The following is a 72,089-nucleotide window of genomic DNA, read 5'->3' as shown; positions in this document are numbered from 1 at the left end:
AATCACAGAAGAATTTAGAAGATGAAGTCCTAGCTATTATGGCTTGCAACATACACAAACACCATAGAAAAGAGAAACAGTCACACACATTTTTAAAAGGCCCTGAGTACCAGAGTTTCAAAACGTCTTGTTTTCTTAATCACAGAGCAGAGGGTGTTTTTACCACAACAGTGGCACATGCTCCAGCTTCAGCACCACCTCCCAGCATCTAGGACAAGTGGTTTATTTAGTTCTTAAAGCCATCACCATGTATTTGTGAAAAACAGAGTCAAGGGCTATGAACTTGACAGGGCTACAGACCAGAGATGAGGGTGGAAGGAGGGGTAACATTTTAAAATGGAGAGTGGTGATAAGGTTGCTCAGACTTACGGGAAGTCACAAGTTGTTTTTAAGCCCCAATGGCAGCTGTTTTGGTTTTAAAGGTTTATTGAAAGTGGACATTATTTACACCATGTTCATACAAAAATACAAGCAGTGTTTCCCCAGCACCTGTGGCAGATGTTTAAGGGGAAAAACTGAGCTCACATAGCCTCAAGAATCATAAACACGCCAACCTCTCCCAAAATAAGACCTCCCTTAAGGACAAGTCCAACTTCTCGTTTCATGCCGGATCTCTTATCATGATTTGAACTTCGATGAACTGCCTCCTAACCCACCTTTGGCTATGAAACTGCAGGTTTTAAAAGCTAAATGGGTTCCACCCTGGTCAGTGCCCCAATGGACATGCTCCAAGGAAAATCCGAGTGTTGTCTTAGAAAGCAGTGACTCAGGATGAGGTGTGTGTGGGCCTCTGAACTGGTCCAGGACCCCAGTTTCCGGCTACTGGGGGGGAAAAGATAAATAAACAACAAAAAACAGATTTGCAGATGACCCTGTCTGGACAGATAACTTACCTCAATGTGAGACTGCTCTCAAAGTGTCTTCCCAAGGCTCCTGAACATTACATGTGAGCTCTTGAAATCTTAGTGTTTATTCCTGGCCTAAAGTGATTGATTTGTCACATTTTTCTTTTCTTTCTCATTTAAAACATACTTTTCTTCCCATTTTCTTAAATGCATTTGGTCATGGTCTGATTGGTAGGTTTAGTTGATTTTGCTGAGTTGATTGGGAGTCCAGACTGGGAGAGTTCCATGAGTTTGTCACTTAGGGTTTGGAGGACAGAAGGGGGTGCAAGGGCGACTTGGCCAAGCAGAAGTGGTCTGCAGATCAATACATTTCTCCAGCGCAGTGGAATTTACGGTTTATGAAACCTCTATTATTACGTAATGTGACATAACACCATAACACCATGATAATATCATGATGCATCTATTGCCTTTTTAAAGAATCTTTGGTAGTGCCCAGGCAGTGTAGCTCAGTGGTTGAGCACTGACCTATGAACCAGGAAGTCATGGTTTGAATCTTGGTCAGGGCACATACCTGGATTGGGGGCTTTATCCCCAGGGTAGGGTGTGCAGGAGGCAGCCGATCAATGATTCTCTCCCATCACTAATGTTTCTATCGCTCTTCCCCTCTCCCTTCCTCTCTTTGAAGTTGATAAAAATATATCTTTTAAAAGATCTTTAGAAATAATAGAATTAGGGAAGGCACTCCAGGTGCATCAAAGCACTCTGAAGAGCCCCTGTGTTCCCTGAAGTCCTCAGTTTACCAGTGTGTCATGTTAGCGTCAAAAATGGCATATGAGTTGATGATGAAGGATCCACAGTTAATAACTATTCCCCTTTCTAGTTTCTGTTCTCGGGTAAAATCCCTTCCCTGGACTTCCCTTCTCAGAATCCTTCCTTCCTGAAAGGCTCATTTCTAGGTGAGGAGAAAATTTCCTTTTCCTTTGTTCACATTCAAAGAAGTTATGTTCCTTCTACTGGAAACTGGTAGGTAGTTCAACTCTGGCCCATTTCTGATATGTCTCAGACAGCAACTCAGAAAACACTCAACTTGAACAAGAGGAGATTAACAGGTGTACTAGTTAATAATTCGAATTTTGTAATCAAAGAAAACACCATAATTTCAAGAGAAACATCTAAAGTGCTTTATTCAAAGTAATGTCCATCTTTCAGGTAATTTGTGGATACCATCCCAATAGAACTTTTCTTGTGTTGAGGCAAACCATTCAGAGACCCAATTTTCCACTTCTTCATGTGTTTTGAAGTGCTGCACAGAAAGTGCTTGCCGTTGATCAGAAGAAGTGGTAATCTGAAGGAGCAAAGTCTGGTTAATACATTGGATGGGTTAATACTTCCCAGGCAAGATCTTTTAACATGTCTTTAACTGGTTTTGAAGTGTGTGATGGTATGTCATCATGAAGCAAAATTACTTTGCCATGTCTTCTGGTCCATTCTGGTGGTTTTATGATCAAAGTGTGGTTCAAATTGACTATTTGTTGTTGGTAGCTATGAGTATTAATGGTTTCACCTGGTTTTAGAAGCTCATGCTACACCACAACTTCCTGATTCCACCAAACACAGAGCATTGATTCTCTTCTTTGCAAAGTGATTTGGCCTTGCAGTCGATGTTGATGGTTGACCTGGATCAACCCCATGATTTTGTGCATTTGGGATTCTCAAAATAAAGCCACTTTTCATCGCCAGTCACAATTTGATGCAAAAAGAACTTTCATGCTGCTAAAGCAACATTTTACTGATGACTTTCGGTTTGCCATTTGTCTTTTGTTCAGTTGATTTGGCACCCATTTTCCTTCCTTTAAAATATTTCCTATTGCTTGTAAATTATCAGAATATGTTTTCTGACAAAGTTTAATCATTCTGCAAGTTGTTTTTGAGTTTGATATGCATCTTCATCCAAGAATGCTTGTAATTGTTGGTCTTCAAACTTTTTCAGTTGACCTGGGCATTCCTTGTCTTTCACATCAAAATGATCACTTTTAAAGTGTTTAAACCAGCGTTCACAAGTATCTTGAGATGGAGCATGTTCACCATAAGCTTCCTGAAGTATGCAATAAATTTTTTTTTCAAAATAGAGTAATGAATTAAAACGTCTTGCAAATGTTCTTTTTTTGGCACAAAATTCAGCATTTTTAAGCATAAAAATATCTATGATGTTAACACCTTCAGCAAATTTGACATATGACGTTTTGAAGTTTGCTGTCAATACAACAAAATAGCATACATATCAAATTGCATATATATCAACATTTGTGTAACTCCATCTATTGAAAAAAATCTGCATTATTAACCGGTACACCTACTAAAGCTGGAAAGGGTTTTAGAATCACTCCTAGCCAGCTTTTGCATAAGGAACTGAAGGGGAAAGGGGCCAAGTTCACTCACTCATTAGAACCAAGACTGGAATTCACAAATCTTGGCTCCCAGAGCTTTTGATAACTGCATCTTATCTAGAGGTTGCTCATTGAAAAAGCACACTTTTGAGTACCTTTCTTCACCTGGGACACATGAGGCAAATAAGGAAGGGTTTTAGTGCTCTGGGTATAGAAGTCTTTCTTCAAAACTGTTTCTCCTTCTCCGATTTAAGGAGATTTGTCACGCAGTTGAGGCTATTTCCTTCTTGCACTTAATGAATCGGTTATCTCTAGCCAATTTTAAAATAATATTTGCTTTGCTGCATTACAAAGAAACATCAATAACAAATTTAAAAAAGTACAAAGAACCAAGAACCTCCTTGTCGTTTGATAATCACTAAAAATGGAAATATGTATTAGATCCCTAATAACCTGTGTAAAAGTGGATAAGGAAATTAGCCAAGAATTGTTTGCAAAAGCAGTAGGTAAGTGAGAAAAAGGGGACTGTGGCAACTATCACGCTCTATAAAGCCCTCAGTATCACTGAAGAAATGTTGGATTTCCCCACATGTTTTTCTCCATGTTTTCTTCCAAGATCCCCCTAATATTCTTTGGAACATGTTTTTGCTCTAACATAATTTCTAGAAGAGGGGGCATCCTGGTGATGGCCCTGAGCATTATAACTCAAGTTAGTAATGTTCAACTAATCCTATTTCACAGGAAAATGGCCCAAAGTCACCATGTTTTTGCCTTGTGTGTGTGTGTGTGTGTGTGTGTGTGTGTGTGTGTGTGTCTTGCTTTAATGTCTCACCTAACTACATTTGGTTTGCTGGAGGGAGAAGAAGAGACTTTTGCCATTGGAGAAAAGGAACCAATGGGAGCCATTTCAGTTCAGCCCTACTACCTCTCTTCTCTTTCATCATCTTTGTCAAAAGAGGTGGCAGGTGGCACTGCTGAAGGCCTTAGAGACTATGTAGAGAAGAAGGCACAAGATTCTTTCATATCTATCACATATCTTTCCTTCAGGTGAGCTTCTGAGTTAATTTTCCAGTTCATCCCAGAATTGAATTGCAAACCATATGGAACTGTTACCTGAAGAAAAGGGCAAAACTATATGGGGGGCAGGGTAGGGGGAGTTGGTTGCTATACCCCATAGGCCAGGAAAAATATTGAGTCCAATTACACCCGGTGAATTATTTACAGTATTTCTCTTTGCTAAATCTAAGCAAACATTCCACTTGCATCAAATCCACTTCAGGAGTTTTAACTGTTTATTGTAAAATCAAGTGCACAATAGCTCTTTTATGAAACATTTAGCTATATCTTTAGCACTAACAAATCACACATTTGTTATGAATGCTTCCTTATTATAAAGCAAAATACTAAGTGCGTGAAACTTTAAGCTCTGTATTCCAAATCATTATGAACAAGATGTTTCCTCTCAGGCAATTTATCCTGGTGATGTGGAATCTTTGAATAAATAGTGACGCTAGTATTTTTAATGGCTGTTTCCCACCACATATTGCAAAGGAAACGTTAACAAGGGCTGGATTCATAACTCAGCATTGTACAAGTCCCAGATTTAACAGCATTTATGGTGAACTATAAATTATTTTACACGCAAATGTTCTGCCACGTGGGTAATTTCACTTGACTATATGTTCTCCACCTTATCATTTTGGACAGAAAAGATATTCTGTCCCTGAAAAACCCTCTATAAGTGTGAGATATTCTAATTGAACCACTTCAGAGGGTAGAATGGCACGTGTCTGTCATAATTTAAGCAAGCCTTTTCATCTTCTTTGATAAAATGTGTTTCTGAGATATCAATAAGGCACTAGTAAAATACTTATTTCCCCTCTTTTTCCCTTCTGTCTGGCTTCCAATCTAGCCACAATCCATTCTTGTTTCATGCTCTTCTCCAAATGTTTATTAATATTATGAAGGAGTATTTGTTCTTCTATTTAAAAGAGAGGAAATCCTCTCCCTTTTCTGATTTCAACAAGTCCACCAACAAGAGAGATTATTATATTTTACCATTTTTCTTTAAATGATGGTAATAAATTATATTTTATAAATCTCTACGAGGTCCAGAATTGGAAACATAACTGTTGTTTGTTTTTGTGTGTGAGTGTGTGAGTGTGTGTGTGTGTGTGTGTGTGTGTGTTTTAATTAATGCCTGTGGTTCATTATTATCCTAACAAAATGTTTTTACTTTGCTCTTTGTGAAGTATTACTTATACCCATTGCACGTCATATTAGAAAGACATGGTAGGGGCTATCAGGATGCACTGAGTCTTGGCGGCAAAGCCTTTCAAACACACGTGCTAAGCCCCTTGTTCATGAATTCAGGCTTACTATGTTTTTGTGTAGAAGATGTGTGTTTGTTTGGGGAAGGGTGGTTAGGAATCTATCTTTTCAGCTCCAGTAATTTTTGCATTTTAATCTAGGGCTGAAGAAGGCTTTTATCCACAAGTCACAAAAGTAAGAAATATAAAGAAAATGTAACATTTGGCTCCACAAAGGTTAACAAACAAAAACATCACAAAGCCAAAAATGATAAGCTGGGGAAGATATTTACAAAAGGTATTTTACATCACAAATAAAGATAAAACAAATCAATAAAAAAGCGAGTTTTCACCCAAACTTATTCATAAGAGCCATACATTAAAACAATTACATGGTCACATATCTAACTGTCTAAGGTTGAGAAATTTGGTAGTTTGGATTTACCCAGTCTCCATTGGTGAGGGGTATGTTGGTGCTGTCATTTTGGAGGATAATTCCCAATATTTGTAATGGAGAGTATTTCTGTGTAAAAGACAATGACAAATTTAAACATCTCTCTACTCATATCTATATGAGCTATGACAATTCTTAAAACAAAGTTTTAAAAAATGTATTAGCAGTGAACAGTCAGAAAGGAGTAACAACTTTATTCCACAATCTTCAAGATATTGTCACCAATGAAATAAATAAGATATATTGATGCCACTCTTCATTATCACTCATAACCATACTTTTTACTGTCCAGATATAAAAGTGAGGGTAAGAAATACAAAAAGATAAAATTCAAAGCAATCTTATGAATATTCCCAAGTTCAGAGAGCAGCATATTGAAGGGGTAGGTAAACAGCCTCGCAAAATGGTAGAAATAAAAACCTATAATATATTCATCCCCTGCAGTAATGGAAAATGATGGGCACTATATCTAGTAAGCAGAGTGGATGGGGAATTCAAATGTAGTAAAAGAAATTTAAAATTCCATGTGGAAAAAGAAAACACAATGAAAAAAGAAGAGAACCTAATAATAACATGAATTAATTTCAATGAAAGCTAGGGGTGGGGGATGATAATACATAAAAAATAAAAGATAAGGGAAACTTATGGAACTGAGGGAAAAGTTGAGAACCAAAAAATAGGATTACATACTTAATAGAAATATTAGAAACAACAAGAGAGAAATCTACATGCCTGGAAATCAAATTGCTGCATAGAAAAAAATCCAGGTAAACTGCAGATGAAACAGATTAAAACATTAGAGAGAAAAAAGTAAACATGAAGGAAAAAAAAAAAGATTCAATTAGAAAATTTTTTACAAATCCAAGAGAAAAGGATTATAAAATATAAGAAAAACATCCTTGGAATGAAGGAAGAAGTAAATATGCAGGTCATAAATGTAAAATGTATTCCAAGAGAATATGATGGGAAGAAAAATTTCATTGAGACAGATCCGAATTAAATTAAGTTCTAATATGAAAAAATAAATCTTCAGGCATCTATACAGCAAAAGCGAGTCATTTTAATGGTGGGAAATGAAAGGGAATCAGAAAATTTCATTGTAACTCTCTATTCTAAAAGACAGTGATGTCTTGCCTGGCTCTGTGGTTGAGCATCAACCTATGATATGAATCAGGAGGTCATGGTTCTATTCCTGGTCAGGGCACATACAAAAGTTGTGGTCTTATCCCCAGTGTGGGCATGCAGGAGGCAGCCAATCAGTAATTCTCTTTCATCATTGATGTTTCTCTCTCTCTCTCTTTACCTCTCCCTTCTTCTAAAATCAATAAAAATATAAAAATAAAAGACAATGATGTCTAAAAAATTCTGAAGGAAAATGGAACATGGGAATATTATACTCAGCCAACATGTTCCTTGTTTATAAAACAGCTAAATCATGTTCTCGCAAGTATTCAAGCCCCTACAAAAATAGTAATTTGATTCCTTTTTTTGAAAAAATAATAATGTCCACTAAATCCAGGTAATTAAGAAATTCATCAAAATAAAGAACTCAAAAATAGAAAAGACATGGCTTTGAAAAGATATAACAAGTCCTAAAACCATTAAATATAGAAACATGACAAAAATTGAGGTAATGATTATTACAGACTAGATTGTAAAATTTATAGATGTTCACAATTTTTTTTATAATTAATAAATTCTGAAGTTGGGTGCCTCTGAAGTGGCAAAGTGGAATATTATGTAAGAGTGGACCTTTTCATCCTCAATATTTTTGGAATATTCCTTTTAATTTTAGAGAGAACTTTTAGAAACTAGTAGCTCTTGTGGCAATAAAATATTTATCTAAAATTTAGAAATGTATTCAGTTTTACCTAAGTTTCTTTTTATTCTGTTAGATCCAAATAAAAATTAATTGTAACAAAGTTTTTAAACAGCATATATATAATTAATCCTTTTTAATGGAATTTTATCTATCTAGTTTTCCAATATGTCTGATATTCTATTCTCCTAATGTAAAAATAGTGAGAATAGAAATGGTTGTGAATGAGGATATTTTTGGTTTTCTTGTTCTTGTTTATTCCTTGAATTTTTACAAATTTGTATATTTTCCCCCAAAGATGTTATTATGTTTGTAAAAATCAATGTATTATCCTAAACTTATTTTTAAAAATTAATATGGACTGGTAATTTCTTTCTAAGAATCTATTCTACATATCTTTTTGCCTGCATATACTTACACTATTAAATATGCAAGTGTGTTCATTGTGACATTTTAAATGTCCATCAATAGAAAACTGATTAAATAAATTATGGTATATTCATACAAAAAATTTATGTAACAATTAAAAATAATTAGGTTAATATAAATATGGAAAAATCTCCAAGATGTATGCCATTTAATAAAATTCAACTGAACATTGAGTACAGTATATTCCCATTTGAGTTTAAAAGAAAACAAAAGTTGCATATCACACACATATACTTCCCAACTGTTTGTAGAGGCAAAGAAAATGTTTGTCAACACACAAAAAATCTGTTATTAGCATTTATATCTAAGCAGGACTAGGAGACTGGAATGAGAGAATCTTTTTTTATTGAGTTCTTTTTATATCATTTATATATATTTTTTTCATTACATGTATATTTCACTTTTCCCATTTTGGAGAAAAATGGTTCAAAAAGAAAACTTCACTGGTGATTTTGTTGTTCAACCACTCTATTTTATGGAGGTGAAAACTGAGAGTAGGAGCCAGTTAAGTGGCATGCTCAAGTTCACATAGCTAATTGAAGATTTTAATTTATATATACTGCCTCACATTTAGAGCAGTATTGTCACTAAGATAACAACAACCATAAGTATCATCATAATACACAATTTACGGTCTCTCATTGGGATGCTTAGAGTTTTAATAATTCCAAAAGGGGCAAGTTATAACTCAATTAAACAAGACTCCTGGGGCAACCTGGGGCATGTTAGATGAAACTAAATTGCTAGGAGTGGAAATGAATGTGATCTCCTTCTCCATTATTGTCACCAAGAACCCAACACACTGGTAGGTGATATAGTAAAGGCACAGATGGTTTGTACCTAGTTTAATCTCAACAGGCTTTTAAGATCAATTCATCACTGTCTCAAAAAAGAAAGGACTTGAGAGCCCATATAGAAAGAAGCAATTCCAACGTGGTTTTGGAATATTTCCCTATAAAGTCTATCCTCAAATTTCAGCAAACTCGGAGACATCACAAAATTCTAGCATAGAGCATTGTCAAAAAGTGTCATATTCTGATAAGCATTTTAACACATTGACTTCACACACACATACACTACAGATAAAACAATCTGATTTTTAAAAATTATTAGCTTGGTAGCCTCCTGTGAGGTATTTGCAAAAACTTTTGCCTGGAAAACAACAACAACAAAAACGTAATATCATTTACAAAAGAAAAAAGGAGGATGGTTTTGTTTGAATTCTGGCTCTGCCATTTCCTAATTAAATGATCTTGGGCATGTTGGTTTCTAGCCATCAGTTTCTCATCTTTAAAATGAGAAAAAAAAATCCCAACATCTCCGGGCTGTGGAGAGAATTGAATGAGATCATGTGTGTCCAGTGCCAAAAGCAGGCTGTGTCAAAAGGAGATACAAAATAAATGTTAATTTCCTTTCCCCCTTCCTTAGATAAAAACAAGTTTAAAGGAATGCAGACATGTATGCTTCAAGAAAAAAAAAATCTGTATATTGAATCAAATTGGAAAGAAATCAGCCTGAAATGGAAATGAACTCAACTTATGAATGTGGTCATTCAAGAGAATTGAAATGAAATACACTTTTTAACGAAGCCAGTGCTATCAACAGAAAGAAAGGGAAAATGCATGACTGTAGTGCTCATGCATTTCTTATTCTTATATTTGCTTCTTTGCTTACAATTATTAATACTAATGAGGAAAAGTGATTTGGAGTTGTATAATTAAAATAAAGAAAAGGTAATTTTAGATAAATTATGCAGAAAGTATTTTGATAATGAGTTTGAGAGAAGTATTTTCTAGAGACAATAATTGAATCCTCATAATCTGAAACACTATAACTGAAGTACCTCTGACTGTCAGATATAGGCAATCATATTAGAGCTAATATTCTATTACTTTCTAACAACAAGCAAGTAATAGTCAATAAAATCTCAGTACTGTTTACATCAAATATTTGATATGTTGTGCACACATATTGTGCACTACCTAAAGGCATATATATATATATATATATATATATATATATATATATATATATATTTGTCTATTATATCTTCAATGTGTGCTCAGTAAACCAAAATGTGTGCGTGTCTCAGAAAATAGAGTTCTTATCATTATATTACATTACCTCTAGTTGCATTGAGAAAGCACTGTACTAATGGGCTGAATAAATCCTTATTTGTGTAGAGTTAACAATTTAGCAAGAAAGAAACATATGCATCTAAAAATAAAAATATGGGCATAAATAAAAGAAGGAAAAAGAGAGGCACTACGCATAAATTGAAAATATAATTATCTGTCTTTAATATATCAGATTGGTAATATGATATATGACATGTGATTTAAAATGGCAATAATGGTATAATACAAATTATGATACAGAAGTGTCACTTTTAAATTTTATCCCAGTTAAGGGGTCAATGTTAGACTCTTATTGGGAAGGCAAGGCTGCAAACCTAAAGGAAAGACAACTTTACAATAATTTCTTCAGCAACACTTTTTTAGACACTAAGTCAGTGAAACTCACTGTCCTTATTTGTTATGGGAGATAAAACAAAAAAAAGAAATAAAAGTACATGTCATCAATACTTTATGTCTATAATACCGGTTCATAAATGTTGGTCTATGAAATGAAGGTCATGGTTTGATTCCTGGTCAGGGCACACGCCTGGGTTGCTGGCCCAATCCCAGTGTGGGCCATGCAGGAGTCACCAGATCAATGACTCCCTCTCATTACTGATGTTTCTAGTTCTCTCTCCCTCTCCCTTCATCTCTGAAATCCATTAAAAAATATATATTTTATTAATTTTTTACAGAGAGGAAGAGAAAGGGATAGAGAGTTAGAAACATCAATGAAAGAGAATCATCGATCAGTTGCCTCTTGCACACCCCCTACTAGGGATGTGCCCACAACCAAGGTACATGCCCCGGACCGGAATCGAACCCAGGACCCTTCAGTCCGCAGGCCGACGCTCTATCCACTGAGCCAAACCGATCTCAGCAAAAAAATGTATTTTTTTAAATATATTTTATTGATTTTGTACAGAGAGGAAGGGAGAGAGATAGAGAGTTAGAAACATCGATGAGAGAGAATCATCGATCAGCTGCCTCTTGCACACCCCCTACTAGGGATGTGCCCGCAACCAAGGTACATGCCCTTGACCGGAATCGAACCCAGGACCCTTCAGCCAGCAGGCCTACGCCCTATCCACTGAGCCAAACCGATCTCAGCAAAAAAAAAAATGTATTTTTTTAAAAAGTGTTTAATTTCTCTGCTACCAAGATAAAGCCATTGAAGACTCTAATGGGATTTTAAAACTGAAATTAGAAGAACTTTAGGAAAATCATTCTGGCAATTAGATTGATGGCTGGATTCAGGGAATGGAGTCTAGAAGTTGGAAAACAAAGTAAAAGACTTATGTGATTATCAGGAGACTGACTGGTCCGTTTGGTCTGAAAGAAGGCCCTGGCGATGGGAAGGGGGCAACTGGGGAGAGATTTTGCAATAATAGGACTTGAGAGGGCACGGACACAATGGATATGGAAACAAAGATAAGAAGAGAAACCAAAGGTGACACAAGGAATATACTTCTAGCCATAGGGAATGCAAGGTCCAGATTTATCATTCTGCCATGGGGGAGGGGGGGGGGAAGCACAGAAAACTGAATAAAATATTTAAATAGATATATTTAGATATCAGACATTTGCAGCATAGGTCTATGAGAAAGAGAGAGAGAGAGAGAGAGAGAGAGAGAGAGAGAGAGAGAGAGAGAGAGAGAGAGAGAAATAAGGTGAGTTCTTCAATTGCATGGACATTCTGCCTGGAAGTCACTGGAAAACTTCAAGCCCAGGAAAGCCCTTGGGCTTCATTGCATTACTAGTTGGACTGGTAAAGATTACAGTTCACAGCCACAGATGTAGCTAAAATGTGCAAAGTAAGATATCAGAGAGGAGAAAGCTACATAGAGTAAGAACTCCAGAAATTTGAGAAGGGGTCTTCACGAGTCTTTGGCTGAATACAGATTTATCTCTCTATATATGTGTGGTAAAACTCTGCAAGTTTGGGTGAGAACAACTGGGGTCAGGGGTCAGGGGTCAGGGGTCGAGGACTGGCGGGGAGAGACAATACATACCAGTGAGTAGTAAGAGAAAATTTCCCAGTGTTCACTGAGGGCCAGGACTAATTTTATCTACTATTGGTTAACGTGGAAATACATCACTGAATACATATTTTTGTAGAGACTCAAAAAAGACCAGGCTTTAGAAATGATCCTAAATTCGATTTAGAGCACAGGCTAACCTGAATTATTCTAAAAAGAATTTTAAATTCTTGAAATGATCTCCAAGAAGCTTAACTTCCTATTAGAATAAGGTCTAACTTTCTTTCAAGGAAAACAGCAAAATCCAATAATCAAAAGTATAAATTAACAATGTCTCTGATCAATCAAATATTATGAGTAAGTGAAAAAACAGAAAAATGTGACTCATACCAGAAAAAAAAACTAGCCAATAGAAACAAACCCAGAATTACAGATGATATTGTAGAACTAACAGATAGGGATATTAAAACAGCTATTATAAATATGTCAATATGCTCAAGGATTTAAAGAAAAACATGTACATAAGAATAAATGGAAGATACAAAAAAGAACAAGTATAATTTCTAGAAATAAAAAGCACAAAATCTGAAATGAACAATTCACTGAATGAGATTGACAGATTAGACACTATAAAACAAAACAAAAAATGAATGGACTGGAAGATATAACAATATAAACTATTCTACCAGAACGACTAAGAAAAAACAACAACAACAAAAAAACATATCCCCTCCCTGAAGAAAAAAACTCATTAACCTGAGAGAAACATCAATTTGTATAACATGTGTAATTGGAGTTCCAGAAGGCAAGTAGAAAGAGATGTCAGAAAAATCTATATTTTTTAAAAAAATGGCTAAAATGTTTCCAAATTTGTCTAAAACTATAAACCCAGAGCTCCAAGAAGTTCAAAAATTTCATTCAGCATAGGCAAGGAAGGGTGAGGAAGCCAAGACGTATGACAATCAAATTACTAAAAAACAGTGAAAAAGAGAAACATCTGAAAGGCAATGACAGAAGAAAATTTACATTAAAAAAAGAACAAAAGAGAAAATTGTCAGATTTCTTATCAGAAAATATGTAAAGCAGAAACCAGATTATGCACTGAAAGAAAACACTGTCAACTTAGAATGTCATATACAGCACAATATATTTTAGAAATAATGAAGAAAAACAAAACTAAGGGAATATTTTACCAGTAGACTTCCACTACAAAAATATTAAAGGAAGTTATTCAGGCAGAAGGTAAATGATACCAGATGGAAACTGACTTTACTAAAAGGAAAGAAGAACAGTGAAAATTATAATTCTATAAAAAATATAAGGGACTATTTTTTATTGTGTTGTTTGTTTATTTGTTTATTTAAAAGATAATTGACTGTTTAAAGCAGAAATAACAAATACTCACTATGGGGGGTTATAACACATAAACCAATAATATGTATGTAACAATAGCACAAAATACATGTGGAATAGAAGTATACTGTTGTAGGGAAGTTGCATTACATGTGAAGTAGTATAATATAATTTGGAATAGTATAATAAATTTGTGATAAGTGAAAGATGTATATTATGAGTCCAATATTACCACTAAATATAGCTAATAAACCAGTAGGGGGAATAAAATAGAACTTTAAAAAATAAGCCAAAAAAGATAGGTAAAAAAGGAAAAAGAAAAACCTGATGGAAAAAAACAGAAACAAATAGCAAGATGGTAGATTTTAAGATTTTATCTTTACCTTATTAATGACATTAAAAATAAATGGTCTAAAATCTCCAATTAAAAAATGTATTTTCCTGAAATGAATGAAAAATCAAGACTTAACTATGTATTGTCTATAATAAACTAACTTTCAGTAAAAATACAGATAATTAAAAGTAACAGGATAAAAAAAATACCATGAAAGTATTAATCATAAGAAAACTGAAATAGCTATATTAATATCAGGTAAAATGGACTTCATAAAAGTACTATGGATCAAAAGAGATAATAAATAATGATCAGTAAAATGGGAAATTGACAAGTAGTAGAAAAAAATCAATGAAATCAAAGCTTATAGTATTAAAACATTAATAAAAATGATAAACTACTAACCAGATTTATTAGCAGGGGGGAAAAAAGAACAAACAAATTACTAGTATGAGGAATTACAAAGGGAGCATTATTATAGATATTACAAATAATAAAAAGATAATAATATGTTAATAACTATTATATATGCCAATACATTTGACAACCTAGATGAAATAGCCAAATTCTCTCTTGAGAAAAAATGGAAACCTTGAAAATTTTATATAAAATAAGAAACTGATTTTATAATTTTAAAATCTTCAATAATAAAAATAAAACTCCATCCAGATGGTATTATGGTGAATTCTTTAAAGCATTTAATGAAAAAATAACACCAACATCCCACAACCTCTTTCAGGAAATACATGAGAAGGAATACTTCCCTACTCATTTTATTATACGAACATTACCCTGATAACAAATCAAGACATAAACATTACAAAAAAGAAAACTAAAGGAAAAAAAAAATCCTTCATGAACACAGGTACAAACGTTCTTAGCAAAATATTAGCAAATAGAAGCAGCATGACCTGAAAAGTATATTTCACAAGCAAATGTAGTTTATCTCAAGAATGCAAAGTAAGTTTAACATTTAAAATAAATTAACATAATGCACTTTATAATGGGATTAGAGTGAAAACATGATTATCTCAACAGATGCAGTAAAGTTCTGTTTTTCTTAAATCCTCACCCAAGGATTTCCCCACTGATTTATATATATATAAATATATATAATTGATTTTGTACAGAGAGGAAGGGAGAGAGATAGAGAGTCAGAAACATCGATGAGAGAGTCATCCATCAGCTGCCTCTTGCACACCCCCTACTGGGGATATGCCCGCAACCAAGGTACATGCCCTTGTCCAGAATCGAACCCGGGACCCTTCAGTCCCCAAGTCAACACTCTATCCATTGAGCCAAACCAGTTTTGGCTCCCCACTGATTTTTAAGAGAGTGGAAAAGACAGGAAAAGGCAGAGAGAAACATCAATGTGAGAGAGACACTTCAACTGGTTGCCTCCTGCATGTGCCCTGATCAGAACCCTGGGCTGGGAAGAAGCCTGTAACCGAGGTGTGCGCCCTTGACCAAAATCAAACCTGGGACCCTTTGGTCCGAAAGCCAGTGCTCTATCCACTGAGCCAAAACAGCTAGTGCTGCAGTAAAGTAACAAAATTTAACAGAAATTCATGATGAAAGCTCTCAAAAATTATGTATAGAAAAAAAAAAAAAACTTTCTCTATCTGATAAAGAACATCTACAAAAAACCTATAGCTATCATCCTAATATAATTAACTAGAGGCATGGTGCATGAAATTCGTGCACAGGAGGGGGGGGTCCCTCAGCCCAGCCTGCACCCTCTCCAATCTAGGACCCCTCAAGGATGTCCAACTGCCTGATTGCCCCAACTGCTCTTCTCTGCCAGCCTGGTCACCCCTAACTTCCCTCCCCTGAAGGCCTGGTTGCCCCAAACTGCCCTCCTCTGCAGGCCTGGTCCACCTAACTGCACTCCTCTGTAGGCCTGATCACCCACAACTGCCCTCCCCTGCTGACCATCTTGTGGCAGCCATCTTGTGTCCACATGGCATCTTGTGTGTTGGAGTGACAGTCAATTTGCATTTTACTCTTTTATTAGATAGGATGCTAAAAGATTAAAGCCTGTCACTACTTCTAAGTTGGGTTTAACAGAGGGGAGGCACTGGCAGGAAACTGGATAAGAGGGAGAGAGTAAGTACATTCATTTTCCTAATTTCCTTCCTTTTAGAGCAGTGGTTCTCAACCTTTCTAATGCCTCGACCCTTTAATACAGTTCCTCATGTTTCGGTGACCCCCAACCATAAAATTATTGGAAAGCATAGATATTTACATTATGATTCATATCAGTAGCAAAATTACAGTTATGAAGTAGCAAAGAAAAGAATTTTATGGTTGGGGGGTCACCACAACATGAGGAACTGTATTAAAGGATTGTGGCATTAGAAAGGTTGAGAACCACTGCTCTAGAGCAGTGTTTCCCAAGCTTTTGACATATGTGTACCCCTTCTATAACTTTTGTAACGCTGAGTTCCCCTCGTACTCATGAGAATGTAGAATTAGGCGCAGCTAAGCTCGGTGCAGTGCATATCCCCACCAAACTCCGGTGCAACGAGTACCCCCACCAAACTCTTCCCGTACCCCTGGGGGTACGCGTACCACACTTTGTGAAACACTGCTCTAGAGCATCTTCTACCAATCACCACAGCTACTTCAGGACAGCTCTCTCCTGAGATAAAATGAACTGGTAACTGTTGCCTCCCTTTACACCTTCAGGACTTGGCTGCTCCTACTCATTTTTGCCCCCAATTAGGCTTCATGTAATTCTGCCCACATCTTTGTAAAGTGTCTTTTTGGAAACTCAGCTCAGTTCCCTGGCGAAGTGTGCCATTGATCCCCAGCAGGGCCCTTAATCTTAATTTACTATCCACCATCATACACTTACAAAATATACAAACAAACCCTTCCAGAACAGAAAGTTTGTTATTTTCTCCAGGATCTTATATTTCCATGCTACTTTTCTCATGGAATTTTATCTTAATAATATACATTTAATCATGGTTCTTGCAAAAAAAATTTATATAGAAATGGAAAGGTTTAATATGTTTTTATTTAATGAAATAAAAATGAGTTATAGACTACCAAAAATTTTCTGGATTGGCCCAGCCAGCATGACTCAGGGGTAGAGCATCGACCAACCTATGAACCAAGGGGTCATAGTTCAATTCTCAGTCAGGGCACATGCCCGGCTTACAGGCTCAAGCCTGGTGGGGGACATGCAAGAGGCAGCTGATCAATGATTCTCTCTCATCACTGATGTTTCTATCTCTCTGTCCCTCTTCCTTCCTTTCAAAAATCAATAAAGATATATTTTTTAAATTTCTGGACTGAATAAATTATCAGGGCAGTTATTTATCCACAATTGATCAAAGAATGTAAATATATTATAAAGTTTTATTTTAACATTATTGAATATAACACATTTCTTATTGGAAATGCACCTTTTAATGGGGCTTATTCTCCCAATTATTTTATATTTCCATATCTGAATATAATTTATGGGTAGAATGATGTGGAGTTCAGACTAAATCAATAGGAGAAAAGGAAGGACTGGGTCACAGGAAGTTCAGAGCTTACAAAGGTGCATAAATTCGTGTTGTTAAGTCAATTCCTTTTAAGAGCAGAACCTACAAGGCATTTCTATAATAAGTACTCAGCAAAAAAAAATAAATTAGCCAAAAAGAGGTTAGTAGGGGGCAAGATGTTTGTGCTTATGCTAAAAATAAAACAGAAGTTTGTAGTATATAATCATTTGGCAAAAATTAATGAAAATTTTTTCCTGCAACCCTGAGTAAATAGTCAAAGTATAAACACTAACAACACAATATATGGTTTGTCTTCTGGAAAACATAATACTGCTATTTTGGAAGTACACATGGAATTTTCACCTTCTCCTTGAAATTGTGGGAAAGAGGCAGCTCAGACATAGGCTCATGTCTCAGCTTTTGTGAGCTTCACAGATCCCAGCAGTCACTTTGTTTGGTGTGCTGGGGGGTCTTTAGGCCCTGCAGCAGCATTTTCTAGTGAGATCCAGGATAAGTTAGAGGTAAGATTTTCCTCTATAAGTAGAAGAAGGAGGGACTGAGAAAGGGGAGAAGTGAAAGGAGGACTTAGACACATTCTTAGAACAGTCTAGTTTATTGAAGAGAGTGAACGGGAAGCTGAGTATCTGATATGCCTCTTAACACTTGCAGTGCCATTCTGGCACTTCATACCCAGTGAGAAGCCTTTGCAAGCCCCCAGGGGGAGATCTAAAAGTGTGGCAAGTACTAGCTGGTTGGCTCAGTGAATAGAGCATGGACTGACGGGTCCCAGGTTCGATTCGGGTCAAGAGCACATACCTCAATTGCAGGCTCCTCCCTGGCCCCGGGGCCCTGGTGGGCCATGTGCAGGAAGCAACCAGTGAATGTATTTCTCTCACATCTATGCTTCTTTCTGTCCTTTCCTCTCTCTCCCACTCTCCCTAAATATCACTGAAAAATAGCCTTGGGTGAGGATTAATAAAAAATAAAAATGAAAGTATGGCAAAATATCACCTGGAAAAAATGACAGGAAAGTCACTACTTGTACAAGTCATTCAGAGTTACATGAATCTATGTTCCTTAAGACACATTTTCTTTTACAAAGCTGCTAATGCCGAACAGCCTAAGTATGCGGCATCGCTGAGAACGTGAAACCGGATCTTTTGTATATTCTAAGGTTGAGTCTACACAATAGCAAAGTGTCAGATGTTTTGTCTCCACAGTGCCAGACATCTGGATTGAATGAAAACTCAACTAAATGGATTTGATGTTCATCTTGTTTCCCTTCTTAAGGCTCTCTCTTACCCCTGGCTGTGAAACACCCTTTGATATCAGTAGCAAATCTGAGCATGAAATCAACCGTCTGCACAGAAGAAAAGAAAAGGAGCCTTGTCATTCATTCTTCCCATGAATGTGCTTTCTTTCCTTCACTCTCTCTAAGCCCTCTCAGGGACTTGCAGGTACAGGCCACCTGCATCAGTGGGAAAATGGCAAATAAGGGGCCCCCTTGCTGTCTGCCACCACAACAGTGGTCTCTAGCCTCCAACTTTGGCCTGCACCCCTTTCCTGCTCACTCTCCCTGGTCAAGGTAAGGAGCCCTGCGCGGGGCAATTTCTCCAACCCTCTGATCTCCCCCCAAGAAAGAGGGAAGGAGCCCCAGACTCTCAGTGAGCCACACGTTCAACAAAGCAACATAATGAGCTGCATTTTGTTGAGGGCTCTCTAGGTCACCCAAATCTTTCTCAAATGTGATTGTTTATAAAATGTTTGATAAAAATAAATGATGCTTTCAATTTAAACAAAATTTCACACTGTTACTGGTTTTAATAACAGTTTTGACAGATGAGATTCTCATCATCTGTTTTTTCTTTGTGAAGGCTTCTTCAATAAACTAAAAATGCTTTAAACTAACAGATGTGACTATAAAGTAAGGCTTGAGTGTGAGACATCAGGAACTAAGGCTTGTCAAATGCTTCAACATAGAAATTTATTCCTAGCGCAAGCATCTCCTGGGGATCAGGAAAGTCAGCAACCTAGTGATTGCTGGCTAACGTGTGAAGCTTGTTTTAGCAGCAAGATGTCATTTATCCCAAACTGGGAGTGTATCTGTGCCTGCTCCTCCCATTCGCTCTCTGGATCTAGCAATTTCCCCTTCTCTAGTTATCAGAAACCGATTCAACAGTCAATCTAAATATGTTTGAGCTGATGTTGACATTTGACAAACTGATGATTCACAATTTTCCCATCATCTAAAAAATTGAATTTTCAGTGATATACTATTTATCATAAAGAAGTTTATTTTTGCCCACATATGTATGTGTAATATGTATATATATGTGTGTGTGTATATGTGTATATATATATACATATATTTTGCCCACATATGTATGTGATATATATATATATATATATATATATATATATATATATATATATATATATATTTGTGTGTGTGTGTGTGTGTGTGTGTGTGTATGTATTTTTTTTTAAAGAGACTTGAGGCTAGGAATTGAGAATGTAGTACTCTAATTTCAAAATAGTTCACTTGCCTTCAAAATATAATACTCTGAATTTTCCCCCCTTTTTTGTGATGTCTTTATATATTTTAAACAATTATTCTGGCATAGAGAAATATAGCACTGTGAGGCAAATTGAAAAATTAGTTTAACAACAAAAGTAATCCTAAAGTTCAGTTAAATTAAGGGGTGATATGATATAAAGAACATTTTTCTTAAATTGTCCTATTCCAAATGAAATATCCTCTCACACAAAGGTATGTCAAAACTTATTAACATGATCTGAGAATTAAAATAAGAGATTGAGAAATACTAACTTCCATTTCTATCTCTTCCACTAACACTCTATATATTCTATCATCTCATTTAATCCCCAATTTATACTTTTCCTTGAAATAAGCAGAGAGCATTTGGCTTCTGCGTATGGATTAATGAATGGGTTAATATGTCACTTATCTCATTAGTCTTCCTCTGGCCCACAGGGTGAAATCTGCTAATGGCCCCCATTGTAGATACAGGCTGCTCTGGGCATTGTATGAAAGAAGGGAGAGTTTCAATGAGGAGAGACTGGACCCAGATACTAAGAACAGCCCTAAATGAGAGTAGTCAGGTAGTCCAAAGCCATTGTGCAAGTATCATGATAAGATCAAACTTGGATTAAGCAATAGTTGGAACAAAATGATACTGGGGTAGAGGCCAGTTGAGAAGACAGGGTTTAGCTACATTTGCTAGGGAGAAAGCAAGATTCTAAGCTCCTGGGAAGGAGACTGGCAAGAACCAAGCAGAGCTGCAGAGCTCCAACCCTTGCTAGAGTCTGGGGCTCTAGATAAAGAGAGTCCAGGCTGAGAGGGTCCAGTGTGGATGAAGCAGAAGGTCATTTCTATGTTCTGGGTTGAGAGGTATCAGGTCATGGTAGAAAAGCATCAGAAAAATGCTGGCTCAGGCTTTGGTGCTGGTGTAGCACATTGACTAATAAATATGCATTTAGGCATGTGTCTCCTCTGCTAAACTGGTAACCCACATAGCATCTCCACATAACATAGTACATGCCTCGAAATGAGTGAATAAGTGAGCCAGAGTGAAACACTGGGAAATAAACAAATGTGAAACCACTTGAACATTTAAGAACACACAATTATATCTAGCTCTTTAAACATACTCTCATAGCAGAATTCTATGTCCAGGTCATTAAAGAGAATAGTCTGATGAGGACAGATATGATTTTCTAAATATGAATACTGAAAGAAGAAAAATATTACCCTATGACTTTATCTTTTGTAGATTTTCATAACATCTTGATGATTTCCTTCCTGTTGGCTCTACTTGACAGGTATTACAATCAGAAATGGAACTATGAAGCAGATAAATTTAGAGCTAACTATGAATATTAAAGAACAAGTTTGTGTTTTTCAGCCCAACATATTGAAGAATCACCATCTATCATCTCATCCCTTTTTCCAGGCTACTAAGAACTGGGATTTATCCTTCACCCTTTCCTTCTCCAGTCACCTCTCAGCTGGGCTCAAATAATCATGCTTTCCTCTTTAAATATCTTTCTTGTCTTCTTTGTCCCTCTCATTGGCTTCTTCTGACTTCTACTTCTAAACTTTTATTTATCCATTGATCAGCCATCCACTCACTTATTCATTCAACAAACATTAATTAAGCTCTGTACTAAGCACTATCCCAGCTGTTGAGTATATAAAAGAAAAAAGAGATGATCCTTTTCCTCAAGGATATCCAAGTAGTGGGGAAGACAGACTCATAAACAGGTACTCAAGGAGATAGCCTAGTCCACACTTTCCTTTTCCAGTGGAAGATTTCAACCTAGTTCCATGTAGGCCATCTTGGAACTACTTCCTTTTCTTGTTATCTCCACTTTGGGCCCCACCACCTAGAACTATTGTAAATTAGAAGGGCAGGGTCTTGTAGAATACTACCTCTACAGCAACATACTGAATGCTGCCCCAAAATGGCCTTCACCAATTGGCTATAGGACAACTAGTTACTAAGTGGATTTTCATGTACCTCCCTGGAGTGGGAGACAGAGAGCCTTCCCTGGTGGAGACCTATGGCTTCTTTCTCTCCTGCTCCCCATTTCTCTGGTACCTTTCCCCAATCCTCTACCCTGCCCTTGGGGATCTATAATCAAATCTTTGAATTAGATTAGTCTCTGAAGGTAGAAAAACTTGCTCAACAAGTATGCATCCAAATCTTTCTGACTTACCTAGAGATTTTAAAAGTATGTTCAGCCTTTGTTTTGGATGACTCACTGTCTAGGTGTCTAGTCCTGTGGGAGGGTGGGGTTAGGGAGGAGTAAGGGTTGTAGACAGCAAGGGGTGTCCTCAGGATACAACTAAAGACATGTATTTACCCCAGGTCCAGGAAAACATCTATTAATATACTAAATATACTAATATCTATAAATATATATAGATATAAAAGGCTAAGTATCTGTCTGTCCGACCAGTAGCTATGACATACACTGACCACCAGGTGGCAGATGCTCAATGCAAGAGCTGCCATGACACGCACTGGCCATTTAAAAATAACAGACCCGGTGCCAACAATCCAACACTCAGCTTCCCCCAAGTGGGACACAAGTCCTACCACCACCCCGGAGCAATACCCCACCAAATCACAGCCAACGCTGCCAAGACCCCATGGTGCAAAATGCGGCCCACAGCCCAGCCCAGCCCTGAAACAGTCTCTGTGGGTGCCAGGTAATGATGTCACATAGCAACCCCCAGCTTTCTCTCCCTAGCAACTAGCCTCCTTGGAGTTTCTTCAGCCCAGAAACCCAACTTGCTTCAGAGCCAGATGCGAACATTTTACAGTTTAACCAAAAGCTTGTGAAGCATTTTTCATGTGCCTCATCTCATTTGATCCTCACAGAAGTCCTGGAGTAGGTAGATAAGAGACTCGGTAGAATTCTATTTTCTTTTCACTAGCCAGAAAACAGAGATTTAGAAAGTTTAGAAACTTGACCTGACTGAAAAGAAGTAAGAAATGGTGGAACCTGAAAATGACTTCAGGTTTTCTCACTGTGCAGAATATAGTCAATCACTGCTACAGTTAAATATTTTACCCTTTGTTCTCCCTGTGTGATCTTATAATAATAATAATCTGCTTCATGTTGATATTTACTGCTGTGTTGCTAACAATTACCTGAAAGAGAAATTGGGGTGCTTTAGTGGGCTGGAAAAAGTTTAGCTAAACCAGAAAGCAAGTATATATAATTAAGCAAATTTATTCTACCCTATATAATAAAGGGGAAATATTCAAATTAATTATCCCACCCTCACAAGATGGCTGCCTATGATCAGGCCGGCAGGGGGGACCAGGCCAGCAGGGGGGTTCATGAGGGATGACCAAACGACCAAACAAGCAGGTTGCATGGGGCGATCAGGCTGGCGAGGGAGCCATGAAGGGTGACCAGGCCAGTGGGGGGGGGGGGGGCAGTTGGGAGTAACCATGCTGGCAGGGGGGACAGTAAGGGATGACAAGGCTGGCAGTGGGGAGCAGTAAGGAGTGACCAGGCCAGTGGGTGGGGGCAGTTAGGAGTGACCAGGCCACCAGGGAGGTGGCAGTTTGGGGTGACCAAGTTGGCGGGGGGGGGGAGGGGGGGAGGGTCAGTTATGGGTGACCAAGCAGGCAGGCAAGTGAGCAATTAGGAGCCAGCAGTCCAGGATTGTAAGAGGGATGTCTGCCTAGCAGTTGGACATCATCTAACTGGTCTTGGATTGGAGAGGGTACAGGCTGGGCTGAGGGGACTCGCCCCCATACATGAATTTCATGCACCGGCCTCTAGTGTATATATGGCTAAGTTGACTTGCGCATGTGTGATACATGTAAAGTTCATAGCTGGTGCCAATCACATGTGTGTGTTTCAATCTGTCATTATCAATTGCGAATTTGATTGACACTTCTATTATAGAGAAAGGGTAAATAGTGATATTAAAATATTAAAATATTTTTTCCAATTAATTTCCTTTCAATGTGCACAAATCCATGCACCAGGACATTAGTATTAAAATATAACCCCTCCTTCTTTTTAGTATAAATTGCAAAGTAGCATATTGTGTTAAGTGAGAGAGACAAAAGAATTGGGGCTGGGAGATACAGAAGCTGGGCCCCTGAACTAGTCTTTCAGGAGACAGAGCATTGATCCTGATCAATTTCCTTACATACTTTCACTTATATCTCATGCATAGCCAACACTTTCTCATTATCCATTTTTTAAAAATCTCTGACACCTGCAGAACTGAAGCTGGACTTTTAAAGGTCACCATTTGCTGTCTACTTGGCAAATCCAGGGGACATTTTTGAGACCTCCCCTTCCTTCTCGTCTTCAAAGCTCCAGTCACTGTGTCACCTACAACATTTTATCTCCTACAACATTGACTTACCTACTAATCAGGAATATTCCAAACCACATTACCTTGGGTGATTTAGTTATGAAAACAACAGGTACTTAGAATGATTTCAATATGTTTTTTCAAACTATACTCACTTCTTCTAGATCATAATATACCATCTTGACGGGGACAAAAAGAATAGGGAAGTGGTCTCCCCTGATGATCCCTGGTCTGCAGATAGAAAAAAAAAACCTTGCAGCCTGAAGACCTGCATCCTAATCCCATCTCTGTTATGCGTCGTCCCTGCAGCCTTGGAAAATTACCCTGTGGCTTCATTTTTTAAACGGTGACTTCAGTGATGATGCCCCACTGCACCACACTGGAGCGCCTGGGCTACGAGGAGCCTACTGTGCTGTTTCCAGGACCAGGCCACACCAGCCAAAGGCGAACCAATACGCAGTACACTTGAGGGCCTTAGGAGCTGCTACAACAAAAAAGACTCTCAGTACAACTATGCATCCAGGGCAAGGGCTGGGAAAGAGAAGAGAAAGAATCCAGAAGTGAAAAGGTGGGCTCTGCATTGCAACAGCTTCTACCTAAACCTCAGTTAATTGTCACATCTCCTGTTGCCTCTGAGAACAGCCTGGTAGCCACTGATTGGAAACTCCTACCTAAAATACACAGCCTCTGGAAACCCCTGCTTACCATCCAGAGGCATTCACCTTCAATTCCTTGGTAAACTTGCTCTCACCACTGTAGTAATAAAAACACGCCCAAATTTTCCCAACCCTTTTCTCCTTAATTAAACATACCCACTCCCCCTATGTGAGGAAGAAAAAGAACTCCTTTTTAGCTGAACACAGCTGGCTCATTTAAAGTTTCATTAAGATTCATTTTTATTAGTTAACATATCAGCTCATCTACAACAAAATAACTTCACAAAAATCAAAAGCACATACATATTGTTATTGACCAACAATTGTGATCTCTTTTGCCTTTCATTACTCACAAGTTGATGATTTTTTTTTATTACTGTCTTCTTTCCTTTTGCCTCTTAAGCCATAAATAACCATGGATGTTCCACCTGTAAGGTAACTTCTTGCTGAGAGCTTTCCTGTCTACTCTCACTAGCAGAGCTCCTGCATGCTCAGGACTAGGCTTCTGACCTGCACACTGATAGCATCCAGTGCTGAGCTTACTACTAGGTGGTGCTCCAGTCCTGTAGCCCAGGACCTGCAGGATAACCTACCTTCACCAGAGTCTAGGCTCTTATTCAATTCAATCGTGAAGGAGAAAGGAATGTGAAAGGAGCACCTATGAATGGTCTATCCTGAACTAGAGTCTGTGGTGCTTTATAAATGCCAGCCCTTGCCACAATCCTTTCAGATACACATCATTATCTGAAGTTACAGAGCAATGCCATTATCAAAGATCCCCACTTAATAATGCACAAACAACTGGTGTGGCCAAGTACTTGCTGTGATGTGTCTAATTCAGTGTTTTTCAACCTTTTTTGGGCAAAGGCACACTTGTTTCATGAAAAAAATCACGAGGCACACCACCATTAGAAAATGTTAAAAAATTTAACTCTGTGCCTATATTGACTATATATAAAGTAATTCTCTTGAATAGGAATCAAATAAACACAAAGAAAGTATTTTATAATTACTTTATTATGAAATATTAAGTAAACAAAATAGTGAAAAATTATAAAATTCTTGTCTTGTCTGCACCTACGGCACACCAGGCAACATCTCGCGGCACACTAGTGTGCTGTGGAACAGCGGTTGAAAAACGCTGGTCTAATTCTCATGGTCTTGAGTTTTTCTACCATGATACTTCCTTTGAAAGTTGAACTTACAATCATTTCTTGGTTTCTTTGCATTAAATTCAGTGTTCATTTTTTGTTTTCTTTCTGAGTATTAAAAAGGTTTTAAAATTTATTGATTAATGTCCAAGAGTAATCTGTTAAATTTAGTGACTAGGTTTTAAGAGCTTAGTCAATACTGGTAGTTATTATATGCCCTGGCTGGCAGAAACAATCAAGCATATATCTGGTCATCAAAGGGATTATCAGGTGTCTTTTCCTGATTCCAATCTCTCCAACTCATATTTTGTACCACTTAAATTCCATAATAAATAAACTTTTCTTAGGTACCTACTGGATGCCATGATGTGTGTCCTATATTTGAGCTAACAAAGATATTAGGACACCTCTAACGTTAAGGAACCCACATTCAAGACTTTCCCTTGTATACAACATCTCTTATATCAACTATATCAAGCCCAACCTTCTCTGCAAAGCACTTACTGCAGTGCTCAATTGTCCTTTTCTACACTAAACTCATAGACTATGAGAGCTATACTGTTTAGTCATTCTAATTATCTCTTATGTCTTAATTTTATCTCTGCAATGACACTATAATCTACTTAAGAGCAGAATCGCTGCTTACAATCATTCTTTTCAGTCACACACAAGACAGGGGATTATTTCTTTGGCTTTAAACCCAAAGAACATTTTCATTTTGTGATGATTTAAAGGACTTTAAAAGACTTTTTGATTGATTTCAAGGATTAAATCCAACACCAGAGAATTTTCCTCCTAGTTAACAATTCTACTTAGTTCTTTAATACAAAAATCATCACTGGGATTTATGATAAAAATTGAGTTTTATAAAAGATGTTTGTGTAGAATAAAGACAAAAACATTATTAATCATATAGCATCTGAAGTTTCATCTTGGTTCTTCTTAATTATCAAGTATTATTTTGTTTTTTCTTTCACCCAGTTATGTCTGTAATTCTGCCATCAAGCCAAGACTGTGTTCCCATTATTTTGCTATTTCAGAGAAATGTAAGGCCAAATTCTTGCGCAACTTTCTTATAATAACTATACCCCTTCGTCATAGTACTTGACTTTTAAGGATGAAAAAAATAAAACATCTCACTTTAGGCAAAGCTGGAGAGTAAAGGAGTAGCTATCCCTGCCCCAGGGCCAACCATGAGCCAATAACATGCCATTAGAGAGAGCCAGCTGAGAAGATTGAGAACTAGAACTTCATCTATCCATTGGGGCAGGTAGGCAGCCACTGATAAGTTTCAGTGACTAAGAAGTTCAACCTGTCCTATGGAATATAGCATCTGGTACGGAGGACAATGGGCCTAGCATGGGCAAGAAGAGGTAGTATCTACTTCCTAGCATGTGGTCATAGATGAACTGTAGTAATGGAGGACGTAGGAACAGGTGAAAATAGAATTCCAGAGAGGTAGCTGACACTGCAGAAGTTGGCCAATTAGTTGGATAGGACCTAGTATTTGGACTATTTTGTAAAAACTTGGAAGTAAAAGGTACATCCTCCAGCCTAACTGGACCAGTGAGTCACCAGCCTGGCCACCAGATTAGCCCAGCCTGACCCAGGGAAAGAGGTTAAAAGTTCAATTAAAACAGGGTCTGGCCGAAACCGGTTTCGCTCAGTGGTCGAGCGTCGGTCTGCGGACTGAAAGGACCCAGGTTCAATTCCGGTCAAGGGCATGTACCTGGGTTGCGGGCACATCTCCAGTAGGGGGTGTGCAAGAGGCAGCTGGTCCATGTTTCTCTCTCATCGACGTTTCTAGCTCTCTATATCTCTCCCTTCCTCTCTGTAAAAAATCAATAAAATATATTTAAAAAACAAACAAACAAACAAAAAAACACAAACCAGGGTCTGCAGAAAGAGTAGCCCGGGGTTCCAATAATCCCTGGAGAATAAAGTGGCCTTCAGGATACCAGAAATTCAGGCACACGTGGACTCCAACTTCACTTTTGTAATTCTAATTCACAATGTAATAATAATGAGAATGTGTGTATTAATCCTATAAGTTCATATTCTAAGTGGAGCATTTCAAAGTCTGCAACAAAGATGATTAGAGTCAAGTACCCAGGTTGGAGGTCATTTCTGAAGCTCTCAGTTAACATTGCTTTTACCTACTCAGAATACTGACAGGGTATGTAGAACTCCCAGTTTCAAAGTCACGTGCATTTAGTGGGTTTTCTTTGCCCTCAGGAGGCAGGCAGAATAGACTAGTGCAGGGATCAGCAAATTATCACCCACAAGGCAAATCTGGCTTACCACCTGTATTTTATTAAATAAACATTTCCTGGAACAGAGCCACACAATTCATTTACATATTACCTATCACACTATTATTAGCAGGGTGGAGTCCCTGTGACAGAGACTCTATGGCCTACAGAGCTTAAAATATTTACTACCTGGCCCTTTACAAAAAGTGCACAGTGAGGTCAGACTGTTATAGGTCAGTCCATACCTTCACTATTTACTAAGCAAATGCTATGCTCTGAAAATCTTGTCCTCCCATAATTCACATAGTGAAACCTACCCCCAATGTGATGGTATTAGGAGTGGGGTGTTTAGAAGGTAATCAGGTGATGAGGGTGGAGTGCTCATGAATGGGATTAGGGCCCTTATAAAAAGGAGCTGAGAAAGCTCCTTGCCCACTTCACTGTGTGAGGTTACAACTAGAAGGTTCTCTCTGTGAATCAGAAGGTGGGCTCACCAGACACTGAATCTGTTGGCATCTTGACCTTGGACTTCCTAGCCTCCAGAACTGTGAGGAATAAATTTCTGTTGTTTATAAGCCACCCAGTTTGTGGTATTTTTTTCTAGCCACCCAACTAAGATAGCAAATACTTTGGGCAAATCACTGTAAGTCTGTATGCCCCAAATTTCTCATCCATAAAAGAGTGATACTAATGTATTTTCCTCCACAAAGTAGCTATGAAAACCAAGTGCAATAATACATGGGATGTACCTAGTGCAGTTTCCAGTATGTAGAAAGCACTCAGTAAATATTACCCCTTCTACTGTCCATCAGGTAAGGGCAGCTTCAAAACTGTATTCAAGTAGAATGGTTCTAATGTAGAACCTGTAAAGTAAATCACCCTTGAGAAAGATACCAATATAGAAACTAGCCCAAACCAGTTTAATCTCAATAAGGTACTTGGTTTAATGCTGTCAATATGAAAATTTTTAAGATCACTAATCATTCTTTATTGCTGCGAATGTCTACAATATCATATAAATTGCTTTAAAGGAATACTTAAAGTTTTCTGTAGAACCCTGTCAAATGCAAATAAGGGTCATGAAGGAAAAATTTACACTTCATCAGTATCAACAATTTATTGTAACTCATAAAAACATATATTATTGTGTGTTTTTTTAATTTTGTTGATTATGGTCTCACATAGTTATCCTTATCCCCCCCATTCCCATCCCAAACCCCTTCCTACATATGCCCCAACCCCCTGTTGTCCATTCTATTGTGCTTTTTTGGTGTTTTATATTACCACCCTTGGGACATACTTGGAAAAAAATTGTTTTGTAGCTTTAATCTTAAAATATCTCAAAATCTCTTCTCAACTCAGAATCTCATTCATTAAATTCCTTCTTGTAAGGCACCATAAATGCAGTAATCTAGACCCTGATAAAGGTTTTTAAGTTGTCCCGTAGGACAGTTGGGGTGGAGAAAGATGGAACATTAGTGTCAAAGAAGCATATTATTTGATTCTCAATATAATTAATAAACTCTTTCTCTTCCCCACAGGAATCTGCTAAATCTCCAATTCTTAGTTGTATTGAGAGAAAAGATTTAGTTACCTACTTAATAGAAAAGGGAGACAGAAAAAAAGATCTGAAAAAGGCTTTAAGTATTTAGTGGTTTAAACCCTGAATAAATTGAAGATTTGAATTAAAAAAAATCAGCCCTGGTATTTTTCTATGAAAATGGTGAACAGAAGGAATATATGTGCTCAGAGGAATAGCGTTTTATGCCAAACATCAATCAACCCGGCTTTAGAAGCCTATTTATAATACTGTGGGGGTCCTGGACAGTTGCACTTCACACTGTGAGGACCAATTCATGACATTAGATAGTGAACAATTGAAGTCTTTGCAAATAATTAAAACTCTGTTTGAAAATGGAGATGTTTTCCACAGCTTTCCTGTGTATGCACGATATCATCGATATTCAAGAGTGTAAATATTGACTAGTTATTGCTGGTAGCCAGAAGGAGCAAAATCCCCTTTGAAATAATAATGTGGAGTGTGTGTATATAACATATACATATGTATGCACACACATTTGCATAGAGATGTTAAATATATAGTCATATAGGGAGAGAAAATATAGATTTCACTTTATATGACAGTTGAATAGCTATACTTTAAACAACCCATGTTCACTGCCAGTACAGTTCTAGTGTGAGTGTGTATGCGTGTGTGTGTGATATGCAATAAAGACGCAAAAAATATTTCTGAAAATTTTTTATCTGTGGTTTTTTTTTCTTAACATGATAATGAAAAATATTAGTGAGCATGCCTTTTATCTTTTTAAAAAAACAACAACACACTCTTCATTGTTTAAATTGGGATCTGAAATACTACGATTTTAGAGCTTGCAGGGACAGAATTAATAATCTTACCTACTTTTAATGATATTTTAAGTCCATCTTAAATCCTTTTGAGGTGAAGGCAAAGCACAACTAATACATAAATTAAAATCTTGGAACCGGCTCATTTAAGAGACATGGGACTGAGAATTTTTTGAAATTAAAATATCCTTCAGGATTATTATTTCAATTTACTCCTTTATCAGAGAACTCTTAAAGATCTCAGCGCACTCGGAGTGTGAAGATACAGAAGAAACAAGAGCCATTAGCCTTTTTCCATAAGGCTCTCAGTCAGAGCCAGGCGGTAACATTCACATGTTCTTTGGAAATCAGAATACGGGCTCTCTATAAAAAGAGCTTATTGTGGGGTGCAAATCGTAAGTGCAAAGTGCTAGAAAAGGGAGCACTTTACACAGGTGAGAATTGGCAGGAAAGAGATGAGCCTCACCCTCGACATACTAAACGGTAGATACTGTCTGGCTGGGGTGGAGAGAACAGAATAGAGCAGACTGAAGGAACAGCATAGCAAAGAGGTAAAGGAGGGAAGAGCACAGTGTTGGGAGAAATAAAAACCAGAGAGCAGAATGAATCAGAGATTATGATCTGGATTAATTAAAACTTGCTGTGGTCTCCTGAGTGGGCTCCCGTGTTTTGTGAGTCAGCTCCGAGGGAGGGAGTTCATCAGAGACCAGCAGAAGAACTGGGATCTTCAGATCCATTTCTGGTTTTACAACATTCCACATAAGTAAAATCCTACTTCCAAAACTCAGTGACACGAAAGCTCTGTGTTCTCTTATGAAAGAATCATGATAATATTGACCCATCTGTTTTGGTAAACACTGAGGCTTGTTCCCTAGCTGATCTGACCAGGTCTCAGCAGGGATCATGTTTCATACACCTGCATATTCCCCACAGTGTGAACCAAGAGCAGGGCAAGGGACATACACATTGGTAAGTTAGTGAAGGCCAGTGGAATGAACTTACTGGTATCTGGTAGGCTGCGTGGAATTTCTCCCATAGTCCTTACAGGCGACCAGGGTCCACAGGGGTTTCTGACTCTGAGTATTAAAGAGGCCATTATGAATATACAATATTGTTGGGATGGGAGATATGGTCTAGAATTAAACACCCCACTGGTTGAGCTGGCTCATACTAGAGCCCCATGACATCTTGGTGATATCGACATGAACAAAGAGAGATGTGTGAAAATGTTCAGCCAAATGAATAACTGTAGTCTAGAAAGAGGACAATTCTGGACAAAAAGTAATCCAATTGGATTCCAAGAGTAATCCCATCCACTTCGAATCTTACTTTGTAACTACGTCCTCTGGCAAGGCAAGGATTCCTCCCCAACTCTTGACAGCAGTGACACTAGCTCATAAAGCCAGGGCCACACTAACAAGGTGGCATACAGAATCCTGGCCCAGATCCAGGAGATCCTGACCTGAAACGTTCCATCCATCCGCGTAGAAACGGGCCTTTGAAAAGGAAATGATTCTGGTGATTTCCTTTCCCAATGCTTGCATAGACAGGTTTCCCTGTGATTCCTCTCAGTCAGCCTGAATACAGGAGAGCACCAGGGGGAGCTCACACATCTTCCTTCTTTTCCTCCCCCTCTCATGGAAGGTTGCCTCTTGTATCCCAGAGAAAGGATGGGTCACAACAACATCTATGAAATGATTCACTAATGTAAGCACAGGTAATTCATTCGGTAAAAATACTCGGGGTTCATTTTGAAGACTCTGCAAAGCATCCCTCATACCTGACACACCTAAAGTCAGCATGCGGCCAATTCATCTGGCTTTAAGATGTGGCCTCTTAAAACTCCTGAATCAAAAAGACATTATAAAGGCATATATCCCTTAGATTCCCCCATGTCTCCCCAGTGTAAAAATGGGGATGTGGATGGGGGGAATCTGCTTCCTTCCCATTGAAATGCTGTTTCAGCATGCTCCAATTTCAAGCAGACGGAAGGTCAATAGAAGGGAATGGGGTCTTTCCACATGGATTAATGGGATTGATTTATTTTATTTTTTCTTAACTTTTTTATTTTAAGAATGAGAACTGGTTGCTTTTCTCTCTCTCTCTGGGATTGAAAATGCAAGGCAAGGAGGAAAAACTCAAAATACATAATTCACTTTGTGTTATCGTTAGGGCAGAAGGTCAGTGGCCCAGGGTTTCTAAAGGACTAGATAACCCACACATATAAACTCCTGATGATGTGCTTGCAACTGGCATTCAGAGTGTGGGGACCTCCAGACTCCCCAGTTGCTAACAGGGAGAGAAAAAAGACCCCCTGCGTCTGATACTTGATTCACAGATAATGCCCTTCACTCACTCCTTGCTTTAAAGCAATACTGTATTTCTAAACCCTACATGTCAGATCCGGGGATCACAAAATCATAGAGATCCTAACCCAGGAAGATACATCATGAGGTCCTCTGACCAACTCTCTATGTTAAGGCAGGTGGAGATACGATTGTTTTAAATTTTCTTTTAGAGATGAAATAGTTGAGGTTCAGAGAGGAAAATCAAAAGCCCGGGTCACGCAGTGAAATGATTTTTGTCTGTAAATTAAAAATCCACTCAACATCCTGTTCCCCAGCCTGTCTTCCTTTTAAGACTGTAAATAACCTTTTTTTAATATTCCGAGTTTAAACTTTGAACCACCCGCAACCCTGAAGAGGAAAGAGATTTATCATCAGGGAATGCAGAATAATTAAACATCGAGGTAGCTGAACAGCTGGGGAAATGCTGGGATTGATAAAATAACCCATCAGATGCGGATGTCTCCTGAGGGGGAGGCAGGGAACCTCAGGGAAGCAAGCGCAGGGCCGCCAAGGAAGACAGCGCCTCTTTGGTCCCCGGTGTCGCGCCGCAGCACGATCTGCTACGAGGCTGGATGCAGCAGCTGCTGACCCGGGAGGCCCGCGGGACGGCGCCTGGAGGCCGGCTCGGGGGGCGGCGGCCCGGGGCGCCCGGTTCCCGGTTCCCTCGGACCTCAGACGGGGCTGGAGGGCTCCGGGGCAGCGCAGCCACCGCGAGGAGCGCGCTCGCAGAGTTCCACTTGCAGGAAGAGTGTGCCGCGCTTGGCAAGACACAGAGGCAGCTGCGCTCCAGGAGGACTTAGGTGGCATGAAAAGAGGGTGGGGGGTGGGGGGAGAGACACACACAGCAGCAGGCCCAGGGGCTGCAGTCACCACCCCCCACCCCTCCACCTCCGCCTGCGCTGGGACAGGCTGAGACCAGGCCGCCGCCGAAAGGGTCCAGACCGTGCGAAATGTTAGCAAAGATGCAGCCAGCGGAGGCTTCTGCAGCGAGGTGCAAATCCGAGCCATCCCGCCGCAGTGAATGCAGAGGGACAGAGGGGCTTTAATCCTGATGATAGCCTATGCATGGGTCGGACTTTTTTATTTTATTTTATTTTATTTTATTTTATTTTTTGCCCACAGGCTTCGGTCGCCTCGCCGAGGTTTCAATGCCTGGGACTCACATGCCAAGGCAGAGTTTCCCTGCTACTCCGGTGGCTGGGGACCCAGCACCTGTGTGTCATGCCTCCGATAGGGACAGCTGTGCTCAGCTCTGGCGCAGCCAACCGCACCGTCTGACCTGCGGGGGACCAAATCGGAGCGACGGAATTCGTACCGCCCCGCGGACATCCATTCTTATGTAAAACTACAAGTGTCACTCTCCACTCAGAGATTATTTAAGGAGACGTCCTGGTCGGCCTAGGTAGACATATGACAGCCCAAGGAAGATATGTAAAACTTTAAATTGTAGACACTTAAGCACCAACTGTCTGGGGCCCTTGGCAGATTTAAAAAAGAAAAGAAGTTCCTGAGAGACATCACATTTTTCAGGGCCCTTGGCGTTTTCTAAACCAGTGGGTGTACTCACAGGAGGGTGTGGGGAAGTTTCCTGAACACAGAATTCCTATTCCTTCAGCTTTAGGTCATAAGCTCTCCTCCAGCTGTAGGATTTTAGTCCCTAATTCTTGAACCACCGCGAAGAATTCCTTACAATCAAGGGAGCAAAAGCATTTCCATTATTCAATTCACTGGATGGGAAGAAGTCCGTGCCCTCATTTCCCTGTATCCTATTCACCGTAAACATTTCTGTGGTCCTTTTAGGGCCTGGCCAGGCTTTCCTGGGGCCGGGGCCAGGTGCTAAAGGGCCAAATAGCACCTTATCCTGGAGCAGGACAATGAAGAATGGGAGTCAGTTAGGCAAAGCCTCTTTTAGTCCTTCTTACTTTTAAACTACTCGCTTAAGGAACATCCTTTCTTTGACCCAGTGAAGGAAGATTATTTAATTTTGGGGGGCATTGTTTCTCTGTCAGTCTGGGTTTGTTGTTGTTACTTGGGAGAGGGTTGGGGGGAGGGGGCGGTGAGCGGGGAGAGTGAGTGAAAAGAGAGATGGAAAACAGATTGGATACTGGCTTTATCCAAACCTTGTTAGGTCTTGCTTTTAACGCTGCGGGAAGAAGCTGCAGTATGTACATAATTGAAAAACAAGGTCTTTTATAAAAGAGTTAAGAAATAAGAATTGAGTGTCCTGGAGGATAAAAAAAAAAAAAGGTCAAGCAAACCCTTAGGAGGACACAGTGACCTTTACGTAGAGAACACCGATATGCAAAGGCAAGGGAGGAGTGGAGTGAGGAAGTTCACTTTCCTGAGCCCCGGTATCAAGAACGTTACTTGCATTATCTCATTTAATTTCTCCCAGGACCGTAGGAGAAGGGTACAGTTTTTAATCAACTCCTCCTTTTGCAGGTGAGAAATCTGTAATTTAAAGGCCCCATGTAAACTGCCTGAAGTCGTATAGCTAGTTAAAAGCAGAATCAGAATCGGTTAAGGGGTAAGGCAGAATTCCTTTGAGAATCAGTATTTTAAAATCTGTTACAGAGGGAAGCTGGGAAATTAATTACCTTCTGACGGATCTTTAGAGATTCGTGGGGAAATGATGGTAAGCTCGCAGAAAGACATGCCTGTGAATTTTCTTGTTATCTACTGCATGGTTTCAGAAAAAGGTGTGACAATTTGAGAAAACGGAATGGTGCCCAAATTCGTTGAGTAATAACATTCTTTTTCAGCTGATAGACCCACTAGATATAATTCGGCACCCGTCCTTAATTAACTTCAGGAAACTATTTGAGGGGGAAACAGAAAAGCTTTAGACTCTTTCGAATTTAAGAATAGTTTGGAATTTCAGTTGGGAAATAGACAATCTGCACGGTTGCGTTGAAAAGGCATGAAAAGGGTCCCAATAATCCAAAGCCCGACCCCACCCACTGAGGAGCAGTAAGTAGAGCTTTGGAATCAGACCACCCGGGCTGTGAACTTGACGTGCGCTGTGTGACCACAGGCAACTTTCTTAACCTCTCCTGGCTTCGGCAGCCCATCCGTAAAACGAGGCAAATAAACCTGCTCAAGGTTATCGTGAGGATGAAATGGAACCGTATGGATGAAAGTCCTTAGCTGGGTGCCTGGTGTACAGTAGATGCTCACACGTGTTATGTCGCCTAGCCTAGTGTGACAGAGCCTGGGCGAGCAGATTTTGAGAGGGTGGGAATGCACCAGACGCAGGGGCTGGAGGGAGGAAGCCATTAGCTTCAGTTCTTCCACAGTTTTGCCTGGGGCTGGCTCTGGGGGAAAGACGTGGGTTCTCACCAGTGTGCGGATCTACGTGAGAGGACAGACAGCTACAAATGCAAGATGTGGAGATCTGAGGAGGTGGAGGAGAATGATCACGGGAAGCAAGCGTGGAGCAGGTGACCCCATCGTAAATCTTCTGGATCTTGAGATCAAACGATACTACCTTCAGAAACTGCAAGAAATGAGGCTGAAGCGAAACATCCCCCAGCCCGAAGTAGTTTTTACACTAGTTAGTGATCACATAAGACAAAAATGTTTGCGTTCTTCCTTAAACCTTGAGCTAAGGGAATTTTATTCTTCGGTGTTTTTTTTTAATTGAGACATTTTAATCATTGTTTTAAAAGAAAACTAAATATACACAATTTTTGCCTCATTATTTACAGCTGCTCTGCCAAAAAGAAAAAAAAAATAGTTATTACTTTGAGGTTTGAGTTTGAATAGAACTGTGAAATTTCTGTTTTAGGAAGTATTGCAAAACAATTCATCAAAATGTTTTCCTCTGGTGTTTTCTGTCATGAAAAAGCTAGATTAATTCTAGAGATTTGCTTTTAAGTTAATATGTTTTTTTCTGATTATGAAAGTAATACATATTCATTGTAGACAACTTAGTATAAGTTATAGGAAGAATAAACTCTAAAGAAAAGAAGAAACCCTTACTCCTACCAAATGACAGATAATATATTGCCTCCCAATTCCCGCCCCCCACCCCCTTTTAACCTTTGTTGGAACTATTTTTCCCCATGTCACTAAAAATTATTTGTTATTTCATTTTGAATGACTACCTGATTTTACATATTAACAATATAATGTAATTCTCTCTTGTTGAATGTTTGTGGATTTTGGTTTTCATTATTGTAAATTATGCTAAAATGAAAATCTGTGTACATAAATCTTTGAGTTTAAGATTCTCTTGTAAGATAGATGTCTATAATTTTGTAGAATAGACAATTAGTTCCATATACATAAATCTTTTTTAAGGCTCTTGAAATATAGGGTCAAATTGATTTTTAGAAGTAGTCGTAGCAATTTTCAGTCTTAGCAGCAATATATAAAGACTGCTGTTCTCTCTTAATGTCCCTAGTAATGACTAATATCATTGCCAAAAAAAATCTTTTCTAATTTGATAGGTGAAAAAAAGGTTTTGTTGTCTTATTCGGATTTATTAGGGACCACTGTCATCAAATAGCTTTTTCAGATGTTCATTAGCCCTTTCCTCTTCTGTGAATTTCCTATTACTGTCTTTTGACTATTTTTCTATTGAGGCTTTAGTGATTCTATAATCTACTTATATAACCCTTTATATGAGGCCTTCTTTGTAATTGTGGCAAATGTTTTCCTCCCATTTTATTCTTTTCCTTTTAATTTTGTTCATGATTTTATGTATACACAATTTTACATTTTTTACTTAATGTAAATGTATCAGGCATTTCTTGCTGATTGTGTCCTTTGTTTTCTGTTGCTCTCCAGAAAACCAGATCTTTACCTAGGTTTTTCTACTTGTGTTTGTATAATGAATTATTTTTTTTTTTTTACATATACCTTTATATTTCTTCTATAATTTATTGAGCTGCAAGGTGAGGATCTGATTTTTTCCTCAAACAGTAAACAGCTTTTTCTTTTCTTTTTTTTTTAATATATTTTATTGTTTTTTTACAGAGAGGAAGGGAGAGAGATAGAGAGCTAGAAACGTCGATGAGAGAGAAACATCGACCAGCTGCCTCTTGCACATCCTCCACCGGAGATGTGCCCTCAACCAATGTACATGCCCTTGACCGGAATTGAACCTGGGACCTTTCAGTCCGCAGACCGATGCTCTACCACTGAGCCAAACCGGTTTCGGCCTAAACAGCTTTTTCAATACCAGCAATTCAACATTCATCCCTTCCCATTGATTCAATGTGCCTCTGCCTCAATGACCTCTTCGTGATAACCAATGTAGTTATCAAAAAGTGTATCCCAGCCAAGGACCAGCTTTGCAAACAAGTTCCTACATGGAGAGAGAAAGAGAGAGAGAGATCCCTTTCAAAGAAAGATCTGTTTAATTGAATTTAACATATTTAAGAGGGGATTTTCCTGTAAATTCCATTTGGAGCATTTGGAATTTACTAGTAAAGTAAGCCCACTATGATCATTTGACAAATATTTGTTAAGTGAGAAGGAACTATTTTAGAATCTCTTTATCTCTCTCTAAGGTTGCCAACAAGTGCTACTTAGTAAGTAGAAGTGTCAATTTCCTATTTTCTTTTTGCCAGATTTTTCTTCCTCCATTGAACTAGCCATCACTGTTCTCTGAAGTCTGCTCCTGGTCAGCTCCCCTCTTCTAATATGACACAAATCACATCTGCCAGCAATTCAGTTAGCTTATCAGGAAGGTTAATAAACTTGCAAGTCTTCGGTTTGCCCATCTGTCCCTGTAGTTTATCTGTTCCTAAGAACTTGGTATTTGCCACTTTCGAGGTGGCTTCATTTTGCATGTTTCCTGGATTTTCTTTTTCATGATAACCATACCAGAAAGATGCTCCAGTTGTACATTCTATCTTTCTGCTTTAAAGTTATTTAAATGACTTCAAGAGAGATTAATGATGAGATTTTATTTCTATCAAACTCTTTGCACAATTATGTTACTACTAGAGGTCCAGTGCATGAATTTGTGTACCTTGAAAGGAACTGTGGGCTTCAAGGCTTCGGTGGGCACAGGAGCAGGTCTCGGCCCATCCTCCACACCCCTGCTCAGCCCCTCCCGCCGTGGCCCCCAATTCCCTGTCTGCTGGCAGCCCTGCTCCTGCCACAGCTGCATGGGCCCTGCTCATAAGGGCTGATGGTACAGAGCAATTAGGGCCAGCACCAGCTGCAGGAGCGAGTGGGGCTGGTGCTGGCAGTGGATGCGAGAGGCGGCTGCCAACTCCAATCGCCCCTCAGGAGCAGGGGTAGGTGGAGAAGCCCTGAGGGGTGATAGGGGGCAGCAACAGGGGTGAGCGCCAGGTGGGACCATGGTGCATGGGAGCAAAGAATTTTCAGTAATCACTAAAGGCTTGCCCAATGACAGCGACTGGCACCCCGCCTTGGTCTGGCATGCCCCCCACTCACCTGCTCCACCATCCCACCACAGCTGATGCCCACCATATTTCACATATGCCCCCTGGTGGTCAGAGCACATCGTAGAGACCAGCCCGGTTGTTCGGATGTTCAGTCTATTTGCATGTTAGGATTGTATATATATATACTAGGTGTACTGGTTAATAAGGGCAGATTTTGTAATCAAAGAGAAACATCACAAGTGCTTTATTCAAAGTAATGTCCGTCACTAGCCACACATTTCCCCCATCTTTCAGGTAATTTGTGGATACTGTCACAATAGAACTTTTCTTGTTTTGAGGCAAACCATTCAGCGACCCAATTTTCCATTTCTTCATGTGTTTTGAAGTGCTGTTCAGAAAGTGCATGTGCTATCTATCAGAACAAGTGATAATCTGAAGGAGCAAGGTCTGGTGAATACAACAGGTGGGTTAATACTTCCCAGGCAAGATCTTTCAATGTGTCTTTAAGTGGTTTTGAAGTTTGTGATGGTGCATCATCATGAAGCAAAATTACTTTGCCGTGTCTTCTGGCACATTCTGGTGTTTCACGATCAAAGCATGGTTCAAATTGATTCTTTGTTGTGGGTGGTGATCAGTATTAATGGTTTCATCTAGTTTTAGAAGCTCATAATATACCACACTTTCCTGATCCCACCAAACACAGAGCATTATCTTCTTTCCGAAGTAATCTGGCCTTGCAGTCAATGTTGATGGTTGACCTAGATTAACCCATGATTTTGTGCATTTGGGATTCTCAAAATAAATCCATTTTTCATCGCCAGTCACAATTCCATGCAAAAAGGACTCTCTTTCATGCCACTAAAGCAACATTCTACTGATGACTTTTAGGTTTTCCATTTGTCTTTTGTTCAGTTGATGTGGCACCCATTTTCCTTCCTTTAAAATATTTCCCATTGCTTGTAAATAATTGGAGATTGTTTAATGAGCAATGTTTAATATTTTTGCAAGTTGTTTTTGAGTTTGACATGCATCTTCATCCAATAATGCTTGAAATTGTTGGTTTTCAAACTTTTTCGGTTCACCTGGACTTTTTTTTCCACATCGAAATCATCACTTTTAAAGCATTTAAAACAGCATTCACAAGTATCTTGAGATGAAGCATGTTCCATCATAAGCTTCCCGAAGTATTCAGCAGCACTTTTCTTCAAAATAAAGTAATGAATTAAAACTTCCCACAAATGCTCTTTTTTTTGGCATGGAATTTGACATTTTTAAGTGTAAAAATATCTATGATGTTAATACCTTCAGCAAATTTGACATATGAAGTTTTGAAGCTTGTTGTCAATACAACAAAATAGCATATATATTAAATCACATATATATCAACATATGTGTAACTCCATTTATTGAAGAAAATCTACTATATGAACTGGTACACCTAGTAGATACTTTCTGAAATCAAGGGAGGGAATCGTATTTTGTGTTTTTGCCCAATCTAGTAGGATATCAGCTCTGTTCTTGTATAAGAACAGGGCAGCAATTGGATACGTGTTGCTGTAAAGGAGGCCTTGAGGACTTAGGAGAGCCCACCCAGGGAAGACAGAAAGGTGAGAGAATCAGTTAGGATCTGATATGTCAGTTAGGATCTGACATATGCTATGACATGCTTTCTCAAGGATTTGCCCAAGGGTCTGACTTTGCATGGATGGCCAGAGCAGAGTAATCTGCTTGGGTGGAACAAGGGGTGAGGAACTCAGGGGGCAATTATGACTCCTGATCTTGGCAAATGAGTGCCAACCACAAGGCTGCTAACTGGGCAAGACTCTATCCCAGAGAGAAGGCCTAGACAACCAGGTAGGTCCTCATCAAGGCACCTAGAGGGAAAACAGAGCCCCAAAGTGTCTGATAATAGACCTGGAGAAGGTAAAAAAAAAAAAAAAAAAAAATTAATCAGTGAACAAGTAAACAAAAGCTGATCAGATTAAGTTTTCTGCCACTAGGTAGAATAGAAGTTCTAACTAAAATTTTAGTTTAGTAGAAAAATACAGACATTTCACACTTCTTGCTATCCTAGTGGTGACAATGACATTAGGATGAGTCCTGGGCATGGGCATTTTTGTGGCATATAAACCTTGCTGTGTTCCATCATGTGACTCCTGCCATTCTCTGAAAACTTAACCTACTCTTGCGCAGGATTGAACCCTCTCCTAATGCCTGTTCTGAAACAGCTGTCAGCAACAAACATTGTTTGCCCCTGAAAGTCTAGATGCCCCATTTACCAATTGCATTCTGTTGGAATTCAATGTTGGCCTTGATTCAACTTGAGTGTACCATTCCTCCTTCAACACTATGGCTCAGACTTCAACTGAGAAAAAAATGCCATGAAGGGGGTTAGAACCCTACTGTTGTTTTCAGGCAACAATGGATCTGTATTGATATACAATACTAGAGGCCCGGTGCACGAATTTGTGCACAGGTGGGGTACCTCAGGGTGGCCTGTGGTGATCGGGCCCCAGCTCATGCCCCTAGCCTTGCAGTCCCGCAGCCCTGCCTGGTACCCTGCCTTGGGCCTGGTGCCGCCCCCTCACCTGCTCCACCATCCCACCTGCAGGGTGATCAATTGAGGTTGGGACTCTTAATCAGGGCTGGGCTCCCGCTTCCACCATTGTTTGTCATCTGCAGTGCAATTGGGCCCCTGCTTGCACCCACTGTGGCCTGGCGCCACCCACGCACCTGCTCCACCATCCCACTGTGGTCCCACTCTCATCGGGGCCCATTGGGACCAGCTTCACTACTGCCTATTGCTACCTTTGCATAGCCAATGCCCGCCATGTTCCATGTCTCCCCCTGGTGGTCAGCACACATAATAGCAAGCGGTCGAACTCCCAGTTGAACACCTGGTCAAACAATTTGCATATTAGGCTCTTATTATATAGGATAATCAGCCCCTGGTGCCTTTCTGGATGGCTAGGCCTAGTAATTTGTTTCCAATCCCTTTTAACAGCCAAATTATAAGTGCCACTTACTGAACACACCATATCATCTCTACAGAATACAGTGTGACATTTGTGGTCCCACAGACTTAGGCTGTGGGAAGTCTATTATTTAGCTTAGTTTCAGACAATGTAATATGGCTTTGAGCTTGTGGTTCACTATCTTTCTCACCAGGATAGTTATGAAGTTATTCTTCTCCAGACCTTGTACTTTCTCAGTTTTTTAATACTTATCTGGTTATTTTTAAAATTATTATTTTGTTTCTGATCGATTAGGTAATATATGCTTAGTGTAGAAAAACTGGACAACACAAAAGCATAAAGAAGCAAATAAAAATAACTTACTATCCACCTGCCCAGAGACACCTTGTGAACATTTTGATAGCTTTCCTTTCAGCCTCTTCACTTTGCATACATCTTTTAACATTTGAAAACTTACCGCATGTATTATTTTTTACTTAGCAATATATCGTGTCACTAAACAGTCTCCTGAAGAATGATTATTTTTGTTTAGTATTTTTTTGTTTTGTTTTGTCAATCCTCACCCAAGGCTATTTTCTCCATTAATTTTTAGAGACAATGGAAGAGAGGGGAGAGACAGAGAGAAACATTGATGTGAGAGAGATGCATCAACTGACTGCCTCCCACACCAACCCAGGCACGTACCCCCAGCTGTAACTGAACCCATAACACTTTAGTCTGTGGGCTGATGGTCTAACCACTGAGCAACCAGCAGGGCTTTGTTTAGTATTTTAAACAAACAAACAAAAATTCACTTCTGAGACTTTATCTAATAAATAACTGTTGCTATATAGCAAAGATTTAGAAACAAAGAAATTTATTACAGTTTCATTTATGAGGAAAAATTGGAGTAATACAAAAATATTAAAAAAACGACCACACACACACACACACACACACAGAATATTCCACACAGAATAAACATTCACCTACACAATGAAATACCACACAGATGTTAAATTATATTTAAAAGAATATTTTGTAGCCCTAGCTGGTTTGACTCAGTGGATAAAGCATTGGCCTGTGGACTGACGGGTCCCAGGTTTGATTCCAGTCAAGGGCAGATGCCCGGGTTGCAGGCTCAATCCCCAGTAGAGAGCATGCAGGAGGCAATGATTCTCTCTTATCATTAATGCTTCTATCTCTTTCCCTTCATCTCTAAAATCAATAAATATATATATATATATTTTTTTTTTTTTTAAAAAAGGACATTTTGTAAAATGAAAAAAAATTATTGAGGATTTAGCTCAGAGGAAAAGCAAATTATAAGACTACTTGTATGGTGGGATTTAATTTTTAATATGTAACTATTTTAAAAGATTAGATGATACAACAGATACCACAACAAGTGTAATGGTTACACTTAGTTGGTGGAATTCTGGGTGATTTTAGAGTTTTGTTTCACTTTGAGACTATTTTTCTAATTGTCCAATAATGTTTATATATTATTACAATAATAATTTATTTTAATTCATTATTTTCATATATAATATTTTGCTACTTCAAGATGTTGTTTTCCCCTCATTGACACCTTCTAGCCAGCACCAACCCCCACCTTAGGCCTTCACCACATATTGTCTGTATCCATGGGTCATGCATTAAAGGAAACTAAAGCAGCTGGAAGGTGTACCTATATTTCCTTTTTCCTTCTCTCTTCCTTCTGCCTGAAATATGAATGTTATGGTTCAAGCTCATCTTGGACTATGAGGCTACTTTGATAATGGAAATGGTGGGGCAGAAAGATAGGAGCGGGCATCCTTGATGACTATGGAGACACAGGTCCTTGTACTTTTATGTGTGAAGTACTTTTGAAATTTTATTTGTTTTTCTAAAACATGACCTACCCCCCCATCACTATATATCACCTAGAAATTTGGTAGGCATATCTTCTTTAGCCCAATTTAATTTTCATCCCACCAAATTAACCCATTATATAATTCTCTTTGAATATAATTACTTAACTAACTCTGAATCCCACTGATTATACTATCAACTAACCAATATGTCTATATATTTGCCACCAAGATGGAAAAATACTGTCAGCTGTCTTGCTAGAGTTAAGATAGCTTAGATTTGTTCCATTCTCTCTATCTACTAGGGTACATATATGGATGGTATAATAAAGAATTTCTCTGGTCTTTGTCCCAGGTTTCTGACAGGGAGCTTCAAAGGCCCTTGGAATTTCCTGAGTGATAGGAGTGTCTTTGTTAGTGAATAGACTCCTAGATAGCTTGAGGACCAGGGCTGGTCACCAGGAAGAATAACCCCATGATTAGAAAGTTGAGACTTTCAGCCCCTTCAACCTCCAGGGAAAGGAGGATGACTGGAGATCAAATCTAATCAGATGGCCAATAATTTAATCAATCATGCCTGAGCCCCAACTAAAACCAGTGTTTAATGGAGCTTCTTGGCGGGTGAGCACATTAATGTGCTGGCAGAGTGATAGGTCCTGCCTCCAAAGACAGAGAGGGCATGAAAGTTCTGTGCTCCTGCCCAGAACTTTCCTGTGTGTGTTCTTTATAATAAAATTGTAATTGTTATTGCATTTCCCCGAGTTCTATGAGTAGTTCTAGTGGATTATCAAACCTGGAGGGGGTCATGGGAATCTTGTGTGTTGGTAGTCAGTTTGCCAGAAATGTGGGTGACCTGAGGACGCCACTTGGACAGACCTGTGGAAGACTGAGCCCTTAACTTATGGGAACTGATGCTAACTACGGGTGATCAGCATTCACTGCATTGCAGTACGCCCAGCTGGTATCTAAGTATTACCCAAGCTAGAAATGTGTCAAAAAAAAAAAAAAATTAAGTTGCTTGCTTGCTTAGTTCTCATAGACCCATTGTAGTTCCTATGATTACTCTTTCTTTTCTAAATTAAACTACCTGTTTAATGATAGGCTATATATTAGTAGCCAATATGGAGATGTCATGTGAAATTCCTTTGATTTGTAGGACATTTGAAAAGATTTAAAGTGTCCCAAATTCTTAGTCTTAGTCCCCTGACAGCAATGTTTGCTCAAGTTGGGAGCATGGTTATTGTAGAATAGTTCTGTATTTTAAAATATATATACATTTTACTAACTTCTAATGCGGTGATTCTCAACTAGGTGATTTTGCTCCCCAAGAGACATCAGGTAATGTTTGGAGGTATTTTTGGTCATAAGTAGGAGGAGGGTGCTAATGGCCTGCTGTGGGTAGAAGTCAAGGATACTGCTAACCATCCTACAGTGCACAGAACAGCTGCCGACAGTAAAGGATTTGATGGCCCCAAATGTCAAACTGCCAATGTTGAAAAACCTTGCACTGAGGTTACCTCAGGAGTAGAAGACAAAGCAAGGATACCCAGGCTTTTTATGATTTAGCTTCAACATGTTATAACTTTTTTTTTTTTTTTTTTTTTTTTAGGTTTTTAGCACTTCCACATCGCCAAAACTTTTTCAGTAATGGTAACAGAGTCTACTTTTTCATGAGATGGTCACATCAATGATCTGTACTAATAAAAGGGTAATATGTAAATTGGTCAGGATGCCCTCACAGTAATAACAGAACAGCAGGCTGTATGGGATGACCAGGCTGGCAGGAGGGTTAGTGAGGGGCAATCAACCAACCAAACAGCAGGCTGTGTGGGGCAACCAGGCAGGTGGGGGGCTGGAAAGGGTGATTAGGCTGGCAATAAGGGCAGTTGGGGTGACCAGGCCAGCAGGGTCGGGGGGCAGTTGAGGGCAACTAGGCTGGTAGGAGGGCAGTGAGGGGTGACAAGCCCAGCGAGGGGAGGAGGGCTTGGGGGTGACCAAGCTGGCAGAGGGAGGCAGTTGAGGGCAACCAGGTCATGGGGGGGGTGGGGAGGCAGTGAGAGGTGATCAGGCAGGAAGGTAGGTGAGCAATTAAGAGCCAGCAGTCCCAGATTGTGAGAAGGATGTTTGTCTACCGGTTTAGGCCTGATCCCTGAGGGGTCCCAGATTGGAGAGGGTGTAGGGTGGGCTGAGGGGACCTCTCCCCTGTGCACAAATTTTGTGCACTGGGCCTCTAGAATTGAACATAAAGAATAATGTTCAATATACTTTATAGGTAATGCAAAGTGTAAACCACTATATACATGAGACATCATTGCCCTTTATTGTGACTTTTGTGTTTTCCTCTTTAGAAAATAAATTGCTTTCCAAACAGACTCTCCTATTAAATGTTATCCCTATTTAATTAAGAAGATAAGTGAATAACAGTTGGTGTGTGGAAGAAGAGTATGTTGTGTCTATTTTTAAGAAGGACCAAGATATCACTTAGGAAAGTTTATCTTCCTAAAAAAAGGATGGATTGATACTATATTGGTCCAAAGACTAATGACTGTTGTGTGATGGGAAGAGCTATTCCAAAAATAATTTATGGTATTAACCTTTGGTTCCACCAGTCCCACCAAGGATTTACGTCAGACTGCTATGGGATAAAGATGGTAACCCAAAATCTAAAACAGCTGTGGAGAAAGCTGGTGTCTGTTGGTTCTCCATGGGAGCACTGAGCCTGATACAGGAAGGAGCAGAGAATCTCATAGCAGGAGATGCTGACCCATGTCACCTGGTCATGACCATCAGGTCAGTCTATTTCTGAGCCATACGTGGAAGACCAGGAACCACAAGCCTAGCCCCAGGAGCTAGGGGAAAGGAAAAAGCAGGTTTCATATGGAAGCCAATGGTATCACATTTGTAAGCATAGGTGAACTCTCCTGAGAGTGTAGAATCTGAAATTATTGAAGGGTCCCTGGAATTCCTCTAATCACACTCAAGGAAGATTAGCTGATGAAACAATGAGAAACAGGGAAACAGTTTATAGTCATTAAGAGTATGTAAAACTACCCTAGCTGGTTTGGTTTAGTGGATAGAGCATTAACCTGTGGACTAAGGGATCCTGGGTTCAATTCCAGTCAAGGGTACATGCCTGAGTTGCAGGCTTAATCCCTGGCCCTAGTCAACCAATCAACATGTCTCTCTCACATTGATGTTTCTCTTTCCTTCTCTCTTTTTCTCTCTCCCTCTCCCTTCCACTCTCTAAAAGCAAATGGGGGGGGGGGGGGGGGGAATATCCTCAGGTGAGGATTAACAAAATAACCAGAATTAATCTTACTAACGGCTTGTCAATAATTGATCCAGTGGCTGATCCTTTCCCCCCCCCCTTTCCCCAGGCATGAAGTTTTCTCATCCTATATAAAAGGCTAAAATGCAAATCAACCAAACAGGGGAACAAAGGGTTGCTATGATGTGCACTGACCACCAGGGGGCAAACGCTCAAAGAAGGAGCTGCCCCCAGGTGGTCAGTGCACTCCCACAGGAGGAGTGCCACTCAGCCAGAAGTCGGGCTCACGGATGGTAAGTGCAGCAGCAGTCTCTCCCACCTCCATGACAGTGCTGCAGATATCTGACTGACGACTTAAGTCATTGGTCGGACATCTCCCAAGGGCTCCCGGACTACCAGAGGGCACAGACCAGGCTGAGGGACACCTCCCTCCCCCAGAGAATGCGCAAATTTCATGCACCAGACCTCTAGTTAGACTATAAATTAGAAAGTCAAAACTCTGTGGTCATCTGGAAACTTGCTGCAGGGCTGACAAGTACAACCTACTGCCCAAGGACATGATCTTGAAGTCAAACTGGAGTCAAACTTGCACAATGACTGCTGGCAGCTGTAAGTTATCCCAGGCTCCTCTGAATTTCCACAGACACTGTCCTCTTAGCCCTATGTGGTATGATTTTTTAATATATTTATTTGTTGTTTATATATAATCATGTATATATAATTCTCAGCTCCTCTCTCAAATCGTATTAAGGAAGCACATTGAGGTCAGGTTCTAAAGCTGCATGCGTGACCTTATGCCACGAGTCCAATTGTTTACAGCCAACATGATTTGGTATATTTTGGCTCACTTACTGTGTGCTATGGTATTGGCTACATTTACATGAGATCTCTAACATAGTCAGGAAAAGGTAGTCAAATTACTTCATATGAACCAAATATATCCAAATCAAGTGACTACTTGCTTTCCCTCATTTTTCAACCATTTCTGTTGTGCTGCCTTTTGTTGAATTAAATATGAAAATGCACATCAGAGACCTTTTCAGTGAAACTAAATCTATTTGAGAGCTTCTCCTGACAGCTATCATTATTATATTTATTTTTGTAGAGGGTGAAAGATCACGGCAGGTGATGCCTCTATTGAGATACTCACACAATCGATTCCTGCTTAACTTTATTCCTATATCAGTCATTGCATAGACATAGCTCTTCAAGCTCTCTCTCTCTTTTTTTAAAAATATATTTTATTGATTTTCTGACAGAGAGGAAGGGAGAGAGATAGAGAGCTAGAAACATCGATGAGAGAGAAACATTGACCAGCTGCCTCCACCCCCTATTGGGGATGTGCCCGCAACCAATGTACATGCCTCTGGCAGGAATCAAACCTGGGACCTTTCAGTCCGCAGACCGACCCTCTACCGCTGAGCCAAACTGGTTTCGGCTCTTCAAGCTCTCTTAAGCTCATTTTGACCTGGACATCAATGTGGGTCAACAGGATTTCACAGAATGGTAGTACCTTCCTTCTCCCCTCCTCCCCCCCCCCTTTAAAAAATGTATTTTTATTGATTTCAGAGATGGAGGAAGAGGGAGAGAGAGAGATAAAAAATCAATAATGAGAGAGAGTCATTGACTGGCTGCCTCTTGCATGCAACACACCAGGGACTGAGCACCCAACCCAGGCATGTGCCCTGACTGGGAATCGAACGGTGAACTTCTGGTTCAACCACTGAGCCACTCTAGCTGGGCCTCCTTCCCTCTTTTTAAGCCCCACCTATCCTCCAAGGCCTATTTCAACTTCATCCACATGAGGGCCTTTTCCTACCATTCCAGGCTACACGGAGCTGCCCCTTCCCTGAACTCTTGCTCACACAGTGTATCTCTTAATAGTTCTCTAATTGTTCTATGTTATATTTGTGTTTTCTCCCCAGGTGGATCATAAACTTTCGGGTATCTTTCCCTTACACATCCTAGCACAATGTTGCACTTTCTTTTGTGCCCAATAAACATTTGTCAACTGACTGGTTGGTTCAGAAACCACAGAATACAGTTGGGATGGGGGGACAAATTAAAAGCAAAAGGCAGATCTCAGTTATCATCAAATTTAGATTAATCTAAACCTATATGTTTCTTTTAAAATGAGCATCCCAGTCCTTGGCACGGGTGCTACCAGATTGGTCCACCGAGCCTCCGATTTCTGGGTGTTATTGTTTTTTTGGCTTTCCTGGGATATAACGTTGAGACAATGGATTATAGCACGCTCTTACTCCACTACACAGCCTATTGATTTTATATGTCATCAATGTATATTGTATGTCTACACTATTACCAGGAGAAGCAGGAGGTGCGCGTAGTTCCGCCGCTGCCTCAGCCCCTCGTCCCATGCTGTGCCCTATGGGAAGCCACTGATTCTTACACTTGGAGCTGGGACAATGCAACTTAATCAGACTGACAGGAAACAGGCAGCAATTACAGTGTGCTGCTACATCTGCTGGGTTCCACTTCACTGAAGGAAGAGTTATCTCAATTTTAATGTACATCCCTTTTTCATGTTTCATTTAACCTCTGCTGTATTATTAAACACATCAAAATATAATGACACTCGTTAAAGAAGAAAAAGAGGACAGTTGGGATATTTTGGACTGTATGCCTCTCTTTGTAACTTAATTGTATCATTTTTGCTTCTCTTCAGCATCTCCCCCCAGTGAATAACTAATTCAGTATATAGGTATTTAAATAGCGAGCTGGGAACTGGCTGCTTAAACACCTACATCAACACTGAGTTCAGCGACAATAAAATGTCCCTCAGTCATTTGTCTGTTTTCACTAGGAGCGTTTCTCTTTTCAAAAGCATTCTTTCACAATGTGTCAAAATAGCTAGTTTACCCATTATGGCAGTGCACATAAACTGCTTTAAAAACAGCTCAATGAAATTCCCCAAGAATGTAGTTATAATAGGACTCAAGAGACCTCTGGAACTTAAACTAGCAGGTTTCTCCCTCCCCGGCCCCTCCTGACCTGAGATGCAGGACCCATTAAACCATTCATTCTGCAAGACAAATGTACCAGACTTTCTCTCATCTGGAGGGACTTTTTTTTTTCCTTTCCATTTTCTCTTATCCCCGGCCTTTCTTTGAGCTCCAGGTCCATAACTGCATTTGAAATATTTAGTGAACCTCCGTAAGAATTAAGTATCCATCAGAGTATAATTGTTACCTCCAAAACCAGACTTTCTCCCTGCTCAAGTTTCCAGAAAAATAATAGATATATGACAGTGGGCTTCCACTTAAACTTTTAAATATTATTTGATCAAGTAGAAATTGCAAAGTATTTGGGGCAGTTTGTTTGTATAGGGGAAATGGAGGAAAATGCTAATAGTTAAAGAAATATTATATAAAAAGGTATGAAAGTAAAAAAGTCCCAGTGCCCCATTAATTTTTTTAAAAATTTTCTTTTAAAAAATTAATAAAAATATTACAGGCATGCCCTATCCTGTGTGGCTCACTTGATTGAAGCATCTTCCCATACACCAAAAGGTGGCAGGTTCATTCACCAGTCAGGGCGCATGTCTCTCTATTCTTTCTTTCTCTCTTTCTTTCTCTCTCTCTCTCTCTCTCTCTCTCTCTCTCTCTCTCTCTCTCTCAAAAAAAAAAAAAAAAAAATTAAAAACATTAAAAAAAAAAAGAAGAAGAAGAACAAGTATTTCAGGCATGTCCGCAATCAATAACAAACAGGTTGCTAGGACCTAGAATTACAAAAAGTGGTACATAAAAGATTCTGGATTTTCAAGGAGCAATCAATCTGGTTGTAGAATCAAAAACAAATACAGAAAAAAGATAAGCCAGAGCCAAACAGGTTCCTGTCAGGATTGTGGAACTAATTACAGGGCAATACTCTCATGGCTTATGCTCCTAGTGATGTGAACAAGAAAGAGCTGAGGCCCCTGAGATCACCTTTGGGATAAAAGCCCTGATGTCCAGCCAGGGAGCACCTCAACACGCCTCCCGAATGTCTATCACAGCGTCCATTCGGGTGCTTCCTGCTCCTGCCACATGGTTGCTAATAGGTTAAATACCTCTGGAATAGAAGAGTTGAATAAAAGAAACACTCCTTAACTCCTGTTTACTGTATGTGCTCCCTACAGTATCATGAAAATCAGCCTTAAAAAAAAAAAAAGACAATAAATATCAGCAAGAGAGAAAGAGAACATAAGCTTGGAGCAATGATTGCAACCAGCCATGCTGACAGTATTCAATTCTCCAAGCTCAAACGAATAATATACCAAAGTATCAATACTTGCAAGTGTGATCACAAAACCAATGTCAAAAGTCTTTGCAAGTATATGCACCCCTATGTTCATAGCAGCACAATCTACAATAGCCAGAATTTGGAAACAGCCTAGGTGCCCGTCAGCAGATGATTGGATCCAAAAACAATGGTACATCTACACAATGGAATACTATGCTGCCATAAAAAAGAAGGAATTCGCATCATTTGCAGCAACCTGGATGGAATTGGAGAACATCATGCTGAGTGAAATAAGCCAATCAGTGAAAGAGAAACACCACATGACCTCACTCATTTGTGGATGATAAAGATCATTATAAATTGATGAACCAAGAGACAGATATAGAGACAGTAAAACAACAGTCAGACTGTCGAATTACAGTGGGGAGCGGAGGAAGATCTGGGGGAGATAATAGATCAACTGAAGGACTTGTGTACATCCATATAGGTACAACCAATGGACATGGATCTCTGGGGAGGGAGGGTATGTACGGGAGGGAGGGAGGGGGGCAAAAAAAAATCAATAAAATATATTAAAATAAATAAATAAATAAATAAATAAATAAATAAATAAATAAAAATAAAATTAAAAAAAAAAAGTCTTTGCATGAAGAGGAGGAGAGATATCATAACCTGGGTTAAATTCTAATCAAGGGCACATGCCTGGTTGCGGGCTTGATCCCCAGTAGATGGCATGTAGGAGGCAGCTGATCAATGATTCTCTCTCGTCATTGATGTTTCTATCTCTCTCCCTTTCCTTTCCTCTCAGAAATCAATAAAAAATATATATATATTTTAAATTGACTTGAGGAGAATAATTTTGAAGAAGTGATCACTAGGAGCTAACCTAGGTTCACTAAGAAGGAGTGGATCTAACGCTGAGATACCACTACACCCCTGTTAGAATGACTGTAATATGAAACACTAACAATAGCATTTGCTGGCAAAGTTGTACAATGACAGAACTCTCGTGAATTCCTGGTCAAAATGAAAAATGGTACAGCCCATTTGGAAGACAGTCTGGGGGTTTCTCACAAAACTAAACATACTCTTACCACACAATCCATCAATCACATTTCTTGACATTTATCCAAAGGAGTTGAAAATTATACCCACACAAAAACCTCCATATGTATATTTATGGCAACTTTATTTATAATTGCCAAAACTTGGAAGCAACCAAGATGTCTTTCAGCAGGTGAATGAATAAGTAATATCTAATACATCCAGACAATGGTATATTATTGACTACCTATCTATTTATTCTATTTATATATCATCCTTTTAAATAACTATACAGTATACAACTGTGCAATTCTACCACAATTACGTATCCATTTAGATTATTCCTAATGTTTTGTTATAGCAACAACACAGTGATGAATCCACACACACATATATCTGCTGAAGTAAAAACTAGATAAATTATGCAAGTGGGATTTTGGGTCACTGGGCACATTTTTAATGTTGACCCATATTGTTAAATTGCTTTATAGAAAAGTTATTTTTATCAGTTTAAGTCTCTCCCTTCCCAGCTGTGCTGAAGACTGCCCTTCCCTCCATTCATACCTTTGTCATGCCAATACTGAATATCCTCAGAGTTGATTTTATTTTTACTGACCTGAAACTCACAAAGGATTTGTTACTGCTGCTTTTATGACATCTATTTAATTACTATTGGACTGAAATATTTCACAATACTTTTTAGCCATTGGTATTTGTGTGTGTGTGTGTGTGTGTGTGTGTGTGTGTGTGTGTGTGTGTGTAAATTACATGTATATCCCTTGTCCATTTTTCCTTTTGGAGTGCTTGTTATTTTCTTATAATTAGTAAGTTATTTTTGTAGAGAAGGGCCATTGATCCTTCTGTCAGTTTAATTCAAGCAGATTTTCACTGTTATCCTGGAAGAGTTAGCATTGGTGTCCTCGTTGACTATGGACTCAAACAAGATGAGAGAAATGGAATTGGCTTTTGGAGCTACTGATTTTTTGTCATTGGGAGTATTCAAATATAGGCTATTTTACCACATCACCAGGACATTGTAAGAGGTGATTCAACATTTAAAGGGTGGTTGGAAGAGGTAACTTTTATGATCCTTCCCAGCCCTGAGAGTGTAGGAGTTTGTGAGACAAATATTTAACTTCATGAAAAACAAGCCAGTGCACCTGTGATAACAAGTGAGGAATTGATTCCTATTATACACACACACACACACACACACACACACCCATGAGAGAAGAATAGTCTGAGCTGAGATGCCAACAAAAGGTGTGTGTCTGCATTTACGTGTAGACACGTGCCTTTATGTAAGCATGTATAGGTACACATGAGGGAGGGAGATACAGAAGAGGAAATACATGACAACTAAAGAATTCCATTTCAGAGTTGTAATATTTTTCAATGTAAAGAACATTTTAGGATAAAAAGTCAAAGAAGCATAGACTTCTATTATTACAGAAAGAGACATAGATATATTTCCTGAAAAAGGAAGACCAGAAGAACAAACAAGACAACCAAACAAGCAAACATTGTTCTCCTATCTTCCACATGTTTAATTTGTGAATCATCTGGATAATTGCTTCAACTCTCCTTTGCTTCGTTTCAGAACGGCAGCAATTATATTGGAAATAAAATTATGAGAAAATATTATTTATAGACTAGAAATTGACGCAAGTGCACATGCACATGCATGAACACACATGCAAACACGTTTTATTTTCCCAATTTCATAAAATAGTTACTATCATGAATCCTATTTTACACATAAATAATTGAGGCAAAGAGAAGTTAAATAGCTTGCCCAAATCACACAGCTAGTAGGTGGTAGAGTCCAGATTCAAACTCAGGCAACCAGATTCCAGAATCCGGCACCCAACCAGTACTCAGTACTGCCTCTTACTCAGCATGGTGGGTATATTGTATGTTAGGCTTTGGAGTCCATAATCGACCTGGCTTCAGCTCCATGCTCCACTACTTCAAAGCTGTGTGACTCTGGAAGAATTTTTCCCCTGACCTGAGCCTCAGCTTCCTCATTTATGCAACAGCACTAGTGTCTTGCTCACAGGGACGTTATGAAGATGAAATGAGATCATGTTGGAATCAGAAACATAGGAAACGCTTAATAAATTGCAGCTGTTATTATTACTTGCTTTAGACATAAAGGACATAAAAATTTGAGGCAAGAAATTTCCTAAAGACAATTAAAGCATGTTACACTACCAGGCCTTTTAGAAATGCTACAATCACATCAGGAAAAATACCAGGGTGGAAATGAAAGCCTCCCCAACCCTTCGAGTGCTGTGAGGGTGATAAGACCACTTGCTACCAGAAGGCTCCTGTTATCCTCCACACAGATCCCTAAAGCTCTGGTAGGATTGGGTAATCTCGGGTGATAAGAGAGATGTAAGGAATTAGGACTCCTGATAAAGCACTGTGGTTTTGTTTGCCCCTACTTGGAGGAGATATGGGTGGCACAGATAAAGTATTGGCAAAAGCCCCAGGTGGGCTTAAAATGACTCCTCATGCCCTGGGGAGTTGGAGTGCTGTGACATTGGGGCTGACCTGCTATTGTGTTTGTTCGGCTTATCTCAGAGCATGCTCAGAGCCACCGAGGGCAGGGTTAAGCAGGCAGACTGGAGTGAGGGCTTCAGGGTTTTTAGTCAGCTGTATTCTGAAGGGAGAAAGCGCTCCTGAGTCTTAAAATGCCATATTATGTCATCATTTGAAGACACATTCAAATGTGGGGGAATTACATCTGTAGATATGACATTCTTCCAACAACACACCAGGACCAGATGTTGTATGATGGAGGGGTAAGGAGGCTAAATCAGAGCAGAGAAAGTCACCAGAGGTATACTGGGGGAACATCCAGGAGAGATGGTTAATTATGACAGGATGAAATGGAGATAAGGGAAGAGAGGAAGTATTCCTATGGAAAATGGCCCTGAACAGGTCCTTGAACAAAGAATGAGTAAGGTGTTGATAAGTAGAACCAAAATAATGAATTCTCTAGGTAGAGGGGACAGCCCCATTGAACAAATGCGGCAGCATTCAACACCCAGATCTGTGCACTAGTTCATAAGGAATTCTGTAGCAAAAGAGCTTATAATTTTACCAGACTTTTCTGAGCCCTCTTTTGCCCCTCCTCCCAAACTTTATACAACGGAAAACTAGCCATGGTCATTTATATATGCCATACTTAAAACAACTTGCTGAAGATTAAAAAGCATTTCTAAAATTTTGGCGAATGTTAGCAGGGATGTCCATTGGTATGACTTTTGGCAAAGCAATCTGCCATTCTCGGGCAAAAAAAAATTAATGCATGGAGCCTTTGGTTTGGCATTATTATTTATGATGCTCTCCTTCAGGGAAAAATATATATGTGAGGGTCTTACTTGTTTATTCAACAAATACATCCTGAGTCCCAGTGTGTGACAAAGCACAGGCATCTCTACTAGGGATACAAAAGAGAATAAGGCGGACAAAACCTAGCCCTCATGTAACTTACATGAACAAATGAGTATATATCTCATTTAATTTCAGATAGTGAGGACAGCTATAAAATAAATTAAGAAGAAAAAGAATAACAGATGGAGGTTCACTCTGAGAAGGTGACATTTGAAAAAAGAATCTAAATTATCAGGGGGTGGAGGAGTTGAGCCCAAGCAACGATTTAGAGGGACAACATCTTTGGCAAAGAACATAGGTACATAAAATGGCAAAATAAACCAACAAAAATAATGGAAACAATGTGATGTTCATACTTTCAGATTTGTTTAACCCAATTTATGTACCTATAAAATGGAATACTATGCAGTAAAGAGGTTAAGATAATCCTCATGCATTGATAATAGAATGCTCTCACATTGGCCCTGTGTACCAAAGAGTCCCACATTCCATTCCAGTCAAGGGCACATACCTTGGTTGCAGGCTCCTCCCCAGCCCAGGCCCTGTAATTCTCTCACATGGATGTGTTTCTCTCACATCAATGTTTCTGTCTTCCCCTCTCCCTTCCACTCTTTCTAAAAGTCAATGGAAAAATATCCTCAAAAATAAACAACAACAAAATATAATAGAAAGCTCTCTAAATTATATTAAAAACTTATTTTTAAGTTCAGTTGTTAAATATGGTATGACCCCATTTGTGTTAACGAATGAATATAGCAAATTGCTAGAAGGATATGTAAAAACCCATATTTAGCAAGGACAGGTAAGAAACAACTTGGATGTGAATCTGAAGCTTTGAGGGAGAGGGAAGACTTCAGATTTTCATTTGTATGTTTTATATTACTAATTTTTTATTAATATATGTACAACCTTTATAGATAAAAATATTTAACTTTTAATAAGATTTATTTTTAAAACTTTCTACAAACAAACAAGCAAACAAAAAATGTCTTTAAGGTATCTCTGTTCTTCTACTTGAATGTTCTGAGAATTTATTTGTTTATTACAATTCCTTCTGGGATAATAACTTTTTTTTCAGAATTGTTTTAGAATGCTTTATCGTTCAGGAAAACCACTCAACACTTGAGTTGTGAAAAGTGCAACAAAAGGTAGCCCCTAGATCCATAACTATTCTTATGTCCCAGGCTGGCTTCATACAGTCACACTATAAGGCCTCAAAGTTGGTTCAATGAAATTCTTAATAACTTTTGGACAAGAGGCTCTGCATCTGCATTTTGCACGGGGCCCACAAATTATGTAACTGGTCTAGCTTAGCATAGGGGGCATTTGTGTAGATTGAGATTTAGAAGAAGCCACACTGATTTCCCTGTCCCCCTCCCCTCCACCTGAGAGGTGCTTTAAAAGACTGTGGACTCAGGTATCACATCTTCTAATTTTTCAAGAAAAGTTGAAATCCAAATTTTAAGGGGGAAATCTTAACTTTTAAATGTTGAAAATTAATTTACAAGGAATATCTAAATAGAATATACCCATACATCAAATTTGTTTTTTATAACTCAAGCTCTGTTGTCTTTCCTCAAAACACTTGTCAACAACAACTGGAAACAAGAATTTGCTGTCCAGGGCTTTCATTTTCACACATGAACCAGACACAGACTTGGCCCCCAAAATGTGTAGGACTGAACTGGCATGAAGTAGAAGTCACATCGGCGCCATGTCCATTTGTCCCACAATCGATTTGGTAGCCACGATCTTAGAGGATTTCAGTCTTTCACTTACTGTTATTTGCCCTTGTTTTGAATGTCCTAGCACTATTATATTACAGTGGAATCTGGAGAATTTAATATTTCCTTTATATTTTCAGAGGGCTTCTCAATCATGATGTGAAAACCAAACAAAAACAAAGAGAAATTCTGGTGTTTGTTTGGAAGGTTGTGTTTCTGAGCAGTGCCATGGGAGAATTTCACAAAATGAGAACCAGCCTTTAGACATTCTCTCATCACATAATGTACTTTGCAACTCCAAACATTCAAAGAGTCTTTTCGAATCAGAGGATTTGAAAAAAAAAGGGATGAAAGTAGTGCTAAAATTATAAACCGTGTAGCACAAATAATTTAATACATCTTCAATTCCTGGGTTTTAAACGAGCCATCCTTTAGAATCCTACATTTAAATAGTCTTTTAATGGATTTCCCCTCCAAATCCCAGGTTTTTGGTTTGAAATCGGATCTTTCCTGGATTTGAGATTATTTTTTTATGGTTAAAAAAAAAAAAAAGAGCTTTAGTATCTTAAGAATGAAGACAATACTTTAAATGGCCAGGGAAATGCTCTTGGTCTACAAACTCCACACCTCTCCATTGCACATTAGAGGCACGTACCTTCTAAGTTCCCCATGTCCTTTGCCAACCCCAATATACCATGGCCACCAGTACAGAGGTCTCATAAAAATGGCCTTTGCCCTGGTAATTGGCAATATTGCTATGGTGTCCTTACTCCCCTCTACCCACTCAGCAAGTCCTTAGTCGCTGCTTCAAATTTAACTCTTTATGTCCAGCAGTTCAAGTCTATCAGTTTCTAATAATTACTGTACCAGGGATGCTAACTACTGGTGGCGAAAGGATGAAGCAATCTAAGGAAATGAGCTAGAGGACTCTTGAGTTTCCTTTGCATTTAATGAGGAAAAGTTAGGGGGGTGTGGGCATTCTCTTCATTTGCTCCCTCATGAGACAGGCTAATGTTGCCTGTCTCATGGCTGGGAACAAGTTCAATGGGCAGGCTTATTGCCTTCCCCTAAATGCTTTCAGTATATGAAAGAAGAAACTTGCTTTCCTCCCATTTTCTAGGGTTACATTTTACTGTTTGTAGTAAAAGTGAGCAGATCTATTTCTCTGCCTCCAAATCTGTTGATAGCTTTCATTGTAAGCAAGCCAGATTGCTTATGAGTTACCATACCTGAAATATTTGTAGTCTCCACAGACATAAGACTGCGATGACTTGATTGCAATAAACAACTTCGTTAGCTTCTTGTCAGCATTATATTAAGGCACAGAGTTGTTAGACAAGAATGTGTACTTTCATATTTTCCTTCTCTGCATATATATACACGAGTAATCATTTTAGAGGCAACAACATTATCTTGATTTTCCAGAACAAAATAACCTTGCATGCAAAAAGCTAAATAACTGACTATAACACAAACTTAACTTTCCCGAAGCAATCATGGCTCTTTACACATTTGTTATTCTGTTTGACATACACAATAAATCGTAATAGTTACCAAATTACTGCTCGGTTTCAAATGATGTGCACACATCTATAATCTTGGTTAGCTGGCCTGCTTCAGGAATGTCATTGCATTCTCCGGGGTAATTCTATATCAATGACTTTTCCAAATAAATCTAGTTGCTGGTTTATATTAATGAACTGTCACAGTTCCTATTGTTTTCCCATGGCCTTGCAGCTGTATTCCTTCACAGGTGCTTGGCAAATTAAAATGATGCTGGTTCGGGGTTTCAGCCTGATACAAAATCACTCCTTCAGCAGATTGTTCAGAAGTTATTCATGCAAGAAAACACATCTTTACTCTCCACACTCAGCTTTCCTGCTTATCCGACACCCATGCCTTTATTGACGCTCCGAGTTTCTCTTTTCCTCACCAAAGAAGTACAAAGGGAGGTTGACTTTCTTGCTTAGAACATTTCTATTAAAGAATCACAGGCAGTGAAAGCATTATTTTTAAAGTAATGTGTTCTTTTCAGTCAATCCTAACACTGTGTTCACAGATTGCAAACATTAATTACTTATGTTTGCAGATTATATTTCTTTTTGGGTTGTTTTTGTTAACATCCTTTACCCAAGGGATCAACAGACAGGAAAAAAAATTATTACATGCTAACTATTCAAAACCACATTAAAAATTCCCTTTTGTATCTATTACAGCCTTTATTTTAAAATACTTTGCTCATGACCAACTTCTACCAGTGAAAATGAGAATGGTTAACATGTAAGACCCTACTCAATTAAATGACCTGGCTTCTTTTTAGAAAAAGCACCCCCTCCCTGTGATGTGTCTTCCTAATTCTCCCTTCTTGACTGCTTGGATGCCATCACAGCATTTAGCTCCGGGGTGTCCTGGGTTACCCCTCTATGGAGTCATCACACTGCTAATTCTCTCAGGTTCCCCAGCTTTGCATTTCCACAAACCTACTCACCTTCCAGTAGGATTCTATGTGTATATTTACCTTTATTTTTAATGTAAGACCTGCTGCCAAATCGCTGTATACTAAAAATGATCTATGGCCTCTCAGTTTCCATATTCACAATTTAGTATGCTAGGGATGCAAATGTTAATGCTTTGGGGATAAGGCAAAGATATATTTCCTTTCAACCTCCCTCAAAAACAAATGTGGCAGAGACTGTTGGAGGACTACTTACTGTCCAGCATCCATTCTATCCATTGTCTATCTTAGAGAGGAAGAAAGAACCACATTTCCCAGCCTCGCTTCCAAAGCTGGTAGTCAAGGAGTTGCAAATGGCATCGAGTACACACAAGCCTGCCCCTAGCATGTGGAGGGATGGGCACAAGAGTACAAGTTGGGGTCTAATATTTAAATATTATAAGTCAAATTACCAAAGTGCTAAGTAATATTGCTCCTATATTGCTATCTTGACCAATGCACCCTCATAACGCCTGGGAGGCCTGGAATAGTTGGCCTCTTTCAAATTCCTAGCCAAGGGGGGAGTCAATCCAGGTGTCCTGTTTCCTTTCTCCTTCTACCCTCAGCTCCAGCCTACATAGCAAGGGTACTAAGCACATACATGTGAACATAGTCCAGCCTTGACATCCAAGCACTGTCCACATCCCTGCCTACCCACCTCCTGAATACAATGCTCTCTTAGCTAACTCTCAGGCCTATGGGTATGCATACCAGTGACACATTCTGCCGCCAGGAGGACAGACCCACAAAAGAGGCCCCTATAGACCTAGAAGTAGCCACGGGGCCATTTAGGTTGAAATTTCAGGGTACTCGGAACATGGCCCAAAAGAGATGAGTAGGCTCTTAGTAGGTACTTTTCTTTGGCCAGTTGGAGTAAACAGTTCTCAAAGTGAAGAACACAGCTAAAACAGGGCCAGAGCAAGCCCTATAAAGCCTGGATTTGACCAATCCTGGGACTTCTCTGTTTTTCAAAAGGGGTTTGACTGAACTAGTAGTTCATTTGCCCTTTTGCTTTCCTTCCTTCTTTATGCATGGGAAAGCAAACATCTTCTCAGCATGAGGATAAAGTCTTTCCTTCAAGACTATAGAAAAGAACTAGAACAAACCAAAGTTTATGTTGACCATGTTAGCTGCATGCTTCCAACCTTTGGATTAAGTGACCATAAGAATAATGGTAGTAGAGGGGGGCGGAAATATGAAAATCAAGCTTTGGGACTTGTTTCAATGAGCAACAAATAATACTGGTTTAATCTCATTAAATAGTCATTGAGTCATTAAAGTAATAATGTATAACAGGAAATTGGAAATGTGATAGTATTTTAGTGTTTTATATATTTTTTTAATAATTGATTTTATAGAGAGAGGAAGGGAAAAAGGAAGAGAAGGAGAGGGAGACAGAGAGAGAGTGACATTGATTTGTTGTTCCACTTATTTATGCATCCTTTGGCTGCCTCTTGTATGTGCCCCAACCAGGGATCAAACCCACAATCTTGGTGTATTAGGACAATACTCTAACCAACTGAGCTATTTGTCCAGAGTCATTTTACCATTTTTAATATTGGTGAATTTGCATTCAATGCTCTCACTTTGCTTTTTTTTTAATTCAATAATCAAAGCTCAAAATGTTATTTCCTCCATTTTATAAGTGAGACAACTGAAGCACGTTGAGATTTAATCGATTGCCCATGGATAGAGAGCCAGTAAGTGTCAGATCTGGAATTCAACTCTGGAAGCTCAGGTAAATGATCATTCAAGCCAATCAATTTGAAGTTGTAGGGCTTCCTTGGTCTGCCCATTCTGGAACATCTAGACTCTTGATCACAGCAATCAGTGGAGTTGAATCAGTCTGTACTCTCATACTCAGAAGTAAAATTCCCACCAGTGATTTTTCAAGTTCTACATGGCATTAATGTATATTGCCCCTCCAAAACAGTGGGGGGAAGGTGGAGAGTGCCAGAAAGGTTGAAAAGTACTCAATTTGGTAAAATTCTGTATTGCAGAGCTTCTCAGAAACTTTAATATGCTAATAAGCAATGTGAATCATCAAGGCTAAGTAGAACACAAAGCGTTCCCAGACTTATTGAACAAAGAGTCCTTTATTTTTCAACATCTCAAAGGACTGGTGTTCCATGGGACCCACTTTGGGAAGGGTTTTTCCAATCAGTACTTTATAAAAAAATATAAAAGTTTTATTGAAAAAGCCTGAACCCACACTATAGAATAAAATAGTACACCCTTTACTCTAGAGTGGTGGCCCCCAATCTTTTCTGTAAGTCCTCACCCAATGATATGTTTTCATTGATTTGAGAAAGAGAGAGCAAGAGAGATCAACATTGATCTGTTGCCTTCCTGTACTCGCCTGGACCAGGGATTAGAACTACAACCTTGGTATATGCCCTGACTGGGAATCTAACCCACAACCAATCATCACTATTCTGATCAGGACCTGGACTTCTCTTGTCCTGTCTCATCCAAATTCTCCTATGTCCTTCTCTTTCTTTTTTGTCATGCACCAATTTATGATGCATGCCATTTCCAACAGATTTCTTATTACATGTGTTGCATTACATTGCATTTTCTGTCCATTCAATTGTCCAGTGTTGACTGAAGTAGTTTTTATTAATAGCAATAAAAGAATTGGCTTCTTCCAACACATATTATGCCTGACATCAGTTATAAAAGTTCTCTCATTTGCACAATGTGTAGTTCTGTTACATTTACTTCCCTCTCTAATTGGAATGAACTGTCTCATTGATATCACCTGTTGCCTCTGTGTTCTGCCCATGGAATGTGTCTGACAGCTAGAGCAGAGATAAGATGGGGGTCTTTTATTGTTTTTATTTTTAGCTTTCAGACTGAGCTTGAGGTGGAAATGGATTCCTCATTTCAGAAAGAAAACAAGGGCCCTAAGACATATTCAAAAAGAAAAATCAAACATTTTTTTTTAAAAAATATTTTAATTGATTTCAGAGAGGAAGGGAGAGGGAGAGAGAGACAGAAATATCAATGATGGGGGAGAAGCATTGATCACCCCCCACTGGTGATCAAGCTTTCAACCCAGGCATGTGCCCTGACCAGGAATTGAACTTTGACTTCCCGGTTCATGGGTGAAGGCTCAACAACTGATCCATGCTGGCTTGGCTATCAAACATTCTTCTTAATTTGATCAGATCAACATTTCACTCTTTCAGTGTTTTCCTACCATTTCCAGGCAGGTTACTCTACAGTCTAGGATGGTTGCTCTCATCCTTTCCTGAACCTCAGATGATCTACCCTGCAGAAAGTAGGGGAATTTTTGGTTCCAGAGGTAGGCAAATTGCTATACATCAGAATATTCAGGACCATTAAAACCTCAGCCATAACTCTACCCTTGAGAGATGTCAGAGACACAAAGTGATGCCCACAGAAACCAGACAGTCAGAAATTAAGGAGGGTTAATAAAGAAGGGAAGGGTGTAGAAGACTGGATAAAATTGAGAACAAAGTGAGAGGAGACAGGAAACAAAACAAAAGGGACAGGAGGGAGACAAGGAAGAAGACCCAGAATGGAAAAGAAAGAGAGTATGGGAGGAGGGGAGAGAAGGAAGGAGGACAGGAATGAGGAGGAGAAAAGGGGAGAACCAGAACTGCAAGATATCATCTACCATGGCCTCAGGTGCCATTTAACTTCATACTTTGACTAATCCTTCCCTAGACATCAACCAGTTCATACCCCTGTAACTAATCCCTGTTCTTTGAAAGATTATGATCAACAGCAGTTTTCTGATGGTGGTGATATGTAGTTCCATCATTTGACTGGAATTTAGATAACAGTCACCTGGTTGCCCAATGATCTGCAGAAAAGCAAAGCTCAAGTTTTAATTCAAGTAATATAATATCTCATGGAATTATTAGGGAGGACTTTGAGGTTCCCAGTACAATTAAGATATGCCTTTTTTTAATTGGTCAAGTGGAAAGATATCTCCTGTCTACAAGGTCTTTCATGATTTGGATTAAGTCTTTCCCATGGACTTAATTGCTGGGGCTCTTTCATCAAGCTTCTTGTTAATATTCCTTGTAATATTCCCACCTGTTCTGATATCAGTCTGGCGCACCCATCACCCCTGCAGGGATATTGTCGCAAACAGGGCCACTGGCTCATTCTGCATCGTGCCAAACACTCCAACATAGCTGGAGATTTATTACTTACCTCTGATTCGATCATCTCAGATAGGGCTGGTCCAGGCCTTTGACTCACTCACTGTACAGTTTGATACTGTAATTGTGTTTAAAAGTTTCCCTTTACCACTGGCAGAATACAACTCCAAACAATAGAGGAGGAAACTATTTTCCATGAGACCTGGAACAGGCTCACCTACTATGGATCCCCCTAAGCAATTGGGACTCTAAGCAAATATGGAACAAATTTCAGGCACAGATGGAATGTGCATGCACAGGCACACACAAACCCACACCCTCCCTCTTTCTGTCCCGCCCTCCTTCTCTCTGTCTTTTCCCTGTTCCCTCTTCTCTCACTTAGCCCAGCCATTGAAATGATTCCATTTTTCCTTACTTCTTCCAAATAATGTGAAATCCCAGTTGCTATGAATTCATAATTCTCATTACCATTTCATAATTTTACAAAGTCACTTATGTCACTAGGAATGTGGTCTCTCATTAGGATTAATTCCTTATAAAAAGTATGTCCACATAATTAATGCAATCTTCCTGTAAGGTTTGGCCTGCTTCAAAAATGCTGGGACTGGTTTGGCTCAGTGGATAGAGCGTCGGCCTGCGGACTGAAAGGTCCCGGGTTCGATTCCAGTCAAGGGCATGTACCTTGGTTGCAGGCACATCCCCTGTGGGGGGGGGGGGGGTGCAAGAGGCAGCTGGTCGATGTTTCTCTCTCATCGATGTTTCTAACTCTCTGTCCCTCTCAATTCCTCTCTGTGTAAAATCAATAAAATATATTTTTAAAAAATGCTACAAATTCTATGTTCTCATTGGAAAAAAAAAGGGGGGGCTGCTCTTCCAGCAAGAATGTGATATGGCTTTTTAGTGGCTGTTATCTGATCTGTGGGTGGCAGAGGAGTAAGACTCAAATATACCTTGGGAAAATATGATACCCCACTTCCATTCTGAGTTTAAACTCAGTTCAGTAGTGATTTCTTCACCAATGTAGCCAGAAATAGTTTACCAGCATTATATGGAACCCACATCCTTATGTGTAAGTAGGCAGGGTGAAGAATTGTCCATGTATGTAGGCGGTCCATAGATTTTGTTTTAATGGAGCACCTCAAGGAACAGGTTCCATTGGGGTGGATGTTCTGCTGGCTGTTGATTCAGTCTCAGCTTCCTCCAGTGACGGCCTGTCTCAACACTGTCAATACCTCTTCAGCGTTGACAATAAGCAGACAAGACGGCAGGCTGTTCTTGTCTGCTCACTTAATGACTTCACTGATGACATGCAGGTGTGCACTGCTGTTGTACCTAGTCTAGAAGCTTTGTGTTCTCCTGGGTATCTGGAGGACTGGCTCCATTAGCTTCTAGCCTTGTGAGAATATGCAAAACTGTTCTGGGCGCTTGCCAACTTGAGACGAGCAATGTGTGGTCATAATGAGTCCCTGACTTATAATTTTCAATACAGCATTAAGGAAATACTAGGTCACTTCATGTAACAGACTGAAAAGCATCAAGACCATGCTTTCTGTTACCAGCATTTGAGGAAGTTATTCTTCACCTGACATGTTACAATTGTGACATTGTTCAGCCTTTAAAAGCAAGGCATTTAAACATGATCTCAAACATTCAATAGCAAATTTGTTGCATTCTTTTTGTGACATTTCACTCGAACTTCTAGATGAGTGTTTATGCACATGAACTCTGTAACAAAGCTGTCCTGATTAGAAACACAGCTTTGGGGAAAGTGCTTAACTTCCCTGTAACTCAGTGTCCTCATACACACCTCTGGAAAAACGGATAGTACCTGCCTTCTAGGGTTATCATTAAAATCAAACCATGCCTGGCACATAACAAGTGCTCAATAATGCTGGGCTGTTATTAATGGAATTGAAAGCAAAAAGGAGGTGAAATGATTTTTCTTAAGTTTACAGAAAGGATCTGAGACAGTCCTGGGAATCCAAAGCAGGTCTTGAGCTCCCCTTTCCACAGCTGCATCCACCAGATAATATCCCCTTACACAGTGCAGCTATCAATGGTGATGGAGTGATTGATTCCTTTATATGCCTTTGCTTGTTTACACTGCTGCTCGCCACTTTTAAGGACACCTTTTCCCTGCAGTTGTTTGTTCTTTTTCCTAATTGTCATCTTGGGTGTCTAGTGTTGACACTGCTGCTGAAGCGTATGCAGACTGTATCTGTCAACACAGAGCTGGACTTGGCCCCTGGTGAGCCAGCTACCAGTTGCTCCAGAATGGAAGGTGATGAAAGGATGCTGTGAATATGTTCATTTACTCAGTTTCCTTGATTGAGCCTACAGGACTATGTACATTTATGTAGGACTAGACTTAACTTAGCCAATCCTCAAATATTAATAAGATATCTATTATATGCAGGTAGGTCAGGCAGAGGGATGACTGAAGAGAGGAAACAGATGTTAATTCAGGGCCTTGCATGTTCTGGGCTCAGTGCTGGGTCTTACAGATGGTTATTTTACTCAATTATCATCCCATTTTACAAATAAAGAAACTGAACCTCAAAGAGCTTGTACCAGAAACAATCAAACCTCGGATGGCTGATTCCAGAATTGACTAGGAACAAGTGTATGAATGGACATTATTGGCATCACTTGGGTCCCTGAGTGTCAGCAAGACCCATTTTCATTCCCATTCAATGAATATCTTGTCCCTTCTCCTTGCTACATCCAATCTCTTCACCTGTACCTTGGATCCCATCCTTCCTAGGATATCCTATTTCTTCCAGTACCAGGTCACCCAACCCTGTCCTAATCCCACTCCAGATGTTCATCATTGGTAGGTGCTGCCAGCCTTCTTCAGCCCTGAAGGTCCACTCACTTGTGACCCTAAAAAGTGTGCATCAAAGCCACAAACAAGATGCATCAGAGGAGGCAAAATACTGTAGCGCTCAAACTTGGACACAGACTTCCGGGTTAGCATCCTGGTTTCACCATTTACTATCGTGCTCTACCACAGATCTCTATCTATAAAAAGATGGGAACAGCTCTGCCTATGTCATAACAATGCAGTGAGAATTAAGAGTTAACACAGGTGCAATGCCTAGTACATTACCCACCACTATAGGCATGATCAGTCAATGTTTACCATTCCATGTAGAGACAGGTTCTACTTTAGGTTCCTACTCTCATATTCAGCTTCCATGTTCTGGCCCTCTAACTAACAGTGAAAATGCCAGGGTATGCTCTGCTCAAGATTATCAACTTCAATTCCCATCTAAATTTCCAGTTCCAGCACTAGCCACAGATCTGATGAAAGATTTCTTTTCCTTAATTAAGTTATTTTTGACAGCCTCTGGCCTTACTGACCCTCCTAGTGAGGCCTCAGCCCACACAGAGAATCATACTAGTGAGGCCTTAGGTCCTAGAGCCCTTCACACAATGGCCTTACAACCAATGCTGTGGGATGTAAACGCAATGCCAGGAGTCAGGCTCACAATCCTCAGAGCCCAGCCAGCAGAAGTAGCCATTTAGTCCTCAAAATGTCCATACCTTCCTGTTTTTTCATAATCCATAACCCTTGGAGATGAGGGAAACCATCAGACTGCCCAGCTTCTTGCTAATATGGCAGCTCTACATAGGAACAAATTGCTCATTGTTAACAGTGGAATCCTAATAGGTAAGAGTATTGTTGTGTGAGGATGGACGGTTGTCCTAACTGGTATAAAGAAGGTATTTTCCACCCACATAACAAATTATGTCCTATGACCACACTCATCAACCTTCCTCTCCCTCCGGAATAGTATGCTGAAGGAAAAAACCTAGCCCAAGCTTATACTTCATCCAAGGACAAGCCATATGGATTGACTGATGGATGTGGCATGGTGTGAAAGTGTAGCCCCTTCAGCCCAATGTGGGACATTCTGAAAGGTCATCCCATCCTCCAAACTTCCCATAGGACTGGTTGGTGCCTACACTGAGCCTGCATTATAACCCACATTCTTCTTTCAAATATAGCTTATTTCCTTTTCTCATGCTAGGTGTTGACCACAAAAGCAGTCCAATAAACTCATACAGGCTAACCTCCATCTCAGTGTCTGCTTCCTGGGAAAACCAGTGTGCAACAACCCAGACTAATTCACAGTCATGCTTTGTGAAATGGGGCCCCATCGCTAATGAAAATGACTATGCCTGATTTCCCAGGTAGAAGGGTAATCATTAACCTAGTGAGTATTTCTATCTGTTTCCTGGGTAAGGGTTAGCAGGAACCCCACATCAGAGTAGATAGGGACCCACTATAAAACCCTGGCTGTGGGCCACCCCAGGAATATAGACTTTCTCGCATCCTCATTGTATCAGAAGCCTGGAGAAGGAAGGCGTAGTCTATTCAAAAGATCTAGTTATTTCTAGGGTTTCCAGGATTCATCAAGAATGATCATCTCCCACTTCTCAGTCACACTAACCCCATAACAACCTCTTCAAGAAAGGGAAGAAGTTAATGTGACTCCTGGCCACGTTTGTATCTGTTCTTTCTCATATTTCTTAACCAACCAACTTAATCAACCACTCTATCCAAACCTACCACTGAAACCAGAGGAACCATGTTCCTAGTGGGTAACTGCCAAACTTGGGAGAAGTAACATTTCATGGGCTTGCTTTATAAGCTGATTCAGTTGCTGCTTTTTACAGGACTGAAACTACCCTTTCAAAAATCCAGTGGAATTTTCTCAGTACTCACATTTCAAGGCTTACTGTGGTTGGAATATATTCCTTTGAAATCTGGAGTGAAAGCTTTGTGATTGTTGGAGATGATACACTCATTCAATTGTTCCCCTCCTGATGTTAATTCATTCATGAAAAGAGGAGAGGGGAAAAGACAGAAGCCTTTCTGGAGAACACTGCACAGCTGCTCAGGAAATCTGCTCTTGGGACCCTCCCAGAATGCCCTGAAGGAAATTCACCATGGGAGTGAGGTCATATGCTCATAGCATTACCTTTGCTATTATTACATATTATTGTTTGCTACCAGGCTGTTGTTCCAACTAAAAGAAACAGCTTTGTCTCTAAGATGTTGTGTTTTGTTTGAGATGATCTGAGTCATCAAACTCCCACAGTCCTGTGGGAGTGGAGATAAGAGTTTGTGGTTGTTGGCAGCTGTTTATTTGAGGTGGAGGAGAGGACATGGAGGGCAGGTAATAGCTTTTTAAAATTTTGGTGCTGAATGAACAATAGCAATCTTCCAGGTCTGTGTGTAACATCTCTCCCTTTTATTACTGCAGATTTACAGTAACAAACAAATCCTTAGCAATTCTGACTAAATATCCAGTAATTAAAATAGCATGTGAATGACACAAAAGGAGCACACATTCTTTTTTTCTTTTTTTTTTTTTTAAAATATATTTTATTGATTTTTCGCAGAGAGGAAGGGAGAGAGATAGAGAGCTAGAAACGTCGATGAGAGAGAAACATCGACTAGCTGCCTCTTGCACACTCCCTACTGGGGATGTGCCCGCAACCAACGTACATGCCCCTGACCGGAATCGAACCCAGGACCTTTCAGTCTGCAGACCGACGCTTTACCGCTGAGCCAAACCAGTTTCAGCTGGAGCACACATTCTTGATACATGTGCTTTTTGGTCCAAGATCAACAGAAAAGCATTTATGTGTGTTCCATAGAAAAGAATCTACCTGGAAACTAGAGAAATTCTGATTTCATAGAATTTCCCAGACAAGGCTTTTCATATATAGATATCACTATAGATGTATATAATACCTTTGTCATCTGACTGCAAGTGTAACTATTCGGATTTTGGACTATGAACAGTCAAAATTGCCTTGGATTCATAACTGAGCTCTCAATTTGTATGTTACAACATGCACTATCTATACCTAGGATAGCACTTGTCCTCATCAGGTCATATATGGAAATTCACCTAATCATTGGTGTCTTGCTTACCATTGGTGGGTGTGATTGACATCTCTCACTGTTACCATGCCATCTGGCAATATTCCAGGACTACTCCCTTACTCCACTGGAAAGTAATCTGGTAAGGGCAAGGAAAAAAAGAACTGTGGATAAGGCTGCCTTTCCTAAAGAAAGTTCCAGAGCTAGAACTTTTAATCACATACTAGAGGCCCAGTGCAAAATTTGTGTACTGGTGCGATCACTAGGCCTGCACTGTGATTGAAGCATCTGGCATGGAAGGACAGGTCCCAGCTGACCACTGGGCCTAGGGAAGCATCTGGGCTCTACCCTCTCCCCAATACACACCTGCATGACCCCTCTACCTGAGTCACAGTGCCCTAGTCCTCATACAGACCCCATGAGCCAGGGCAGCATGGGCCTCTGGGCCATCCAGCAGCATCTCAAGGAAACTGGTCCAGCAGCACGCTCTCTCCTGGCCTGCCTTGTAGACCAGCTCCTATGCAAACCTATGAGTAGCTTCACCAGCCCCTGTGGTACTGGCAGCTGTGGCCCAGCTCACCCAGAAGAGGCAGCGCAGATGTGGGGCAGGCTCCTCAGGGATGCCCAGTACCTGACATGGGGGGATTCCCTAGCACACAAGCCCTGGTGTCCAGGGGAAGGGTAGCAGAGGGAGTGAGAGCGAGCTCAGCAGACACCCTGTATTCTCTCCACACTCACCTCCATCCCCCGCTGTCACCCCAACCCCCAGGAAGCTGAGAGGTTGCAGCGTGTCACACCCACCATGCTCCGTGCCCCCCCCCCTTCCTGCCCCCTGGGGTCAGCGCATGTCATAGCGAGCGGTTGAACTCCCAGGCAAACTCTCAGTTGAGGGGACAATTTACACATTAGGCTTTTATTATATAAGATAGGATACATCTAATCCTAAAGACAAGATGCCATTGAAAACTAACTATGTCAAGCATTGTTTTACACATTCTATTTGTTATTAGATTTAATCCTGATTATGACAAGGTAAATATTACAATTCTGCATTTTTAAGTGGAGAATAACTAATTTATTAGGTAGAATTAGTGAATGTATAAAGCCTCATTAAGATAAAAATCTATCTCTAGATTTTCTAAATAATTTAATAACAAGATTTTTTTAATATAACTTTAGAATGGAAAGGACAAGAAAACTGAGATCCATACATTGAATGGCCAGATTATTATGACTATCTGACATTTGTAGGCAAATTAGCCTTACACTGCATTGGATGGGATATGGAAGTCGAATGCCTGTTCGAACACCTTTGAAGTCTGCAGTTAAGATAAAACATCTCCAATTCACACAGGAACACAAGGATTGGACAGTCAAGCATTGGAAAAAAGTCAGGTGGTCCAATGAAGCACAGTTGCATCATGCAGATGGCAGAAGAGAATTTCGCAGAAACAGCATGAAAGCATGCATCCCACATGCATGAGTACAACTCTTCAAGCTGGTGGGGGCAGTGTTATGGTTTGGGGCATGTTTTCCTGGC

This window comes from Pipistrellus hanaki, assembly GCF_964339955.1.
Source record: "Pipistrellus hanaki genome assembly, chromosome: 6".
Taxonomy (NCBI): Eukaryota; Metazoa; Chordata; class Mammalia; order Chiroptera; family Vespertilionidae; genus Pipistrellus; species Pipistrellus hanaki.
Note: the sequence above shows the minus strand (reverse complement) of the source record.